Raw genomic sequence first — 72089 nt, 5'->3', positions numbered from 1 at the left:
TATGATGTCTTCTTTGGTAATTCTTATTGTTAATGAACACTTATGGGAATTATATCTATTGCAATTGTCAAATTCTTGAGAACAAAAGATTGTGATTTGATGGTATCATATTTCTTATTCTAATGTTTGATGATTATTGATGAGCCACATTTTTCACAGTTTATGAATTATTCTGTTACTAAGTTTTCACCCTTTTAACAATATATAAAAATAATTAAAAAATAAATAAACCTGAACATATAATAATTTAAAGCATTTCAAAGTAAATTAAGAAAATATATTTCATTTATCTCAAAAATGATATAACATTTAATGAATAGTGAATAAAGCATAAAATATAATTTTACTTCCAAATAGTTTACCCTTTATGAAGTACAAAAATAATCTCTACGACACATAATTTTCATTGTTCCTCAACATTTCTCTTTTGTTTTCAGAAGAGATAAGGTCATCCTCTTTCTTTTTAGGCTTGTTAAGAACTCCTCATGGATCTTTGGCAATATCTACCAAATTCAGTCTTTGGATGAATTCGGCCCCCAAGTTAAAATATTTCAAGCATTACTGTTTTATGAATATATGGGGACTGTCTGGAAAGTATCCAGCCATTGTTAATACTATTTTTTATCTTACATGACTGGATGCTTTCCAGACATCCCTCATATCATAATGTCTAAATACAGTTAGTAAAGGCAAATGAAAATAAAAACTTTCAAATCTTAGACATTGGTTGCTCTTCCTGATTTTTTATTTTTCTCCTTGTGACAAATCACTTTAGACAATTCCTTTAGTATATGTCTTAAAAATTTCCTGAGATTTTGAATTTTTAAAAGTCCTGTCATTAAACACACTAGGGCTGTAACATTGTCTCTCACATTCTTGTTTGTAATCTATAACCTACAAAAACAATGAAACACACCTATGTGACAATATTAAACACTTGAGAATCAATGGGGTAAAAGGGAAATTCTAATTGTTTCTTTTCCCAAGGGTTGATACTTGTGGGATAAAATTCAAGTGGGAGGTCATTATCCTTACTTGTTCTTAATCAGACTGTTAGTATCTATACCCAGCACATAAAATCATCATATTAACCAACATTTGCCAAGGGCTGAATGGCCTTGGGTATCAGCTTCATCAGAGATCAGGATCAATGACTCAAAATAATTGGCAAGAAGACTTTTGGGCTAGGACCTCCTCACATTATCAGAACCATTTTTCCCTCCAGATAAATGAGAAGAAAATGTGCGGCACCGAGCTCTCTGGGAAGAAGGAAGGGTATGTCTGAATCCTAGTTTTTGAACTTTAAAATCTTGGCGTCTTCTATTCTAGTCTCTCTCCCAGTGCAAAGGGAGATGCACATGGCTATTTATCTGTCTCTACCTGTTCTCATTCTAATATTCATACTCCCTGATAAGCACAGGTTTTCTTGTCATCTCTCTGTCTCCTGCAGTATAAAATTATGGCAAACACTTCTTTGTTTACTCATTTCAGCTCAGGGATTCTGAGGGCTTTGTTCAGTTATTTTGAATTGAAGTATTCACTTATCTCTAAACTTCTTTCAGCAGTTTTACTGAAAACGTATTTATTGAGACTTATTTTATGCAAGGTGCTGTGCCAAGAACTATACTGAATTTACAGTCTAGTATAGAAGAAAAACCAGTAAATAATTTATAATAATTAATACAGAATTAAGAAAGTGCCACATATAAGCAAAACAAACATATTCATGAGCACAGAGAAAATGGTGTTATTAACTAGGGCTGCACTATTAAGGCCCTTATCTAAAGAGTCTTAACTGTTAAATAGGATTTCATAGATGTGATTGAAGACAAGAAGTAAAGGAACATGATGAGTTAAAACTGAGAGCCTATCAAACGTCTTTTTATGGAAGAGACAAATCATGTAACACTTGAACATCTAGATATAAACGTCATGCACCATATATATTTTTACTGCATTAGCTAAATATCCTCGGGTATTTCAGGCATTTTTCAAATGACAAGATAACTATTAATAAATCATTTTTTTAATTATCCAGTTTTTGTATATGCCACATAAAATACTGTACCCCAGACTGAAAACACTGATCCAACTGCTGCTTGAATGTTAAGACAACAAATTTCCCTTTTCTTGAATCTAATTTTTTTTTTACAAATGCAAACTAACGTCTTTTTTTGAAAAAGCATCTCACACTATTGGCTAGTATTGAATTTAGGCTAAAATTTCTAATCACATTTTGCATGTGCTCCACTAATCCACATGTCCATTATCTTTAAATTCCATAGAGAGCGCATGCAAAATACATGATTATAGAAAGTGAACAGTATAGAAAATGTCTAGCGTTTCTCTTCCAAAAGCCTTCTCATTTTTTGAGAATATGAGTAGTTCTCTGACTTCCACCAATTAAACCATGAAGTACAATTAACAAAGACCAATCATAGTCCTCTGCTCCCCTGGATAGAGCGGTGTAATACATGACCTAAATTTAGGTCATTATATTACTCCTTTGGGATTATTCAAATTAAAACAAGGGAAGCCAGACCCCTCACTTTTGGAAAAGCTGTTGAGATCTAAGGATGCAGCTTGCCAGGCAGCTATGTTCCTGCTGTGAGGGATAGCAGACCCACAGAGCAGCAATTTCAGGCAGAAAGATACAGGTCATTGCCACGTTCTCTAGCTGGTTTTAGTTGGAATTCTAGTAAAGAAAATAACTTAGACTAATTTAAATACTTTTAAAGACTTATGACTTCTATGTTAATAAATTTTAGAAAGCATTTTCTTCTCTTCCTTATTCTGAGAAAAATGAAAATTTAATCATTATGCCATTTGAAATGCATGATATTTATACATTCTACAGAATATGGGAGGAAGAAGAGGAGCCCTCAGAAATAACATTAGTAAACTTCCTTCTAACTGAGGTAGAAAATCCAAAAGTTGATGTGTTCTCTTGATAGGTCATGAACTATTTTAATTTCAAGGTCCTTGATGTCTATAATTCCTCCTTGGGTCAACCAGGATCATCAGTTGTCTCAGAGTAGCAGGAGAGGCTCAGGAGACCCCTACATCATGTATCTCCTCTGATGAGGGATAAAATATCTCATGAGCTCCTCAGAATTTCTCTCTCTCTCTCTCTCACACACACACACAAACCAAACACACGAACATACAAATACACTCATGACAACACATTCTTTTTTTCTTTTCAACTTAGTACCTGGAGACAGAATAATGGACCTTGGAAACCATTCCTCAGTGACTGAGTTCATCCTGGCTGGGCTCTCAGAGCAGCCAGAGCTCCAGCTGCCCCTCTTCCTCCTCCTCCTGGGAATCTACATGGCCACAGTGGTGGGGAACCTGGGCATGATCACACTGATTGGGCTCAGTGCTCACCTGCACACCCCCATGTACTATTTCCTCAGCAGTCTGTCCTTCATTGATCTCTGCCATTCCACTGTCATTACCCCCAAAATGCTGGTGAACTTTGTGACAGAGAAGAACATCATCTATTCTGAATGCATAACTCAGCTCTATTTCTTCCTTGTTTTTGCCATTGCAGAGTGTCACATGTTGGCTGCAATGGCATATGACCGCTATGTTGCCATCTGTAGACCCTTGCTTTACAATGTCATCATGTCTTATCACCTCTGCTTCTGGCTCATAATGGGAGTTTATATTTTGGGTATCATTGGATCAACAATTCATACAAGCTTTATGTTGAGACTCTCTTTGTGCAAGACCAATGTGATTAACCATTATTTCTGTGATCTCTTTCCACTCTTGGAGCTGTCCTGCTCCAGCACCTACATCAGTGAATTACTGGTTCTGATCCTGAGTGCATTTAACATCCTGACTCCCGTCTTAACCATCTTTGCCTCCTACATCTTCATCATTGCCAGCACCCTCCGCATTCGCTCCACTGAGGGCAGGTGCAAAGCCTTCCGCACTTGCAGCTCCCACATCTCCGCTGTTGCTGTCTTCTTTGGATCTGCAGCATTCATGTACCTTCAGCCGTCATCAGTCAGCTCCATGGACCAAGGGAAAGTCTCCTCTGTGTTTTATACTACTGTCGTGCCCATGCTGAACCCCCTGATTTACAGCCTGAGAAATAAGGATGTCAAATTTGCCCTGAAGAAAATTCTGGACAGGAAATTGTGCTCATGAATAGGATTTAATGTCATGTTGTCACATAAAAACAGACCTTTGGTCTGATTGGATATGTAATTTTTTAGGTACAATGTTTAAATTTTTGGAAGTTCCGTGATGCTTTCCTATGTAACAGATCTCAAAAATTCCCCTCTACAGGGGATGGGATCAGCCTCTCCTAAGCCAATGGGACTAGGTATGGGTGAGAGATGATTCCCTAAAAGAAAACCAAGGTGTTCTTAGCACAATAATAGGGCGCTGGTGCTGGACATGCAAGAACACAGATGTCCTCTCCCTCACGAGCTGTTATTAGGATTACAGAAACTCGTGTGCCAAGTGCTCAGCACAGTGCTTCTGTCTGGCAGACGCTCCTCTCCTTTCTTCCCTCCTCTGGAAAATAGGAATTGTGGCTCACCAAATCCAAGCCAACTGCTTCCTTGCTCATGAGGGGAAGCTGAGGAAGGCCTAGAGAGGGGAAGGGACTTGTCCAAAGTGCCACAGACCACATCCTCTGACTCTGAAACAAGATCCCAGTTAATGTCTTTGTGGATAACTTCAAATCCCCTACTAAGCAAGGGAGTTATCTTTATACTTGCACAGAGTAGAAGGGAAAATGCAAAGCCTTTAAGACCCAGGGGAAATGTGTGCCACTATTTTGGGCTCCCAGGCTGTGCAACAGGCTGTGGACTGGCAGATCTGGGCAAAGTGCCCAGTCCAGATCCCCACACACCACATCATAAAGTCAGCCATCTCCTCTGGGGACTGGGCACTCGGGGTGCAGAGAGATCCAATCTTTTCCAGTGTAGGCAAGATGGCTCTTCTCTTATTTCCTGCTCACTCTGTAAGAGTAGAAGTGTATCCTTCAGGACCAAAGTTGGTCAAGTGACCTGTTTTGATGTTTAGAGTCATCAAAACAGAGCCTTTCAACTTGGCTCTAACTCAGTTCCAAAATTCCTGGCCTTGGGCAGTTAGTCTGACTTCTCCACTCCACTCTGCATGCTGTGAAACTTATCTATTTAAAGGAAGGTGAACAAGAATGGCAATCTAGAGCTGGAATGACAAGACCTGCCCCCCTCCACCCACCCTTAAGTAAAGTGTTTGGTGTTCACACTGCTGGTGCAAGTGTAAATGGATATTACCTGCCTGGAGGGCAATTTGGAACCAAATGTTGAGAACTTAAAAAATGTACAGTTCTACTATTTCATATCTTAGGAATTTTTCCTGGGAAAATAACCATGGATATCACTAAAATATGCATAAAGATGTTCATCGCAGGATTGTGTATAGTAGGAAAAGATTGAAAATAATCCGAATGTCTAACTATAGGGGATTGGTTAAATAAACTATGGTATATTGAAAAAAAATTTCCTTCTAGTCCACTTCTTTTGAAACTATATTGCAGTAACTATGGAGAAACACTAAGAATAAAATCAAATGACTCCTCAGGTTCAAAGGAGCGCTGGCTTTACTTTTTAATAATAATAATACAAACAATAACAAGAGCAACAATGATAATGATGACGATGATGATGGCGTGTGCTAGGTCCCTTCTAGGCATTTTATGCACCTTACTTCCAACCAGGCCTGAGACCAGGGTGAGCCAAGTAAAGCATCTTGGGGACAGGATTTAAGGGAGACAGGGGGCCAAAAAACTCAATCATCAAAACAAATAACATTTTAATGCAGTGCTCGGAAAAAAAAATCAAAATGAGTCCCCCCAAATCTTCCACGAAGACGACTTATTTAAAAATCAACATTTTAAATCTAGGCAGGATCTGACTCTGCCTGTGTACTCGCCTCCTCTCTGCCTCCCCTGTCCCTGCCCTCCTTCCAGGACTCCCCACAACAGCTCTCCCCACAACAGCTCAACAGCTCAACAAGGTGGGGACTACCCATTCCCATTTGTTTTGTTTTGTTTTTAGGAGAAGGAGCCGAGGCTCTGAGACGTTCCGACGACCTGCGCAAGGTCACCCGGCTGGGGGAGGAGGAGACAGCCGGATTGCGGCAGCCCACCCTGCTCGGCCCGACTCCGGCCCAGGAGGGCCCCCGGGGAGGGGAGGAGTCCCGCGGGTACCTCTGGCTTTTGAACTCCTTCAAGATCTCCAGGAAGCCGCTGTAGGTGGCGGGATCGCCGCCAAAGCGGATCTTCACCTGGTCCAGGTAGGTGAGGGCGTCCTCCACCCGTGAGGAGGCGGAGGGTCCCGGCGGGCCAGGGGTCGCGGGAGGAGCGGACGGCAGGGGCAGCTGGGGTCCCTGGCGGGGAGGGGACGGGCCGGGCCTGCGGAAGGCCGAGGTGAGTGGTGGGGGGTCCGCGGCAGCGCGGAGGGGAGGCCGAGGCGGGGCCGGGGCCCGGGTGAGGGGCGCCCGCCCACTGGGTCAGAGGACCGGATCCCTGCGGGAGGGCGGGGATGCCACCCACGTGCACCGGCAGCTTCTTGTGGCCCGCGGAGCCCGAGCGACCCTAGCGGGCGCCGCTCAATCCCCGGCCCGTGGGGCCGCCGCCGCCAGCGTGCGCCATGTTGGAAGTCAGAGCTGCGACCCGACCCGCCCCCGCCCGAGGGCCGACCGCGCACGCGCATGGCCCGCCCCCGTGGGTGGGTCCCGGTGACGTCAGAGAACAGGGCGGGGCTCTTAGAAGGACGCCTTAGAGCCTCGACTGGAATCCTAACTGGTGATTGATGTAGCAAGGGGGTGGTGGGCAAACCCAAACCTGCCGCCTGCTTGTGTCCCGCCCCTCAAGCTCAGAGTGATTTTTACAAGTTTACATGGTTGGGGGAAAAATCCAAAGAAGAATATTTTGTGACGTGTGAAAATTCTATGAAATTTGCATTTCAGTGTTCCTAAATAAAGTTTTATTGGCACGCAGACACGCCCATTCGTTTACCTGGCTGCTCTTGCTCTAAGGAGGCAGAGTGAGTAGCTGTGAAAGATCCAAAGACCTGCAGAGCCCGATGTGTTTGCCATCTGGCCTTTTATGGGGTATGTTTATGCATCTCTGTTTTGAGGAGTTAATATGACAATGGGAGTGTGTACACACGGCACCCTAATACAGGCCCCTGCGCAGTGACTTTTTGCTAAATGGCCTTTGACTTAGTCCCACTCCTCCTAGCTCTACTTCCCAGCTTTGACACCATTACTTCCCAACTGGACCAGTTCAGGAGCCTGGTACTTTCCCAGCCCTGGTACTTTCAAGAACTCACAGCATTCCACCACTGCTTCCAAACCTCCAAGGCCATCCTATTTCTTAGGAGATGAAATCTAAGCACCTACATTGCAGCCCATCAGACTTTGCCCTTCTGAACCTTTTCTTGCAGGATTTTCTACACAAGCGAACTGCCCTGTATTCATGCAGAACCTCCTGTTCCAGGCTGGTGGCTTCCTGGCCTCAAACACGTATGTGAAGATGTGCAGGAAAGTTGAGACTAAATCAGCATTGAGGGCATCATTTACCCGGAACTATGCTAGGCGTTGGGAATAGAATGATGAAAACTAACATGAACTTGGAACTCAGAACTTTTAGTCTTACTAGAGATAGACAGGAATCAAATAATCACACAAATGTAAAGTTTCAAGTGTAACATATGCTTCAAACGGAAGGTAAAAATGTAACGGTTACTAAATTCCTGTTACTATGGCTGTGTAACAAACCAGCCCAAGATTCAGTAGCTTCAGATGACAGCAACAACATTTATTTCAGTCTCCAATCTGCAACTGGGGCAGGCTTGGCATAAATAGCTTATCCCTGGTGGCTTTGCTGTCAGCTGGGGTGACTCATAAGGCTGGGGGCTGGAATCACTGGAATCCTGGAATCACGCACATGTCTGTCATTTGCTCCTGGCTGTAGGCTGAGACCCTTCCTGGAGCTGTTGCCTGGAACATACACATGTGGCCCCCTCCCCACCTGACAGGCACGCTGGGCTTCCTCATAACATGGCTGCTAGGTTCCAAGAACAATCGTCCTGAGAGTGAGTTAGCCAGGTGAAAATCATATTGCCCTTTCTTTTTTTGTTTGTTTGTTTATAGAGATGGGGGTCTCATCGTCTTGCCCAGGTCAGCCTTGAACTCCTGGACTCAAGTGGTCCTCCCACCTCAGCCTCGCAAGGAGCTTGGACTACAGACACACACCACTGTGCCTGGTTCCCGTATTATTTTTTCTGGCCCAGCCTCGGAAGTCACACAGAATCATTTCCATTGCATTCTTTCCATAACCTGCCACCTAGGGAACTTAACCCAGACCAGGACGGGATGGAGGAGGCTTCCCAGAGGAGGTGACATTCTAGCTGAGGTCTGAAGTTTGTATAGGTATTTGCCATAAGAAAATTCATAAGCAGCTGTGACTGTTTATGGTAGGAGGGAGCATAGCACATTTGAAGAACTTAAAGAGAGAGAGAAAAAAAAGACTAGTTTCCCAGACTGCAGAGAGGGAAGGAAAGGAAAAGAGTGCAGGATAATCGTGAGCAACCAGGAGGGGCAGACCACGCAGCACCTTATGGGAGGGACTTAAGGCTTTGGAGCTTAGCGTTAGTGCTGGTGGAAACAGCGCTTGGGTTTTGAGTTAAGGAGCTGCACGATCGGGTTTGCATTTGAAAGTGATCACTCTGGCGGCTCTGCAGGGAAGCGATTGGAGGGCACCCAGGGAAGGTGTAGGGAGGCGGTTTCATCATTTAGGCAAAGGACAATGGAGGCTGAGACCAGGATGGGAGCAGTAGAGAGAAGGCAGTGGAAGGGAGAGATATTTAGAAGGTAAAACATCGAGGATTCACGGCTCCTAGCCCAGAAAGGGATATTCCTGTACAATTAGCAGTGAAGGCAGCCTGAACCCTTTGTGGCCACCAGAATCTGGACAGCCCATTTCACATCAAAGCCTCCTGTCTTTGAGGGCCAACAGGATTGTCACACAATCCCCGCTCCCTCCATGGAGTGTGGATTCTATTCAAATTGTAAGGATCACTTTCAGTTTTTTCTCAAACAGTCAGGTAAAGCCTTCACTCATTAAGGGAACAGCCCACCTGGGGCATGCGTGTGCATGTGTGAGCATGTATAAATAATACACATACATTTTTAAATTCTTTCTTTCTTTATTTGTTTTTTTGTTTTGTTTTGTTTTTAGAGACAAAGTCTCACTTTGTTGCCCAGACTGGAAATTCTTATTTTTATCAAACATAAAAAGTTGCTACATTTTTTTTCTTTACTATTCTCACCTACACAGATTAAATTGGAAAGAGTTGACAATTTAGATAGACCAGCTTTGGAATGCAGATTTCTTTACCATTTGTCAAATGGAATGGCTTTAAGGCAAGGTTCTTAGGTAGGTCTTTCATGGGATAGTATTTTGGCAAGGTTAAAAAGACAAGATGAGGCCAGGTGCAGTGGCTCATACCTGTAATTTTAGTACTCTAGAAGGCTGAGGCAGGAGTTCAGGAACTCCCGACTGAGGTGAGGAGTTTAAGACCAGCCTGAGCAACAGTGAGACCCTATCTCTACTAAAAAATAGAAAAAATTATCCAGGTGTGGTGGCATGCTCCTGTAGTCCCAGCTACTTGGGAGGCTGAGGCAGGAGGATCACTTGAGCCCAGGAGTTTGAGGTTGCTGTGAGCTATGATGATGCCACTGCACTCTAGCCAGGGTAACAGAGCAAGACTCTGTCTCAAAACAAACAAACAAACAAAAAAAAAAAAACACAAAATCAAAAGATCCTATTTTGGATTAATCTCATCTTCCCAGTGGCAAATTTTATGATCCAATTCTCTGAAACCCAGAATCATGTGTTATGGTGGCAAAATTCTAAGGTGGCTCCCAAGATGCCCACTCCCCAGTAGTCATGCCTCTGAATGCCCTACTCTGGAGCTGTGAACAGGACTTGGGACTATGATGGAAGTCACTCCTGTGATCAGGTTACCCGAGCTGGCAAAGGGGAGGCATCTTATATTTAAGATGCCAAATGAGTTGGTTTTGAGTTAATCAGAGGGGAGATTGCTCTGGGTGAGCCTGACTTCATCAGGGACATCATTTAAAAGATAATTTGAGTCAGGTACTAGTACCTGTAGTCCCAGCTACTCGGGAGGCTGAGATGGGAGGATCACTAGAGGCCAGGAGTTCAAGACCAGCTTAGGCAATGTATTGAGACCCTGTCTCTAAAAAAAAAAAAAAAAACAGTCTGAGGTCAGAAACTGGAAGTGCCAGAGAAATGCAATCCTCCTAGCCTTGAAAAAGGAACTAGCTGTTTTTAAAAACTGCCTATGGAGAGGGGCAGCTGAGGTCCACACTCCTCCTGCTTGGAGGAACTCAGTTCTGCCAACAGTCTGAATGACCTTGGATGAAGTCTCTGAGTGTCTCAATGAGAACCCAATCCGGCTGACACCTTGTGAGGCCCCAAACAAAGAATCGAGTTCCACCATACTCAGACTCCTGATCCACAGAAATTATAAGATAATAAGTGGATGTTATTTTAAGCTGCTAAATTTGTGTTAATTTGTTTTGCAGCAATAGAGAATGAATACAGCTACGACATATCCTTGTCAAAAATGTCTACCCTGTGATAAGGACGTGTCAATGCAGGTTCATCCCTTGTGACAACTGTACCACTCTGGTGAGGGATGTTCACAACAGGGGAGTGTGCATATTTGTGGGGTCAGGGGGCATACAGGAAACTTGTGTACATTCCATTCAATTTTGCTATAAACCTAAAACTGCTCAAAACATAAAATAAAATTTAAGCCAGGTGTGTTGGCATGCACCTGTAATCCCAGCTACTTGGAACACTGAGGTGGGAGGGTGACATGAGCCTCACGAGTTCAAGGCCAGCCTGGGCAACATAGCAAGACCTCATGTCTTAAAAAAAAAAAAAAACCTAAAATCTATTAAAAGGATTTTTACCCTAAATCTAGTCAGGCCTTAAGACCAAGGGTTGGCACAATTTTTTTTTGATAAAGGGACAGATTGTAAATATTTTTGGCTTTGGGGCCATACGTTCTTTATCACAATGACTCAACCCTGCTATTGTGGCATGGATGCAGTTGCAGGCAATACCTAAATAAATAGGCATGGTTGTGTTGCAGTAAAACTCTATTTACAAAAATAGACCAGGCATGGTGGCACATGTCTGTAATCCCAGCACTTTAGAAGGCCAAGGGGGGAAGGATCCCTTGAGGCCAGGAGTTCAAGACCAACCTGGGCAACATAGCAAGACCCCCCATCTCTAAAAATTTTTTTAAATTAGCTAGTCTTGGTAGCCTGCACCTGTAGTCCCAGCTACTCAAGAGGCTGAGGCAGGAGGATCACTTGAGCCCAGGAGTTCGAGGCTGCAGTGAGTTACAGTGATGCCACTGCACTCCAGCTTTGGTGGCAACACGAGACCCTGTCTCCAAAAAAAAAAAAATGGTGGCAGGCTGTAGATTGTCGTCCCCTGTTCTAGAATATGTGAGGAGGGTGGGGCAAGTTCCCAAAAGTGCAGGATCAGATCTCAACTTTATATAAAATGTTGACATTTTCTTCATCATTCAGTTTTAAATTCATTTGATTTTTTTAAAAACTTATAATAAATTCCTAATAAATAATAAGTGTTCATTCATTGTCCTCATATTGCAACTTTGCTATAGGTTTGAACATTTTCATAAAGGAAAAAGTTGAGATGAGGAGATAATTATAAAGTCTCTAGAATTACTTTTCTTTTTTTAGAGGTGGGGTCTTGCTATATTGGCCCAGCTGATCTCAAACTCCTGGCCTCAAACAATCCTCCCACCTCAGCCTCCAAAGTAGTCCCAAGGGACTATAGGTTTGAGCCACCATGCCCAGCCAGAGTCTCTAGGATCCAACATAAATCCATTCTTGCTGAAACTAGATGGGCTGGTATATCAATTGCCCTGGGAGAGTTCAGTTTATTTCTGTTGTCCAGGAGTAATTGTTAAAAGTGTTCTAGTTTGGGTGACACATTATGTGGTTATGTTTAGCTACAAGAGTATAGAGTAGGGATTGAAATAACCATGTTCCCATCCTGCCTGTGCCATGGCTGGGAGACCTTAGGCCAACCAATCCTCCTTAAAGCACAGTGGTTGTCAAACATTCAGAACAAGCAAACTCTCAAATGAAAACTCACTGTAAAATCCCCTATGTAAGAAATAATTTGGAGTAGCATTTTATTAGTAAAAATTTATTTATGATGTTCATATTAGGATTTACATACCAAGCAATTGATTCTCACTGAGGCTGTTGAGATGGATGGACACAGAAATTTTAAACCAGAAGTTGTAGGTGAAATGTTCTTCTATCTCTCAGCATCCACTTTGTTTCTGCTTTGGGTAAATCTCTGACTCACCGAGAAGCTGTGGAAAAGAGTAGCTTTTTTTCTTTTATTTCTTTCTTTTTTTTTTCTAACAGACACAGGGTCTTGCTACGTCACTGAGACTAGAGTACAGTGGCGCCATCATAGCTCACTGTAAATCAAACTCCTGGGCTCAAATGATCCTCCTGCCTCAGTCTCCCAAGTAGCTGGGACTACAAGCATGTGCCACTATGCAACACTAATTTTTTTAACTTTTTGTAGAGACAGGAGGATCTTGCTATGCTGCCCAGGCTGGTCTTGAACTCCTGATCTCAAGCAATCCTCCCCCATCAGCCTCCCAGTGTGCTAGGATTATAGGTGTGAGCCACTGCGCTCAGCCAAGTAGGTATTTTATTCTAGGCCTCTCTTCGTAACCTAAGTGGCCTCTTAAACGGAGATGGTGGGAAAATCCTAAATTAGTCATCTCCAACACCTTAAAACCAGCTTTGCAATGTATCTGAGCATGCACATAAAATTACAGTTTAAAATATTTTTTAATGGAATTTAATGCTAATGTTTGCAGAACTCCCAAAGCCCACCTTGGAACACTGGTTTGGGAGGCAAATGAATGAGCTAGACAACAGGGTCTCATTGAGCTCAAAAGCTTCTGTTTCTAAGGTTGCTTTTCCTGAAACTCTGTCTGGAGTTCAACAAAGAGGAGAAGGAGCAGCACCTTTAAGATTTGGACTCTCCTATCATTATAGCAAAAGCCCTGGAAGCAAGTGGGAATTTTAGAAAGCAGTGGGCAAAGAAAAAAGATCCATATATATGGAATGAAAACAGTTCGACTGTTGAACTTGCACAAGGCAGATGGTCCAAAAGCGAAGCAGAGATATGTCAGCAGCTCTTTCTGTCAACTTCCAAGAGCCTCCAGTTTTTAAGATTAAAAAAGCATCTTTGTCCTGAAAGTTTGGAAGTCAGGGAAGAGGGATAGGAGAACTATAACCTGGTTATTGTTTTAATGCCAGCTTGAATCATGAAGTCAGCTCCTGAACCAAAGGAACACAGGCCACATACACCTGTACATATAAATTTGAGCCAATTGCCCACTTTAAAACATGGGAATGTTTTTGCATAAAAGTCTGCATTTCTGGCTTTGCTTATGACAACAGGAAGATCTGACAATGGGCTGTTTTGTCATGTTGATTCTGGGCTACTGTCAGGGTGCCTGTGCCCACCCTAGACACAACCTGTGCCCTCCATGTGTCCAGAGCCTCCATCCCTTCCTGCTGCTCACCTAGGTGCATGGAAGTCATCTGGATGACTCACTAGCCTCTGGGAGCATTTGAGGGTGCCACCTGTGGAATAGATGGTCGTGCTTCCAAGACTAAAATTAGAATAAGTTGGTCCAACAAGGATTCGGGCAAAAGGCTCCTGGTCCTTAGAGCTCTTGCACCTTGGGCCTGTGACCTGGAGCAAATCTCAGCTACCTCTGCAAGGCTTTGTTTCACCATCTGTAAAATGGATGCAGAAACTCCTGCCCTCCCTAAAGTATGGGCTGTGATGATCAGATGACAGCACCAGGTGCGTTATAGACTGATCCGCATAAGTGGTTTGGTCTGTCTCACACTCATCCATCCCCCTTTTACCTGGGACCAGCGCTCCAGTTTGCCTCCCAGAAATATTCTCTTCCATTCTCAGACTACATGATTGGCTGGTGTCATCTCCAACCTCAGCCCCAGTGGTGGACATTGGGTCCATCCAGCCAATCAGAGTGCTACATTCTCCCAGAGATAATCACTGGTTCAGAGTATGAATCAACTGAGGCCAATAGAGGTGAGGCCAGGCCTTTGGTTCAAACTGTGGGAAAGGGAAGCCCTCTTTTCTGTTAAACTTGGAGAAAGCAGCATGTTGGCCACCATGTTGCTAACCTGGGGGTGGAAGATCTGAGACTAAAACCAACAATGAGGAAAGAAGAATAGAAAGATGGGAAGAGATGATATCTGGGTCAAATAATCTGAGGCCTTGGGTCCAGCTATACACCAGCAAATACATTCTCTTCACTTCAACCAGATTAAATGAGACTAACTCATTGGAGACCCATGCCCCCACAGGGGGTTTCTACACAATCAGGCAGACTTGTGAGCGTTTGTTTGATTTGAATTCATTTCCCTGGGTACTTTCTGATCCCAGGTCCTGGGGTGCTCCTGCAGCTGCAGCCAGCTCTTCTGTCTGCCTGGATTTGACCATCCACACTGCCTTCTTGAAGTTTTTGAGAGCGTCTTGCTGCGAGGCTCTTGATGAAGGGCACTGGAAACGCTCTCGGATGAGATAACCGTGTCTGGTGGGGGCAATGAAGCCATTGGAGGTTGGGATGATTCTGTTCACCACAGCATGGACAAACTGGACAGCCAGCAGGGTGCCTGTGGGGGTGAAGAGCAGGGCACAAATGAGAAAACTGGGGTGCACAGGTCCAATCCTACACATCCTAGAGTTGGCTGCATGGGGTCAAATTTTGGCTCTACCCCTGACTAAGTTAGGTATGACATTGAGAGGGACTCTTAGAGTCCTTCTTGCTTTATCTGCAAAATGAGAATGATAACAGAACCTACATGCCCCAGGGAATTTTGAAGATTTAAAGACATCATACTTCTAAGGTGCTAAATATAGGATTTTGACCCACACTGAGCTTAGTAAATATTATTGTTGGAGGAAGAAGAAAAAGAGGTTGTCAACATGCCCAGGATGAGATTTTAAGGCCACAATTCTCAGACCTCATCTACTGAGCCATCTGTGACTTTTTTTTTTACCAGATATCTTTACTACAATGTATTAGACTACAATGTATTCAACCACAATGTATTAGATTAATGTAATAGATTATAATGTGTCAGATTACAATGTATTAGGCTCTACCTAATACTCTTAGCTGGTAACTTGCTTTGTGACCTAGAACAAGTCCACTTCTCCATTTGTCGAAAGAAGATAGCAATAATACTTATCCCCCCAGGGTCATCAGGGTTCAGAGAGGTAATAAATGATGAGAGTGTTCTCTATAGGAGACAGTGCAAATAAATGACAAAGGTGAGCACCAGAATCAGGTAGATGAGCTTCAAACCTCAGCCTACCAGTTACTCACCGCGTGACCTTGGGCAAGTCACCTAGCCTCTCAGAGCCTCAATTTTTGCTCTGTAAAATGGGGGTGACTGTTGAATTAAATGATTCAGGGATTATACCAAGTATACAATATAACTCTTGCTCATATGACGTTGGTGTAATATTGAACAGACCACGCAACAAGGGGGATTTCAAAGTGGTTGATCTTAAAACAGGCTGCCCCTAACATTTATAGGGCCTGGGGCAAAAGAATACATTGAGATCCACATCCTATAAGGCAAAATATGGAAACGCTGCAAAGGTAGTGAATAAACTATTAAGCAAAATGCTCTCTATCCTCCTACATTGATGAAGGTATCTTCAGAACCACCTGGAAGGCTGGGATTAGATTGAGAATTCTTGGGCTCTTAAGAGTTTAGTACTGGCATATAGTGATGTGGGAGAACCAGTACCTGCTGTTTGTGACTTGTTCCCACTTTTCCCAGTTTTATCCCACACTGTAGGGCCCTCACATATATAGATATGAACCCTCCACTCCAGCTCAGACATCTGAACTCTACCCACTCCACCCCATGGCTACCTCCTGAGCATAGGGGTGCACACAGCAGGGACACTGTCTACCCTCAGAAGGATGACCCGGTGGAAGAAGCCTGTGTGTGCCCTAAAGAGGGCTTGAGGCCATGTGGGGAGGGTGTTCGGGAGTTCCACGGCATCGGTCTAGGAGAGAGGTTGTGAACCCATCCCCTTGGCTTGAAGACACCTCCCTAAGCTGAGGAACCCAGCTAGATGAGTACAAAACAGGGCACTCTAATACCCAGGACTGAGGACAGAGCCCTCTCTCTCCAGATCAAAGCTCAGCCCTGCCCTAAAAGCAAAACAACTTACCATCCGACACGCTCCAGACAATTATGGAGCGATCCTTTAAGCCTGCAAAGATGTACTTGTCATCCTTGGAGAAGCAAGCGCATTGGACCCCTCTGCAGTAAGAGCTCTGTTGAAAACAGACAATGGGATCCTGATTCCAGACTGAAAGACACCCAGGAGATCCGCTCCAAGGAGCCAGCCTTTTTATTTTTTATTTTTTTTTTGAGACAGAGTCTCACTGTTGCCCCTGGTAGAGTGCAAGTGGCGTCATGGTAGCTCACTGCAACCTCAAACTCCTGGGTTCAAATAATCCTCCTGCCTCAGCCTCTTCAGTAGCTGGAACTACAGGCACCCACCACCATGCCTAGCTAATTTTTCTATTTTTTTGTAGAGATGGGGTCTCACTCTTGCTCAGGCTGGTCTTGAATTCCTGACCTCAAATGATCCTCCTGCCTTGGCCTCCCAGAGTGCTAGGATTGCAGGCATGAGCCACCATGCCTGGCCAGGAGCCAGCCTTTGAAGCAGCCCGCAGGGGAAGGATCAAGTGAAACCTGGAGAGATGGGTAACACAGCATTCCCAGGAGCAAGACACACCTCCATGGAGATTGGATTGAAAGGTTTAGAGCCAGTTTGCACTGGAGGGTGGGAATCATGCAATTCAACTTCTTAAATGACTTTGGTTATACAAACATTAGCTACGATTGTATTTAATTAAAAGCTGTGTGCTTAAATAAATAAATAAAAACTATGTGCTAAATGTAGTGTGGCATCGCAGATTACACCTAGAACAGAAGAAGGCAATGAGCTGAAAAACTGGTAAGATTCTAAATAAAGTCTATAGTTTAGTTGATAGTATTGTTCCCATATTAATTTCTTAGCTTTAACAACAACACTCTAGTTACATAAGATGTTAACTTTAGGGAAGGTGGGTGAAGAAGGTACTTTGTACTATTTTTTCAACTTTTCTGTAAATCTAAAATTATTCTACAATTAAGCTGATTTAAAAACAAAGCTGTGTGTATTTAACTGTTGTGTTGAAATTTCCCATCTCAGCAAGGCAAAATACTTACATCCCAGTCTCAGTAGTGGCTTCATAAAAGCAAATAAGTCAGGTGGGACAAATATCTTTTGATATGACACTATAAATATGTGTTCTCTCTCTCTCTTTTTAAGAGACAGAAACACACTGTGGCTCAGGCTGGAGTGCAGTGGCTCATAGCTCACTGAGTAGCTAGGACTATAGATGCATACCACCAGACCTTGCTAATTTTTCTTAAAAAAATTTTATAGAGAGGGGGTCTTGCTACATTGCCCAGGCTGATCTCAAATTCCTGGCCTCAAACAATGCTCTTGCCTTGGCCTCCCAAGTAGCTGGGATTACAGACATGAGCCACTACGCCCCATCATTCTGTTCTCTTTGTTATGATATCATCTCTCTATGTTTATTAATTATTTTTACATCTTGCAACCTAACACATGACCTCAGTTCTCCATCTGAAAAATGGGAACAATAACACCCACCCTACAAGACTGTTGTAAGGATTAAATTACATAATAATAGTATGACATATATTATATATTATATTGCATCCATATATAAATATATAATATATAACATGTAATATACTCTTAAGTATAATATTGATACAAAAATGGTAATAGCTCCTTATAAGAGGACCCTAAGACACTCTGCCGGTTTCTCTCCTCAGAGCCTTTGCAGCTGCTGTTCCTTCTGCCCAGAATGCTGTTCCACTACACTTACACGCCTTTCTTACATAGCAGCCCTTGCCTCTATCCACCCACTACACTTTGCTGTATTTTCCTTCAAATCCCTTATTACTCTCTAACCCATCATGTATTTGTTGCTTTGTTTTTATTTCACCAACATTTATTGAGCACTGAGGAAATGTCAGGAGCTCTCTTAAGGACTGGGGACACCTCAGTGAGCAGAACACAGAAAACCCTAATGGTTCTCCCACAAGAAAGTGGCTCCAAGGCTTGGGGTAGTGTTTCTCCTGGTCCCAGCTGCCTCCTTGGTGCTAGAAAGGGGCCAGGCAGAGGTGGTGCAATAAATATCAGTGGAATGAAAGGACAGTAAAGAACCAGGGTGAGAACAGTGAGTCAGCGCTATTTTGTTCTTCAAAGACTTTTGGCATTCCTTTTGGGTTTTTAAAAAAATATTGCATTAAGGCTGGGCAAGGTGGCATGGTGGGCCACGCACCATGAAGCTCATCTTGAATTTCCACTTGCACGCCTGCAGGTCCCAGAGTTCCAGCACTTTGGGAGGCTGAGGCAGGAGGATTGCTTGAGGCCAGAAGTTCAAGACTACAGGGAGCTATGATGACACCACTGCACTCCAGCCTGGGTGATAGAGTGAGACCCTGTCTCTAAACTAACTAAACAAATAAATATTGCATTAACATATTAGTTATCTGCATTGCTGAGTTTTTTGGTACCTCCTTAAACTTTGCTCCCAAGCCAAGTGCCTCACTTTCCTCATCCTCATTCCACCCTGGTCCTCCCGCCATGCCCTACACTTAATAAATGATGGCTGTTTATTGGTTTTCCAAAGCCAGGATCTAGCGGGACCAGGGTGTGGTGGGCCACGCACCGTGTAGCTCATCTCGAATTTCCACTGGCACGCCTGCAGGTTCCAGAGACACAGCAAGTCTTCCTCGGACCCACTGACCGCCAGCTGCTCCTTGTGGCCGACCTCCACGCAGGTGACTCGGCTCCTGTGCGCCTCCAAGGGGAACACTTTGGAATTTGTGCACTCGTAGAGGAAGAGGTCGCCATTAGTCATGCCGTAGACCACGCGGTAGTCACTCAGCACGGCCACGCTGGATATGGTCTCGGGCAGCTGGGTGTAAAAGGTGTATGTTGGCCCATCGATGACCGGACAGGGGTCCCCAGGGCTGATGTCCAGGACCAGGACGATGTTGTCATAGGCAATGGCCAAACGGTCCTCACCCTTGCTCAAGGACATGCAGTTGATGGCTTTCCGGGCCTCAGGAGGGGGGATGCACATCACATCCTGCCTGGAATTCAGGGGGAACACCAGGACGGTCCCCGAAACAAGGCCAGTAAAAAGGAGCTTGAACTGCTCAGCAACCTCCAGACACCTGACCTCACTGGAAGTGTCCAGGACATCTTGTTCCTCACCTGCCAGGGTAGAAGACCACACCAAGAACTCATCATGGAGGCATTGGTTCCCTGGCTTTCCTATTTTTTTTTTTTTACATTTATTCTTATTTTATTTTTTAGAGATCAGGATCTTGCTTTGTTGCCCGGGCTGGAGTGCAGTGGCATCATCAAAGCTCACCGAAGCCTTAAACTCCTGGACTCAAGCAATTCACCTCGGCCTCCCAAAGCACTGGAATTACAGGTGTGAGCCACTGCGCCCAGCTGGTTTTCATATTTTTAAGGATTTTTAAAACAGTCTTATTATCTGCAATCTTCAACTTGGGTACTACATATTTTTCTGATTCCATTCCATTCTCCCAACAATCTGAGCTTCCCCCTCAAAACACACACACAGAGTCTCACTCTGTTGCCCCAGCGAGAGTGCAGTGGTGTGATCATAGTTCACTGCAGCCTTGCACTGCTGGGCTCAAGCGATCCTCCAGCCTCAGCCTCCGGAGCAGCTGGGACTAAAGGCGCATGCTTCCATGCCTGGTTAACTTTTTCTATTTTTAGTAGAGACGGGGTCTCGCTCTTGCTCAGGCTGGTCTGAAACTCCTGACCTCAAGTGATCCTCCTGCCTCAGCCTCCCAGCGTGCTGGGATTACAGGCAGGCCACAAGCCGCCCTGCCATACCAATCTGAGCTGTTTCAAATGTAACTCATATTATCTCAGGCCCCTGCTTAACCCTCAGAAATGCAGGGTGCTGGGGTGTGGGGTGCAAATTCTGGCTTCCCACCACGACCCTCGGGACATGATACAAACTGCTTTCTACTGTCCTCACGGCATTACGTGACCTCTCAGACCTCATCCTAAACTTTTCCTTTACAAATGTCTTCTGCAAAGGGCCAGGAAATAAATATTTTTGGTTCGTGAGTCCTGTACACTCAGTTACCTGCTATTGTACCCCACAGGCAGACGCAGATAGTATGTAAACAAACGCATGCTTCCGGCTTTGGCCCTCAGGCTGCAGTTTGCAGACTCCTATGTCATTGAACACCACTCTCCATTGCTTCATGTCCCACTCTGCTCCCCAACTCACAGACAGGCACCTCGAGAATAGTAACCTCGTCTGACTTGTGCACTGCCAACCCCTCAGAGCCTAGGCTAGTGGGTTGCACTCAAAACATATCTGTCTGGGCCCGGCAGGGTGGCTCATGCCTATAATCCCAGCACTTTGGGATGCCAAGGCAGGAGGATCTTGGGAGTTCGAGAGCAGCCTGGACAATAACGAGACTCCTTCTTTATAAAAAACCTAAAAAAATTAGCCGGGCATGGTGGCGTACACCTGTAGTCCCAGCTACTCAGGAGGCTGAGGCTGGAGGATCACTTGAGCCCAGGAGTTTGAGGCTGCTGTGAGCTATGATGATACCACTGCACTCTAGCCTGGACAACAGAATCAAACCCTGTCTTAAAAATAAATAAATAAATAAATAAAAAGGGCCTTAGGTAGCTCCTTTGTCACCTTTATCCATGTGAGGACAGAGCAACAGGTGGCCGTCCATGAACCAGGAAGTGGGCCTTGATCAGAGGCCAAACCTGTCTCCACCTTGACCTTGAACTTCCCAGCCTCCAGAACTGTGAGCAATAAATGTTCATTGCTCAAGCCACCCAGTCTATGGTAACTTGTTACAGCATCCTGAACCGACTAAGACAGCTTCAATTCTGACCCACACACATGACTATACTTGTATCTCACAAACCTTCTGTCAAGTCCCAAATGGTGACTTTGTTTTTGTCCCCAATTTTGGGGAAGTAGACGTAGCTTCCATTGTGGGACACTGCAGTGAGGCCAGTGCGGTCCAGAAAGGGGGTAGATTCTTGGGGTTTCTGAGCATTGGCGAGATCCCAGACTTTGAAAGATGAGGACTGCCAGGAAGCAGATGCCACCAAAGCCCCACCCCGGGCCAGCAGGCTCACAGGGGCCCCGACGCCTTCGAGGATGTGCAGCAGGGTCCCCTGTTCCGACAGACTCCACACCTGAGGATAGAGAACAGGAGGGCAGATGTGACGTCTTCCTTACACAACTGTAGCTTGGAAACAGGCTTTATTAAGCCCATTTATCCACTTACGATGAATTTTTAGGCTGCAGCTCGAGAGACTTCACGTGTCCCCAACCCCTTAAAGTTCCTCATGCCTCACTGATCAGCTACCGCAGCAGTTCCCAAAGCATGTCCCGGGGAACCCCTGCAGAGTACCCCTGGGCCCTTTTAGGGGGTCTGCAAGATCAAAACTATGTTCATAATAATTCTTTTTTTTCTTTTTTATTTCTTTTTTTTTTGTTCACAATAATTCTAAGATATTATTTGCCTTTTTCACCCTCTTCCTCTGACAAGTAAGTGGTGGAGTTTTCAGAAGCTACATGATGTGATATCACACCAAATATGAGAATGCAGAATCCAACATGAGAATCTGTATGTCTTCTAATAAGCCAAACATTAAAGAGATATGTAAAAATGTGAAACATTACCACTCTTCCCATTAATTTTTCTTCTGGTTTTAAGAAACGTATGGTTTTTTTTTTTAAATAAAAGTATGCTATTATGTGAGTATCATGTTAATTAATTAATGGATATATGTGTATCCACAATGAAATATCCCTTTTCATTTTTAATATGGTAAATATTAATAGATACAAAATGCAATGAGGGACCCTGGATTAGAGCCTGGAGGACATTATGCCAGGTGGAATAGGCACCGAAAGACAAACACTGCGTGATCTCATTTATATGTGGAATCTAAAAAAGTTGAACTCACAGAAGCAGAGAGTGGAATGGTGGTTACCAGAGGCTGGGGTGAGAGGGGAGGTGGGGAGATGTTGGTCGAAGGGTGCAAAATTTCAGGTAGACAGGAGGAATAAGTTCAACAGGTCTGTTGTACAACGTGGTAACTATTATTATTAATAATAAGAACATATTGTATATCTGAAACCACTGAGAGTACATTTCGTGTTCCTACCACACACACAAAAATGACAAGTATGTGAGCTGATGCATGTTAGTTAGCTGCATGGAGTCGTTCCACAACGTGTACATATTTCAAAACACCATTGTGCTACACCATAAATATATACTTTTATTATATTTTTTGAGACAGCCTCACTCTGTCGCCCCAGGTAGAGAGCAGTGGCACTAACATAGATCACTGCAACCTCCAACTCCTGGGCTCAAGTGATCCTCCTGCCTCAGCTTCCTGAGTAGCTGGGACTACAGGCACGTGCCACCATGCTGGCTAGCTTTTAAAAATTTTTAAACAGAACGCCTAGCTAATTTTCCTATTTTTTGTAGAGACAAGGTCTGGCTCTTGCTCAGGCTGGTCTCAAACTCCTGACCTCAAGCGATCCTCTTGCCTCGGCCTCCTCGAGTGCTAGGATTATAGGTGCGAGCCACTGTACCTAGCCAAATATATATAATTTTTGTCAATTTCTTAAAAAGCTGGAAAAAAATATCTCATAAGAAGGAGAAATTAAACAAAAACAACAAGAAGAACTTAAAGAGCTCCTGAGACTAACATGTTACCACGTGCTTCACTCCCCAGCTTTGACAACTTTGAACTTATCGAGAATTTTCTTCCCCCACAACCCTGCTCTGCTCTGAAGGCCAAAATCTTCCCAACATTTCAGGCTCCGTTGGGAACACCGACTCCTCCCTTGAGCATTTTAGTATTAAATAATTCCCACCCACATCTGCCATTGGTGCAGGAGACACCCTCGTGTCCCCTCAATGAACTGCTATATTTTACCTCACTCATTTGTGTGGGTTTCTGTATTTTGCAACTAAAAAAAAAAAAATCCCTAAAGAATCACATTTTCTATTCCAGAGGCGGAGGTGAGGATGAGGGTTCCTGGATCTCCCACCTGAATGAGTCCATCGAGGGACCCAGTGACGATCAGGTTGTTCTTCGGACCAAAAACGGCTGTCTGGACCGTGTCCTCGTGTTGCAGATCGGTGGCCATGAACCGGTGAAAGCCCTGCGAGTCGGCCAAGAATATGCGCACGGATCTTCCAAACCCTGAAACGGCAGGAGCTGGGCTTACTCCTCCTGTGCCTGGAGGAGTTGAGGGTAGGGGGTTCATCACCAGGGATGTTCTGGAGCACCTGCTGTGTGCCGGGAGGGTGCACATGACCCCTGGGGAGGGAGCGCCCCCTGCTGGCCTCCTGGTTTCAGACTTCAGGCCTCTGGGACTATGAGACAATCAATCCCTGTTGTTTTAAGCCCCCCAAGTTTGTGGGCTAGTTTGTTACAGTAGCCCCGGGACATCTGAGGCGGTTTAAGTGGGATGAGGAGGTGGCAGCCACTGGAAAGGTGGGAACAGCAAGAGACCACCAGGAGGTAGGAGCATCCTGAGTGTGTTTGAGGAGCTGCAGAGAGACCGGCGTGGCTGCCAAGGAGCGAAGGAGGGGGAGATGGAGGATGAGAAAGCGTGGCTCGATTTAACAAATAAACAAACAAATATCAGGACACCCAGTTAATGTGAATTTCAGGTAGACAATGAGGTTTGTTTGTTTGTTTTTACTTTTTCACTAGTATAAGTATGTCCAAGATAATTGTGCAAGACACACTTACCCTAAAAACTTAATTTGTGCAGCACACACTTAGCCTAAAACTTAATTTGTCGTCTATCTGCAATTCACATTTCGCTGAAGGTCTTGTATTTTTTCTGGCAACCCTAACCCAGGGGACTTTCTCACTGGCATTCCAAATACGATCTGAGCAATGTTTTGTTGAGAGGACCCCTAGCAGGGCAGGGAGGTGCACAAAGGACAGATTTACGTAGCATCACTGAGGCCCATAAAGGACACAAACGGGCCGGGCAAGGTGACTCACACCTGTAATCCCAGCACTTTGGGAGGCTGAGGCAGGAGGATCCCTTGAGGTCAGGAGTTGGACACCTGAGCAACATAGTGAGACCCCATCTCTACAAAAAGTAGGAAAATTAGCCGGGCGTGGTGGCATGCACCTGTAGTCCCAGCTACTAGGGAGACTGAGGCAGGAGAATCACTTGAGCCCAGGAGTTTGAGGCTGCAGTGAGCTACGCTTTTGCCACTGAACCTCATGTCCGGGCAACAAAGCAAGACTCTGTCTCCAGGAAAAAAAAGAAAAAGACTTTTGTCCTTGGAACAGCATGGGTCACCAGTTGATTTGCCCCTTTTCGTTGGCACCATCAGCTCAGGTGCTGTGTGTGCCTGGTGAATGTGATACCATTCAAGCAGGCGTCCTGCCCTGTCACAGGCATTATTTGCTTGTAAGATAGCTGCGCCATCAATTCTTCCAGATATTCAGAAACAACATATTGGTGAATAAACAGATGTTCTGATGCAGGGAAGCATTGTGTTTGAGAGCGTGGAGTCAAGCCAGACTCTGGGTTCAAACCCCAGCCCCTCCACTTACAGCTGTGTGACTTCAGGCAAGTTACTTAACTTCTCTGTGCTTTAGTTTCTGCATCTATCAGTGAGAATAATGAAAGTGCCTACCTCCCAGGGCTATTGTTGAGAAGTAAAAGAGTTAACACCTGCAAATCCCTTAGGACAGGTTCTGACACATTGTAACCACCCAAGTATTAGCGACTATTATGACAGTAACTCTCATGAGTTGCTATGCTATGTGCTTCAGATACATCATCTCATTTTAGCAACTGTCTGATGACACACGTCTACTGTACAAGGATACCTGCATTACATTCTTGTGCACAGAAAGATTCTCAGCATGCCTGGCTTGACCACATGCTGCACATGAAAGGTTTGCCCTTGACCTACTCCTGGGAGGTGACCTCTAAGCACTTGCAATGTGCTGTCCGATAAGAATGGTTTGCTTACCTGGAGGGTTTGGGTTACACCAGATAGTAACGAAGTGATTTATGGTGGGAGCTTTTGGACATATGGTATCACCTTGACCTATGGAGGAGCTTTTGGACATATGGTATCACCTTGACCTATGGATGGGCTGTAGGCTAAGGGAAGCCCCCCCTGGCCGCCCTGGAGCAAGGACAGTCAGCCATGTCTACGTGACCAACTCCTGGCAAAAACCCTGGATACCAAAGCTCAGGGGAGCTTCGCTGGTAGGCAGTACACCATGCCTATTGTCACACACTGTTGCCAGGAGAATTAAGAGCTGTCCACATGACTGCACTTTGAGAGAAGAACCAGAAGCTGACACACCTAGGTCTCCTGATCTCTGTTGCATGCACCCCTTCCCTTTGCTGATTTTATTTTTATTTATTTAATTAATTTTCTTTTTCTTTTTCTTTCTTTCTTTCTTTCTTTTTTTTTTTTTTTAGAGACAAGGTCTTGCTCTGTCACTCAGGGTGGAGTGTGGATGCAGTGGTGTCATCATAGCTCACTGCAGCCTCCAACTCCTGAGCTCAAGTGATTCTCCTGCCTCAGCCTCCCAAGTCGCTGGGACTACAGGCATGTGCCATCATGCCTGCCTAATTTTTCTATTTTTTGTAGAGAGGGGATCTCACTCTTGCTCAGGCTGGTCTCAAACTCCTGACCTCAAGTGGTCCTCCCACCTTGGTCTCCCAGAGTACTAGGATTACAGGTGTGAGCCACCATGCCCTGGCCCCCTTTTTTTTTTTTTTTTGAGATGGGGTCTTGCTATGTTGCCCAGACTGGCCTCAAACTCCTGGGCTCAAAGGATCCTCCTACCTCAGCCTCCCAAGTAGCAGAGCCCCTTATTTTTGTCTTGTCATAACACCAACCAAAATTTCTCGTGGCTACCTAATTGTCCCTCTTTCCTGCTAGACTGGAAGAACCTAACAGCCGGGGATTGTGTGGACTGACTCATCTGTGTACAAAATCATCCCTCCTTATCCTCGAACCTGGCCCACTCTATCTCTGTGACTATTTGGCAAGGATGACAACTCCTATTTCAAAGATAATAAAGTGAATCCCAATAATTTAGGAGATTCCCCAAGAACAGGGATTGGCAAACTACAGCCCAGGGGCCAAAACCAACCTGCTGCCTCTTTTTGTATGCCTGTGAGCTAAGAATAGTGCCTGCATTTTTATTTGATTTTATTTTTAAGACCGGGTCCTGCTATATTGCTCAGGTGGGTCTCAAACTCCTGGGCTCAAGCGATCCTCCTCCCTCAGCTTCCCGAGTAGCTGCGACTACAGGTGTGCACCACCACACCTGGTAGTTTGTATATTTTTAAGTGGTTAAAAAAAATCAAAGTAAGATTCATATTTTATGACACATGAAAATGATATGGGATTCAAACATCAGTGTCTGTAAATAAAGTTGCATTGGCACATGGGCACAGCACTTTTTAAATAGTGTCCAGACCGGGTGTGATGGCTCATGCCTGTAATTCCAGCATTTTGGGAGTCTGAGGTGGGAGGATTGCTTGAGGCCAGGAGTTCAAGACCAGCCTGTGCAACAAAGCAAGACCCTGTCTCTACCTAAAATTAGAAAAATTAGCTGGATGTGGTGGTGTGCACCTGTAGTCCCAGCTACTTGGGAGGCTGAGGGAGGAGGATGGCTTGAGCCCAAGAGTTTGAGGCTGCGGTGAGCTATGATCAGGCCACTGTACTCCAGCCTGGGCAATAGAGCAAGATCCTGTCTCAAATAAATAAATGAACAAACAAATAAATAAATAAACACTGTCTACGGTGATTTCATGCCACAACAGCGGAGTTGAGTTGTTACAACAGAGAACATCTCACGTGGAGTGCAAAAATGTTCCCTGTGAGGCCCCTTTGCAGGAAAAGTCTGCTAACTTCTCACCTAGGACTCTTCTTTGTCCCCAAGCCCCACTCCCATTCCCACCCCACCCTGATCTGCTTCCTTGATCCCCCGAGATGAGAGCCAAGTGCTACCTGCCGCGAGAAGGGACTCATCTGCAGAGACCACCAGGAACCCCACAGCATCTGGAAGCTTCTCCAGCAACCTGTCTCCTTCGGAGGAAACCTGTGCAAAGTCAAGGATACCTGTCAAACATTTCCACAGGGTTGAGGGTTAAGCGCTTGGATTGGACACAGGGCTCTACAACTCTAAGCAAGTTTCTTAACCCCTCTGTGCCTCAGTTTCCTCCTCCTGTTAAATGAAAGATGATCTCAAAACCCCTTATCAGAGATATGGTGGGATGAGAAGTACATAGAATTATTGTTCAGCAATAGTCAGCCCTCCCAGAGTAGCAGCTATTATTATTGTTGACGTCATATTATTGTAAGCAGTCAGGGGCCCAGAGAATATCCCAGCACTCCTACTGGCATCTGATGGGTGGAGGCCAGGGATGCTGCTGAACATCCTATAAAGAAAGCACAGGATGGCCCTCATAGCAAAGAATGATCCAGCCCCGGACATGAATCGTCTCAGGTCGAGAACCCCTGCTTTCAGGTAACTTAAGAGTAGCAGTTAAAAGCAGGGATCCTAGAGCCAGACTGCTTGAGTTCAAAATCACTCGCCACCTTTGTGACTTTAGGCAAAGGACTTCACCTCTCCTTGCCTCAGTTTACCCATCCATCACATAGACATAATGACAGCAACTACATCATGGTGTTGCTTTCAGGGTTAAATAAGTTCACAGGGCCAGGCGCGGTGGCTCATGCCTGAAACCCCAGCACTCTGGGAGGCCGAGGCAGCAGGATCACTTGAGCTCAGGATCTGAGACCAGCCTGAGCAAGAGCGAGACCCCGTCTCTACTACAAATAGACAAATTAGCCAAGTGTGGTGGTGCAGACCTGTAGTCTCAGCTATTTGGGAGGGTGAGACAGGAGGATCACTTGAGCCCAGGAGTTTGAGGTGGCAGTGAGCGATGATGACAGCACTGTACTCTAGCTGGGGTGACAGAGTGAGACTCTGTCTCAAAAAGAAAAAAAAAGAAAACGAAGCCAAGTGTCATTTATTAAAAGATATAAGGCAAGATCCTTTCTCCCAATTTCTAGGACATCGGAGCACTTTTAGGCTGATTTAATTTTCTCATCACAGTCAGTCAAGCTGCTTACCAAAGAGACGGAGCCGCTGCTAAACCCAGTGACCAGCTTTCCTTGTTTCTGCCCTGAGACCACACAGGTAGGGATTTCTTCTTTGACGCTGGACAAACGTTGCTTCCGCCGCAGTTTTCCCGTGGCGGAGCTCCACACACTGACCACGCCAGCCTTGGACACTGCCATCAGCCTGGCCTGGGAGGCCAGCACGGCCGTGCACATCCAGGGGTCAGAGGCGTCTCCCAGGATACGGAAAACCAGCTCCGCAGTTTCCAGGTTCCAAGCATTGATCTACGGAATAAAGAGGAAGCGACATCTCAGCAGGAGACCTAGACTGCACGTTTTCCAGACTCAGATGCAAGACCTGTTCTTTTTTATGGTGTATGCATTTTATTTTCAGCACTGCCAGTTCAGAAATAAAAAAGAGAGGGAGGCCGGGTGTGGTGGCTCACACCTGTAATCCTAGCACTCTGGGAGGATGAGGCGGGAGGATCGCTTGAGGCCAGGAGTTTGAGACCAGCCTGAGCAAGACCCAGACCCTTTCTCTACATAAAATAGAAAAATTAGCTGGGCGTGATGGCACATGTGCCCGTAGTCCCAGCTACTCAGGAGGCTGAGGCAGGAGGATTGCTTGAGCCCAGGAGTTTGAGGTTGCAGTGAACTATGATCACACCACGGCACTCTAGCCAGGTCAACAGAGTGAGACCCTGTCTCAAAAAAAGAGGGAGTGGATCCTATATTGGATCCCGGAACAACAACAGAACATGTGAGAATAATTGATGAAATCTAAATAAAGTCTGGAGTTTAGTTGACAGTAATTATCAATATTAATGTCTTAGCTGTGACAAATATACCCTTGTTATGTAAGATACTGACATTAAGGGACACTGAATGAAGAGTGTATGACAACTGTACTATCTTTATAGCTTTTCTGTAAATCTAAAATTGGTCTAAAATAAAAAATTTTAAAAACAAAAAATAATGTCAGCGGTGCTGTATGCATTCATATATATATATGTTCATTACAAGTTTTCATGTTCAATTTCACCTCCCCAAAAGTATCTTTTCATTAGCAGTAACCATCTAAATATTAAACACTTGTCCATTAGTTCTACATCTGAGGTTTCAATTAAATAAATAAGCAGAGATATGTGTATAAGTAGAGTTATTTCAGTTATTTGTAAGATCAAAGGACTGGAAACAACCTTTTTGTCCAACAACAAGGGTTTAGTTAAATAAACTCCAATGAAGCCAGACAATGGAATCTTGTGCAATCACTAAGCATGCTGTTTTCAAAAAATTAAGGTTATGAGAAAATGCTTATGAGCTCATGACATATTAAGTGGGAGAAACAGCTTTATAAAACTGTACATGTATGTGGGTTTTTTTGTTTTATGAGACAGAGTCTTACTCTTTTGCCAGAGCTAGAGTGCAGAGGCGTCATCATAGCTCACTGCAGCCTCAAACTCCTGGGCTCAAGCGATCCTCCTGCCTCAGCCTCCCGAGTAGCTGAGACTAGAGGCACACACTACCAAATCAGGCTAATTTTTCTCTTTTTTTGTAGAGACAGGGTCTCACTATTGCCCAGGCTTTTCTCAAACTCCTGGGGTCAAGTGACCCTCCCACCTCAGTCTCCCAGACTGCTGGGATTACAAGCATGAGCCACCTCACCTGTCCCCAAGTATGTATGTTAATCCCAATTTTATTTTATAGACATGGTCACACACAAACACACACTCATGCACACATCACATAAAGCAAAATCATATAAATGCTAACAGTGGTTATTTGGGGGGGTCATTTCTATATATTTTATTTTCTAAACTTTTGGTGATAACAAAGATTTTTAGAATTGATTTTGAAATCAATCAATACTTCTCTAATATTTCAGCCTGCCCTGTCCAATTAAAATATAATGCAAGTCACATATGACTTTAAATATTTCATTAGCCACCTAAAACAAGGTAAAAAGGAACAGGTGAAATCAATTTTAATAATATATTTTATTGAACCCAATTGGTCCAAGTATTATCACTTCAACATGGAATCAATATAAAAATTCCTATAGAGATAGTTTATATGATTTTTATTATACTAGGTCTTTGAAATCCAGTATGTGGGAACAGCCACATTTCAAATGTTCAGTAGCCACATCTGGCTAGTTACTCCCACTTTGTATAGCACAGTTGACATGCGCCAATATTACTGCCAACAACCACCAATAACTAATGTAATACAATAATTAAAAAATACTAATTTTTTGGTGCTTACTATGTGCCAGGTGTTTTGCTGTCATTATCTTATGAGGAAGATGAGAAAATGAGGCTCAAAATGGTGAAGTGACATGACCAAAGTCACTCAGCTCTCAAGAAACTCTACTGATAGTTAAATACAGATTGTTCCACCTGGCTTTAGTTACTAAGCTCTTACCCACAATGCTATTGGGTATATCCCTTCATAATGCTATCAAATTATAGGGTGTGATTTACATAAGGGAATAACACAATGGAATATACATTGTTTTCAGATGCACATGGAACATTTACCAAGAGAGAACATAAAACAAGTCTCAATAAATTTGAAAGGATTCACATCATGCAAATGGAATTCAACTAGAAAAAACGATAATGGAACATTATCTGGGAACCCCTCAAATATTTGGAAACTAATAGCACACTTCTAAATGGCCCATGGATCAAAGAAGAAATCAAAAGTGAAATGTCAATGAAAATACAACATATCAAAATTTGTGGTATGTAGGTAAAGCAGTACTTTGAGGGAAATTTGTAGCGCTGAATGACTATATTAAAAAAGATGAAAGATCTCAAATCTTAGGGTCAAAAAGAACTATCAGGAAGCCAACCATGAAGTTTGAAACCTCTTATAGCACTCTTTCAAATGGTTGTGTACTCCTGCCCACGGTCCCCGTGCATATGAGGGAACCCCTCCTTATAGAAACAGCTTATTCCTGTCTTTGAATGCTCTGGACTCGGTTTTCCTTTACAAACAGGGCAGGTGTTTGTTACCTTTAAGCCAGATGCTGAATATACAACCTTGTTTGCTTCTTCCACGTGAAGGCTCCAGATCTGAGGTTCATTGGGAGTTTTCGAGCCTCCATCCCAAATGGTGAATTTCTCCTGACCGGAGAGTAAATTCCACAAGCGCAGCGTGCGGTCCTTCGAAGCAGAGATGGCGAGAGTCCCCTTGGCAAACACTTTCACACATCTCACCTCTCCTGCAGCAGGCCAGGGTGGGAGAGAGTATATTAGTTAGGAACATTTTGACCTTGCAGCTACCAAAAAGCGTGTTGGCTTGGAAATACCTTGGTTTACCAAAGAAAAGATGGATGGATTTGAACATATCCAAGTTGAAAATAATGGAAAGTGGCAAAGTAAAATTAAGAGTGCAATAACTAGTTGGGATTCAATCTTTTGCCTGAGATGTTGAATTTGTAATAAACAAAAATAACTGAATTATATGAAGATTTAGCATCCAGGAAATGTCTAAAATTAATAAATGTTTAAAAAGGGTAAAATTCTGGAAAAATTATAGGACGTCTCTTATAATTTTTATTTCCTAAGACAAACATAAAATTTGGAAGACATAAAGGGGAAAAATTGACCAAATGGATTATGTAAAAATGTAAAACTTCAGGATGATAAAATGTAGTTGAAAGGCACATGACAGATTGGGGGGAAATATTTGCAACATATAACAGACAAATGGAGACTATCCTTAATAAACAAAAATTCTCACAAACAAATAAGAAAAATGCAAATAACCTATTTACTAATTAGACAAAGAATAGAAACAGGAAGTTTACAGAAATAGTACAATTGGAGAGTGAGTGTTTGAAAATAATACTCAACTTCACTGGTAATCACAAAAAGGCAAAATGAAACACCAATGCACTATTATTGCCCACCATAGTGGCAAAAATCTAAAAGACTGATCACTCAAATGCTGGCAAAGATACAAACAAATCAGTTACTTTATTACCTTGCTGATGGGAGTATAAGTTGATAAAACTTTTTAAAGGATAATTTGGTAACATTTATTAAAACTTAAAATGTGCTGTCTCCTAATTTTGAGTAATGTTCTACACTGTAGTTATGCAAGATGTTGCCATTGGGGGAAGGTGAATAAAAGATCTTCAGGACCTTCCTGTACTATTTTAACAACTTCTTGTGAGTCTCTAATTACTTCAAAATAAAAAGCTAAGAAAAAGGGAAAAAAAGGAAAATTATGCATATGGTTTGACTCAGAAATCTCATTTCTAGGAATGTGTCTTACTGTTATTTCTAATAGCAAAGTGTATAAAGATGTAGGAGGATTTAAATTGTAGCATTGTTTGTATCAATAAAAAATTATCCAGGTGTGGTGGCTCACACCTATAGTCCCTACTCTGGAGACTGAGGTGGGAGGATCCCCTGAAACCAGGAGTTTGAGACCAGCCCGGGCAACACAGCAAGACTCCATCTCTAAAATTAATAATATAATAATAATAAGACCAAAAAATTACAAGCAACCAAACTGTCTATGCAAAAGGAGTTGGTTAAACAATATAGTTCATCCATAAAAAGAATATTATGCAGACATTAAAAATAATGATATATACATTGACCCAACCATAATTATTATTGTTATAACAGTCAATATTTACTGAACATTTTCTATATAGGCCATGCATATTTGTAAGTGGTTTACATGCATTAATCTCCTTTAATCCTCTTAACTCTATGAAGTACTATTTATTTATTTATTTTTAGAGACAGAGTCTCACTCTGTCATCCCGGCTTGAGTGCAGTGGCATGATCACAGTTTACTGTACCCTCGAACTCCTGGGCTCAAGTGATCCTTCTGCCTCAGCCTCTCGACCACAGGTATGCACCACCACGCCCGGCTAATTTTTTAAATTATTTGTAGAGATGGGATCTTACTATGTTGCCCATGGTGGTCTCAACCTCCTGGCCTCAGTGATCCTCCCACTTCGGCCTCCCAAATTGCTAGGATTACAGGCTATGAAGTATTATTATTGTTACTGCTTACTTATTCAGCTTTCTTATGAATATATATTTCTTCTACAATTTTTGGCTATTAAAAACAATGCTCATTGGATATTTTAATACATGTGTACATGTATAAAAGTTTCTCTTTATCCTTTCTCCACTAAGATTCTGTGAGAATTAAATCCTACTGCTCAGGCATCCATTATGTGCAATGAATTGATTCTTTACTATGCATCTAGAATGGAGCTAGCTACTGAGAAGGTAGTTGTTCAAATTATTTTCTGTAGGACTGAGTTTTTACATAGAACTCCAATTTAGAAAGACTATACACAAATAAGTAAAGAGGAAGTTGCAAAAAAGTATATAGAATATAATACTTCTAATCAAAATTTTAATAGCACACCAATTGTATGCACTGTTTTTCAATAAACATCTATGTAGTAAAGAAACAAATTTTTTCCTCATTCATGTTACAACTAAACAATGTTGAATGAAATTATGTTATCTGATGTTATTTAAACTGTATGTTGTTTTATTTCAAGTCAGAGTTTCCAAGAACCTATCAATGACGTTCAGTGAGGACCTACTGTATATATATATATATATATATATATATATATATATATATATATATGTGTGTGTGTGTGTGTGTGTGTCTATATATATATGTGATATGGAAAGAGGTAAAATATTTGATGTTAATTGAAAAAAAAGCAAGTTGCAAAAGCTTATATGAATACATATTTTATATATATATATATTTAATCTGAAGAAATATAAACTAAACACCCCCTAAGGGAAGTTAAAACAACAATAGGCTGGTAAATGTTTAACACCTGGCTCTCTAAGAGGGTTGCTTTGCGGTGATGTGTAGTGTTTGCCAGTTTCCATGGTGTAAATATTCTCACTGCGGTTGATTTCAAGCCACTAATGTGATATCACTGAATGTGGAGTTGGGAACAGACACTCAGCAGCGCACACTCTTTCCTCCACGTGGATACAACAGCCAAGTGCTCACGGAATAGTAAAGTGTGACAAAATAATTAGAAAGTGATGCATTTTGAGTACTTATTACCTTCTGTCAATATAGTGTATAACTGTAAGTTTTCATCATTTACTGTTTAATGATGGCGGTGTTTGACACCCGCCTCACAAGATTCCTGAAAATTCCACAATCATCTCTTCTGAGCCAGTATAATCCAGTTCTAGCATGCCACCATGAGACAGGAAACTTTCGCTTTCCATATTACATATATCTATGAGGTTTTGGGGGTCTTTTTTTTCAAAAAATCAATTACTGAGTTTTTCTGATTATAAATAATAAGAGTTCGTTGAATTTAAAAAATATAAATCAAGATCACCATTGGAAAATAGGGCCAGGTCATGAACAGATGGTTCACACAAAAAGAAATATAAGTATTGAACAGACCTATGGGAAAATAGTGATTCTGATGATAATAAAATGAAGGAAATCTGATTTGATAGATATTAATACGTTATCAGTATCTACGCTACCCCCACCCCAAGAAAAAAAGGTAAAATGAAAACATTTAATGCTGGCAGCTTTTGGATTGGGGAATGTTTTAATCTGCTACAGACTGCTGAGAAAGCAGTAAGATAACACTTCTTAAAACCCACAGAAATGTTCATATTCTCCCATTCAAGATTTCCACTCATTGGAAACATTCAACAGAAAGAAAAAATATTGAGATTCTGCTGGGTATGGTGGCTAACGCCTGTAAAACTGGCACTCTGGGAGGCCTAGGCGAGAAGATTGTATGAGGTCAGGTGTTCAAGAATAGTCTGAGCAAGAGCGAGACCCCTTCTCTACTAAAAATAAAAAAATTAGAATGTCTTTTGTTCTTTTGGTTAGATGCCCAATAATGGGATTGCTGGATCGAATGGTAGGTCTACTTGTATCTGTTTAAGGTATCTCCATATTGCTTTCCACAGAGGTTGCACTAGTTTGCAGTCCCACCAGCAGGGTATGAGTGTTCCTGTCTCTCTGCATCCACGCCAACATTTATTCTTTTGGGACTTTTTGATAAAGGCCATTCTCACTGGAGTTAAGTGATATCTCGTTGTGGTTTTGATTTGCATTTCCCTGATAATTAGAGATGTTGAGCATTTTTTCATATGTTTGTTGGCCATTCTTCTGTCTTCTTTTGAAAAATTTCGGTTCATGAAAGACCACAATTCTTTACCCTCCTTGATCCATACCCTTGGTGATGTGACCTCGTAGCTCCTCCCATCAAAAGATGAAGCCTATTTCCCTGCTCATTTACTCTGGACTGTTCTCGTGACTTCCTTTGGGCAATAGAATGTGACAGTGTGCCTGTTCCAAGTCTGGGCCTTAAGAGATCTTGTGAACTTCTAATTGTTTTCTTGAAACCCTGCCTTTGCCAGGGCTAGGCTGCTGAAAGATGAGAGAACATGTGGAGCACAGTTGAGTTGTCTCAGTTGAAAACATTCTGATTCAGCCAGCTCCCAGAGCATCCACTAGCTGACTGTAGATGCATGAGCAGTAGAACTGCCCAGCAGAGCCCAGGCTGAATTGCCAATTCTCAGAAGGCGAAAGAAACAGCTTGTTTGAAGCCACTGTGTTTTGGGGTGGTTTGTTATGCAGCTCTAGCTAACTGATGCAGGAACACAGGCCAGAGTTTTGATACAGAGAAGTGAATCTGTGGGGAAGGGGTTCTGGGGAGGGACTGTTCCCTGTGGAACACCAGAAACAAGCTGACCATAAACCCCACTTCTCAAGCCTCACCTGTGTGTCCAGTTAGAATGTGGATCACCTGCTCCTCTTCCATGTCCCACACAGCCACGATGCCATCCTGGGTGCCAATCACCAGCAGCATCTCCTCCACACCCCACGCCATGGCAGTGATGCCTGCAGCCACGCAGAGACAGTAGCAATGACCTCAGATCCCGTGTCCAAGTGCTCAGCCACGGGCTTCTCTAATAAGCCCCCACTTCACAGATAAGAAAACTGAGGCATGGACAGATTCAGTCCCTTGCTCAAAGCCACATATCTAGGATTTCAAAATCAGTGCAGTCAGATGCCCAGATTCAAACTCTGGGCTGCCTGTGATATTTATGTTGCTCTTAGGTAGCAAAAAGGACTGAACCGCAGCTCAGTCATAATTGTCTATCTAGTCTAGCGGCTCTCACCCAGGGGTGATTCTGTCCCCCAGGGGACACACGTTGGTGTCTGGAGACATTTTGGGGTGCCACAGCTGGGGTCAAGGGTGCCACTGGCATCTGGTGAGTGGAGGCCAAGGACGCTGCTCAACACCCCACAATGCACAGGACACCCCCACCACAGAGAATGATCCAGCCCCAGACGTCAACAGTGCCATGGTTGAGAAACCCTGTCCTAGGTGGATACGACCTAAAAATAGAAATATAGGCCAGGCACAGTGGCTCACGCCTGTAATCCTGGCACTTTGGGAGGATCGCTTGAGCACAGGAGTTCAAGACCAGCCTGGGAAACATAGTGAGACCCTGTCTCTCTGTCTCTAAAAAACAAGCAGGGGTGGATTATATTGGTTGAGAATGAGGACCCTGCTTCTGACTTCTCTTTGAATTTGACCTGTGTGAAAAAATAAAGGTCATAAGGAAAAATTATTTGCCAATAGTTTGGGCAAATACAGCCCAAGGCTCTCTGCTGGGTGGATTTTGGTTAAAACATCACTGGAGAGAGAAAGGCGAGTCACATTATATTAGAGAAAACATCAGTCCAGATATTAAGAAACCAGACTTTCTGACTGTCATTGAGTAAGCACAGGAAGTCCTTTTCCTTCTCACTGTGTCACTCACTGTGTGACCTTGGAAATAATTAACTTAAACTCTTCCTTTTAAAAAATGAACAAACTGAAGCCCAGAGCAGGCAGGAACGTTATTAACTTCAATGTGACTAGAGGATGTATGGTGGGGCACAGGGAGTCTGAAGCACAAAACATTTCCCTGCTGTGAAGATGACAAAATCATCACTCCGAGCTGTAGCTTCCTAGGCCTGTGCCATGGCGGACATCACTAATCAATCACAGCACTATATGTGATTTGAGGCCCCATAACCATTCTATGCCATGGAAGACATCACTAATCAATCACAGCACTCTAAGTGATTTGTGCCCCCATAGCCATTCTATCATTCGACCTTTAGTAATAAAACCCCAAAGCCCAAAGGTTTTAGCTGAGTACATGGTTATCCACATAAAGACTGGATCTCCAAGGCTCCCTTATACTTGATGATATCCACATTCTAGCCAATGAGACAGGAGCAGAAGCGATCAGCTCTACTTCTAGGTCATGCATTCAAAAGTCAGGAGCCTGCCATCCACTCCTCCTTCCCACTTCCTGCTTGCTGGAATGCCATTGTGATGGTAAGAGCCAGCGCAGCCACCTTGGGCCAATGAGAACAGCTCCACACTGAAAATGTCACAGCAACCAAATTGAAGGAATATGAGTCTCAGACACCCTGTGGACTCCATTTTACATCTGCTTTTGCTTGATTTGTTACATGAGAGTGAAATAAACTCCTATGTATTTATGCCACTGCTATTTCGGCCTTTGTTACACATCTGAACCTATATCCTAACACACACTCTTTCCAACTAAACCAGCTTCCATCTCAGAATCCTTCTCAACACAGCACTCTAGGGGCTGCCCCTATGTCACGTTCTCCATGCATTGTACTTAGCATCTCTCAGAATTTCTATTTTGGAACTAATGTGCCTAGGGAGTACAGCTTTGGCTACCAGGTCATGTGGTACAGAAAGAGCCTGCATAGTAACGACTCTGACATGTGAACCCCAAGCTAATTGTATTCAGTGGTCTCACAATTAATGTGAGAGACCGTGGATGGGCAGATAAAGGGATGGGTGAATGGAGGTGGAGAGATAGGTGGCTGGTGAGATGAGTGGGTGGGTGAATGGATAGGTTGGTAGGCAGGTAGATGGATGAATCAGTTTCTAGATGGCAGGCAAGTTGATGAATGGCTGAGTGCATGGATGGGTGGAGGGGTAAGTGAGTGGATGGAAGGTGGCTGGATGAGGAAAATGGAAGGGTAAGTGGGCAGAGGGGTACATATATGAGAGGATATATGAGTAGAAAGATGAATAGAAGCATAGATAACTAATGGGTGGATAGATGAATGGAAGGAAGGAGGGAAGAAAGGAAGGAAGGCAGGTAGGTTGGCTGAGGGATGAATGAATGGATGAATGGATGGATAGGAGGGTGGGTGGGTAAGTGGATGGATGAATAGATGGATGGAAGGAAGGGCAGGTGGTTGGATGGATGGATGAATAGAAGGATGAGTGGGTGGATGGATGGATAGATGGAAGGGTGGGCGGGTAGTTGGATGGATGGATGGATGAGTAGAAGGGTGAGTGGGTGGATGGATAGATAGATGAATAGAAGGGTGAGTGGGTGGATGGATGGAAGGATGAATAGAAGGGTGAGTGGGTGGATGGGTGGGTGGATAGTTGGGTGGGTGGATAGATGAATGGAAGGCAGGAAGGGTTAAGGGATGAATGGAGGGGTGGGAGGGTGGGTGCCTGAGTGGGTGGATGCACAGATGGAAGGGTGGGTGGGTAGCTGGATGGGTGAATGAAAAAAAAAAATGGATAACAAAAGGAAGGCAAAAACTAAGTCTTCTCTCCCTGACATCCCAGGGCCCCAGGAGCAGTTACAGTTCCATCAGCCCCTCAGGGGCCAGCCAGGCGTCAAGTGCTAACTTCCCCACTTCCTACTATGAGCCTTTCGGCTGCAGAAACTACCTGCAAGATGGGTGCTAAGCTCCTGGCGATGGGAAGGTAGGAGGCATCCTCCAGCTGCAGGCTCATTAGCAGTATTTACACCAGTCATCTAAAGTCCCTGGGGCGCAGAGAGAGCCGATTCTGCATGAGACAGCAGGGGCAGGCCCTGATGGCACCCTTGGGGCCTTCCCACTGGCAGAGGGGAGCCCCAGAGAGCAGCCCCCAAACCCCTGCCAGCCACTGCCTCCAGGCAAGCAGGGGCCTGGCAGGACTTTTGCTGTGCTGGGGAGACTCACCTTTGTGACATCCAGTCAGGGTCGCCCGGAGGGGTCCTCCCGGGGGCTGGAGGAATCCTCCAAGGGGCACCAGCACAGGGTGTGGGCACACCCGGAACCAGCTCTGGGCCTGCTGGCACAGCGGCCCCACCAGCGCTTCATGCGAGGGGGCGAAGAAATAGAGTCTGGCCAGGAGTTCCGTGTACAGCAGGCTCCGCTCTGCAACAAAGGGGACGTCAGTTAGGTCACCTGGGTTGAGTCCCCACGCTCTGCAGGGGCTTCCGGACAGAAGAGAAGACCCAACACCTTGGGTGCTGGCCCCTGCCATCCTCTCCTGCCTCCTCTGCCATTCAGACGCCCTCACCCCTACTTCAAGCACCCGGCAGTCTCCAGCCTCAGGGCCTTTGCACATGCTGTTCCCGCTGCCTGGAACACTTTCCCATCTTCCCCCTTTCTCATAGCAACTGTTGACTAAGGAGCGGGGGAAATCAAGCTTTTAAAGAGTTCCAGTTAGTTTTACTCAGAAGTCTTACTGAGGACTACAAACCGAGACCTGTAGCCTGGGAGCAGCCGTTCAGATGGGTTCAATCACACTGCCCCGGGACAGTGTTTCAGCCCAGGTGGTGGAGGTTTAGGACGTGCAAAATCACATCAGACTTCCTCAGAAGTTACATTCCAGCAGCAGCACATCAAGGTTTGGATATAAGAGTGCATCTGATTTTAGATCACAGAAGGATATTCATTAACCCCGTGAGATGTTATTTTTTGTGTAGAAAAAAGCCAAGGCCACATTCGTCTTTTAAGGAATAGAGTGACTCAGGCAAGATACATGGGGGCCCCCTGCTCTATTGTATTTTGTCTTCAAAGCATTTTTTCAGAGAGCTGCACGTCCTCACAGAGTCAGGAACTTCCTGAAATTATGCCGGCAAGCGGCCATGAGCACACATGGTCTCTGACATTTGCTACTTTGTGTCACACAACCAACCCCTCATCCTCAGCTTAGCCAAAGGTCACTTCTGCAAGAAGCACTCTGCAGCCCCAACCTCCTATCCCCACCTCGCCCCCAGCTCAGGTTGTATCACAGTTGCGATTTCACATTTTGTGTGTGTGTTATTACATTTCATTTCATCTCATCTCATTTCATTTCATTTTGTTTCATTTCCTTTCAGTTTTGGAGACCGACTCTCGCTCTGTCGCCCAGGCTGGAATGCAATGGCATGATCAGAGCTAACTGCAGCCTCTAACTCCTGGGCTCAAGTGATCCTCCTGCCTCAGCCTCCTGAGTAGCTGGCACTACAGGTGCCTGTCAAGATACCCTACTAATTTTTCTGTTCTTAGTAGAGACTGGGGGGAGTGGTCTCACTCCTGCTCAGGCTGGTCTCGAACTCCTGAGCTCTAGTGACCCTCCCACCTTGGCCTCCCAGAGTGCTGGGATTACAGGTGTGAGCCACTGTGCCAGGCCGGAATCATTTTGGACCAGAGTCCCTCTTCTTACTGGCTGTGTGAACTTGTGAAAGTTGCTTAACCTCTGTGCCTCAATTTTCCTCTTTATAAACTTGGAATAATAATTGTGATATCTCTGTGTAGTAAGCAGAAAACTGCTCCCCTAAAAGGTACATAGTCCTACCTTGGTATTCGTGGGGGATGAGTTCTAGGTCTCCTGTGGATACTAAAATCCATGGACACCCAAGTCTATCATAGCTCTACAGTGAGCTATGATGATGCCACTGCACTCTACCCAGGGCAACAGAGTGAGACCCTGTCTCAAAAATAAAAGTTCCTACAGCCATGTGTTTGCAATGGACCGAATGGCAGGAAACATCAACTTTCAACTCTAAATTCTGCTGTCATTATTATTATGTTTTGAATTTCATCAATACAAATACATGGGAACCTTGTTTTCTCTCGTTACATAAGCACCTACACAATTTCCTCAATTCTGCTTGAGATATTTCCTGTCTGGCCCTTTCTAGAGAAAGGTGCCGGCCCAGGGTGAGGGGAGGGTGCTGCTCTCCCAGGTTCAATTCAAAATTCTAGAAGTGCTAGAAGAAAACCTACAGGTTTTACCGGGAAAGGTGAGAGTTTAATGAAAATCCAGCTCGCAGCTCAGGCAGGAGAGTGGGTTTCTAGAGGTCAGTGCAGAGCAGCCCCGCGCCCTGGCCAGGCCGTGCAGACTCACCCATGCCTCGGAGCTCCACGGCCAGCCGGCAGAGCTGGAGGGCTTCACGGACCAGGCTGACCTCAGGACAGTCCAGGTAAGGGGCACACAGGTCGAAATCATCCAGCAGGTCCTCAATGCCCCCGGAGAGGCCCCGGCAAGAAATCCAGCTCATGCTGCCTGCAGAGCAAAAGGGAGGAGCACGTGGGAAGGACACACCCTCCTCCAGTTCATCCAGGGGGCAGAGAATCACCTCCCCAATTCATCCAGGGCTCAAGCTCTGCAGTACTGACGTTGGGGCTGGATGATTCTCTGGGATGTGTGTGTGCGGGGGCTGAACTGTGCATCGTGGGATGTAGAGCAGCAAGGCTGGCCTCCATCCACAAGATGCCAGTAGCACCCCTGCCCCCAAGGGTGACAGTCAAACATGTCTGCAGACATTGCCAAGTGTCCCTGGGGAGCAAAGTCTTCCTTGGTTGAGAATCACAGGGATGGATTAGTGGGGGGATAGATAGATGGATGGATGGATGGATGGGTGAATAGATGGATGGATAGATGGATGATGAACAGATACAAAGATGGATGGATGGGTGGATGGATGGATGGATGGATGAACAGACAGGAAGATGGATGGGTGGGTAGATAGATGGATGGATGGGTGGACTGATAGATAGATGGATGGACAGATGGGAAGATAGATGGGTGGATGGATAGATGTATGGAAGGACAGATGGATGGATGGATGGATTGATGGATTGATGGATGGATGGATGGATGGATGGACTGATGGATAGATGGACGGATGTAGAGATGGGAAGATGGATGGGCAGATCGATAGATGTATGGAAGGACAGATGGATGGATTGATGGATGGATGGATGGATGGATGGATGGATGGATGGATGGATGGATGGATAGATGGATGGGCTGGTGGGTGGATGGATGGATGGATGGATGTACAGATGGGCAGATGGATGGGCAGACGGATAGATGGATGGAAGGACAGATGGAGGGATTGATAGTTGGATGGATGGACTGATGGATGGATGGATGGATCGATGTACAGATGGGAAGATGGATGGGCAGATGGATAGATGTATGCAAGGACAGATGGATGGATGGATGCACTGATAATTGGATGGATGGATGGACAGATAGAAGGATGGACGGGTGGATGGATAGATGTATGGAAGGACAGATGGACAGACAGACAGACAGGGTCTCTTGTGCTAAGGCAGGGTTTCTCACATCCTGCACTCTCAACATCTGGGGCCAGATCATTCTCTGTGGTGGGGTGTCCTGTGCACTGTGGGATGTTGAGCATCCCTGGCCTCCACTCATTAGATTCCAGTAGCCCCTCTCCCCCAGTCGTGACAAGCAAAACTGTCTGCAGACACTGTCAAGTGTCCCCAGGTGCAGAATGGTCCCTTGCGAGAACCTCTGCCTTAAGAGGAGCCCAGGATGTCCACATTTGCCCTGTGTCTCCCTGGGCCTCCTGTGTGGCCCGATGCCCTCTGAGATGGGGCAGCCCTTACCCAGCACCTCCTGCTTCAGCTCCTCCCAGCGGCCCGAGTGGAGCAGGTGATAGGGCAACTCCTCCAGCTTCCGCACGTTTGCAACCGTGTCGGAGAACCACAGGGGCTGCGGGGCCACCTGGCAGGGGAGAAGGGAGGCTGCAGCTTGGAAACAAACATGGGCCAGGCCCGACAGTGCTGGACGGGACGGTGACACAATGGCAGACCAATATACCCTTTGTCCCCCATGGCCAGGGCTGGGGTAGGGGAGGGGATTTGGGGAGAGGAGAATCCAAGGGGGTGGTGCGTGACACTTCCTGGGGAAATAGGGAAGGTTTCCTGAAGGTGGGGGCATTGGAGCTGGGCCTCAGAGGACAAGTAGGAGTCTGTCTGGTAAATGTGTCAGAAAACAGTGGCATTCCAGGGCAAAGGAACGGAATGCCAGGACTGAATTATTAATGTGGCAGGCCGCGTAGAGAATCACAGTGGGGAATGAGCTTGGGGAGGTTGTAGGCGGCAGGTCATGAAGGTGAACATCAGGCTGGAGGTCTAGCTCAAGATAGAGAGCACTGGGGAGGTATAGAAGGTGTTAGAGGAGAGGCACGATCAGGTTGGATTGTCAGAGCATTCCTTGGGAGGATGAACTGGGAAAAGAGGTCCCGAAACTGGGAGACCAGAAAGAGGGTCAGACTATGTACTCGGGGGACAGGAGGAGGCTGAGACCCAGGGGCTCTAGTCACACAGGAGAGGGTCTCTGAGTCACTGGATAGAGGAAACAAAAGAATCAGTGTCTGGCCCTGCCCTCGGCCTCCCCGGTCCAGCAGGGGAGACAAAGGAAAAGAAAAAATGGAGCTATAACCAAAGAATTAAAAGTGTGATTTCCTAGTTGTGATTATTGTATATGGTTATATAAGATCTTACTATCTAGGGAAAGGGTCTATAGGAACTCTCTGTACTCTTCTTGCAACTCTTTGGTTTATCTAAAATTATTTCAAAGTTAAAAGTTTTTTAGGATCTCATTGTTGCCCAGGCTGGAGTGCAGTGGTGCAATCACAGCTCACTGCAACCTCAAACTCCTGGGGTTAGTCATTCTCCCACCTCAGCCTTCCCAGCAGCTGGGACTACAGGTGTGTGCCACCACGTCTGGGTAATTTTTTTTTTTAATTTTTTTTTTGTAGAGACGAGGTCTCTCTATGTTGCCCAGGCTGGTCTTGAACTGGTTTCAGGTGATCTTCCTGCCTCAGCCTCCCAAAGTGCTGGGATTACAGGCGTGAGCCACCATGCCCGGCCAACGAGGGCATTTTGAGTGGGAAAGAAGGAAGGACGGAGGAGGTAAGTATGCCACACTGGGTAGCCGTGGCCTTGTCGGCTCTGCAGGGTGGAGGGTGCAGGTGGGAAGCAGGAGTCCCGGGCACCTCACCTTGCGGTCCAAGTTCAGGGGCGTCCCCACGAGCGGCAAGGTGATGAGTTTCTTGGTGCCTTGGCCCCAGGCGCCTGAGAAAAAGTCAGCCAAGACGCTGTGCCTCTTGGCTCTCTCGGGCCCCGACAGGTAGCGCTGGAGGACCACCTCGACCAGCTGTCTGCAGAGAGGGGACACAGGCTGATGAAGCTGGGAGGCCCGTGGAGCTCAGAGGTGGCCACTGGTCTTCCCGGAGGCAGGTGAGTTGTTGCCAGGGGCTGGGGGAGGGGAGTGGGGAGTGGCTGCTAATGGGGATGGGGTTTCCTCTGGGTGTGATGAAGATATTTTAGAACTAGACAGAGTGGGTGATGGCCGCACAACGTGGCGGGTGTCCTGAATGACACTGAATCCTCCACTTTAAAATGGTGAATTGCATGCTATGTGAATTTCACTTCAATTGCAAAAACAAGTTCATTGTGTAGGAGTCGCTGGTGTGGAAACCCTAGAATTCTGAACACGCTGGACTTGAGTCTTTGAGAACGGGAGTGAGGAAGGATCTGGCACAGAGAGGTGCTCGGTCAGTGAGTCCTCATTCTTGGGATCCTACCCAGACAGTGTCGCCGCCGCCACCGCCACCTGGACCTACCTGTGGCTGATGGCCAGGAGCGTGAAGCCGTGCACGGGCCGCCGGGCCAAGCAGTAGCCTAGATCCCGACGGAGCCGCACCCACAGCAGGGGTGGGAACCGCAGCAGCTCCTTGCTGGGCGGGGTCCAGTCCCGGTACACGGCCTGTAGGACCTCGTCGTCCAAGGACAAGACATCCTTCAGCTCCGCCTCTGAGAGCCCGAACCTGCAGGGAGGAGGGATGGGGCTTCGGAACACATCTTGTGTCTTCTGTGTTGGGAGGATGTAGAAGCCAAGAGAGGAAGAGACACAGCCACCTGCATGGAGTCCGGCCCCCACCCTAAGGAACAGCACTGAGACAGTGCCCAGCGGGGACCAGCGACCCCTGTGGCTGACCCACCAAAGAAAATCCTTCTGATCTTTTCCTCTGTACTCACAGCTAGAGAACCAGGAAGCGTCCGCTCCCCAACCTCAGAGGAGTCTGACGCAGTCAGCATAAGGAGGGAAGTACAAGATAATGCAAAGAAAATAATGCAAAAACCAACTGCACCCACCCCACCCCTCCCTGGCCCACTGGGAAGTATCTTCTTTTTGTTGTTTTTTGGAGACAAGGTCTTGCTCTGTCATCCAGGTTGGAATGCAGTGGTGTAATCCTAGCTTCCTGCAACCTTGAACTCCTGGACTCAAGTGATCCTCCTGCCTCAGCCTGCTGAGTAGCTGGGACTACAGGCACATGCCACCACGCCCAGCTAATTTTTGTAGTTTTTGTAGAAATGGGGTCTTGCTATGTTGCCCAGTCTGTCTCCAACTCCTGGACTCAAGGGATCCTCCTGCCTTGGCCTCCCAAAATGCTGGGATTACAGGTTTGAATCACCCACTGTGCCTGGCCCATGGAGTCTTTAAGCAGGGTGAGCCATTAACGTTTCAGTACCAGGACTGGAGTGGCCTTCCTAATACCTGGGAGCATTAGACTGGAAAAACTGTAGGATTTGCTGGAAATTTCATCAAGGGTGAGGAACAATCAAATGGAGTTTATTTCAGAGCAGGGAAGAAGGGGAGGCTGTTTTCTGTTTGCAACACACAGGGCCCGGCTCATCGACAGAGCCCCGGCACTCTTGCTCGAGGGCTGCTGGTGGAGTGTGGTCTCTGTAAGAGGCGTGGTGCTGCCTGGCCCCGGGGGCACGGGGAGCTGGGCACCTATTTTAGCCCATCGGGGCTGCTATGATAAAAATACTGTCGATTGGGTGGCTTGACTAACGAACATTTATTTCTCACAGTTCTGGAGGCCGGAAGTCCAAGGTCAAGGTGCTGGTGGATTCGAGGTCTGGTCAGGGCCCGTTTCGTGGTTCATAGATGGCACCTTCTTCTGTGTCCTCGTGGTGCAAAGAGCACGGGGGTTCTCTGGGGCTCCTTTTATAAGGGCTCGAATCCCATTCATGAGGGGTCCACCCTCATGACCTAATCACCCTCCAAAGCTCCCGCCTCCTAATATCATCTCCTTGGGGGCGAGGATTTCGGCACAGGAATTTCAGGGGGACACAAATACTCAGTGCACTGCAGACTCCCTGGAGCTTGTCTTCTAGTGCAGGGAGCCAGGCAGGAAAGACACACGAAAGCATTGAGTAGTACCAGGTGCAGGAAGATGATCAATGAAGTACCGTGAAAGAGAGGGACAAGGTGAGGGGTGGAGGAGGGATATGGATCTCGGAGCAGGTAGGCCTCTCTGGGAAGGCGCCATGTGAGCTGGGACTAGATGGGAGGGAACCAGCAGGGGAAGATTTGGGGGTAGGTACTCCAGGCAGGGGGTGGCCAGGTCTGGCAGGCCGCGGTAAGGAGGGTGGATACTTTCTAAAAGCAGTGGGCACTGGGCTCAGCAGCTCATGCCTGTAATCCCAGCACTTAGGAGGCCAAGGCAGGAGGATTGCTTTAGGCCAGGAGTTCAAGACCAACCAGGACAACATAGTGAGACCTCATATCTACAAAAAGTAAAAAACAGGAAAATTAGCCGGGCATGGTGGTGTGCACCTGTAGTCCCAGCTACTCAGGAGGCCGAGGCAGGAGGATCACTTGAGCCCAGGAGTTGGAGGCTGCAGTGAGCTGTGATAATGCCACTGAACTCCAGTCTGGGGACAGAGCAACCCTGTCTCAAAAAAACAAAGTGGGCGTAGAAATAGATAATTAGAGGTGACAGGCAGACAGACAGGATCTCCCTGGTGGGGTTTCTCGCCCTGTGCACTACCTACACCAGGGTCTGGGTCGTTCTCTGTGGTGGGGCTGTCCTGTAACTGTCGGGTGTTGAGTGGCTTCCCTGACCTCCACCCACCAGAGACTCCGGGAGCACCACCCCCTCAGTTGTGACTCCCCAAATGTCTCCAGACCCTGTCAAGCGTTCCTTGGTTGGCAGAGTCACCCAGAGGTGAAGGCTTCTGGCCTACGAGGAACTCAGATCTGCCCCAAGAGTGAGTCTCTCAATCATCCCAGCTCACTGACTTCACACATAAATGTAACACGCTTTCATGGCACCGGATGTACCGACATCATCCTCCTTACTGTCAGCCTTCAAAACCACCACCCCTGCCAGCAGCCCAGGGTGGAGGTCCTATACCCTGTGAGCCCCCCAGCTTTGCTGATTGCGTCGGACATGGGGCCAAGTAGGCCAACTGGTTTCTGTGTCCCCAGATTTTCAAATTGGGACTCAAAGAATAAGCCAGTAAGAGGGTGCCTGGTCCCCAAAATACAAGCTCCTGACACCAACTGAATCTCAAGGCAAGCTGAAGTTCCAGGGAGGCAAAAGGAAGAACCTAGAAGAGATGCCAATGTTCAGAGAGGACCTCTGAGGGAGAGAGGATGGGAAAATGCCCTGATTCTCATGACTGTCTGGTTTCCATGACAACTCGCTTCCTCCAAGTAGACTTGACCAGAATGGCCTGATGGAACCACCCCTCTATTCTGGAACATTCCCCAATCTGTCTTGGGGTGTCTTTTTTTGGAGTTGTTGTTGTTGCTGTTTTGGAGACAGGGTCTCACTCTGTTGCCCAGGCTGGAGTGCAGTGGCGTGATCATATGTCACTGTAACCTTGAACTCCTGGGCTCAAGGTATCCCCCCCGACCTCAGCTTCTCAAGTAGCTGGGACTACAGATACGTGCCACCAGGCCTGGCTAATTTTTTTTTTTTTTTTGGTAGAGATTGGGTCTCACTGTGCTGCCCAGAGTGGTCTTGAACTCCTGGCCTCAAGCGATCCTCCTGCCTCGGCCCTTCAAAGTGGTGGGATTATGGGTGCAAGCCTCAGCTCCCAGCTTGCCTTTGTACCCTTGTACAGTCCAGACCAGTCATGAACTCTGGGGTGCGACATGAATCTGGGGTGCAATCTTAGAGTCGGATACAAGGTGGCCCTGGACCTCCCCAACTCCCACCTGGAATAAGACCCTTAGTTCTCAACACCGGCATGAGCGGTTTCCATTGAAAGGAAACAAGCTAAAAGCTCCTCCTCACTGGGATCTGCCCTCTAGGCAAGTATGTTGTAACAGACGGAAGTCGGAAATCACACGGACTGAGAAAGAAAAAACTGCCCCCTCCCCACCGAGAAGAGGCACAACTGTTAGTCTGTCACCCAGCACTTGGGGTGACGGGCTGCAGCACCTTCTGTCGGCCCGTTGCGGCAAAGCAAAGCTTTGTTCCTTGGTGTCTCTGCTAATTGGCCTCTACCCACCCCTCCTGGGGAGGCAGCTTGGATGCTGGGGTGACTCTGACTAACACCCCCCTCTCTGGGACTCCCCGTCCACACCCAGCATTTCTGAGCAAAGGCTCTGCTCTGTCCTGTCCCTGGTTGGTTGGCGTTCACATCCCTGAGACTTTCATCGGGTTGAGCAACTGGGTAAGCAGTCTCTTCTTCCTTTTTTATGTAGGTACTTATTTTCCCAGCTTTATGAAGGTATAGCTGATGAATAAAAATTGTATCCGTGCAAGGTGTACAAAATGATGATGTGATACACGTATACATTGTGTAATGATGACCACAATCAAATCAGTCAACACATCTGTTACCAGGCAGAGTCAAGATTGTGTGTGTGTGTGTGTGTGTGTGTGTGTGTGTGTGTGTGTGTGTGGTGAGGACACTTAAGATCTACTCCCTCTAGGCCAAGTGAGGTGCTCATGCCTGTAATCCCCAGCACTTTGGAAGACTGAGACAGGAGGGTTGTTTGAGGCCAGGAGTTCAAGTACAGCCTGGGAAACACAGCAAGACCCTGTCTCTACAAAAAAATAGGAAAAATTAGCCGGGCATGGTGGTGCACACCCTGTAGTCCCAGCTACTCAGGAGGCTGAGGCGGGAGGATCACTTGAGCAGGAGTTGCAGGTTCCGTGAGCTATGGCGACACCACTGCACTCCATCTCTCTGGATGAGAGTGTATCAAAACAAACAAACAAACAAAAAGACACAGAGACACTCAGAGAGGAGAAGGCTGTGTGAAGACAGAGGCAGAGATCGGAGTGGCGCATCTATAAGCCAAGAAATGCCCAGGGTGGCCGGGACCTAGAATGTAAGAGGAAGTCACAGAATACATTCTTCCCTAGAGGCTTCGGGAGGATTGCGGCTCTGCAGACACCTTGATTTCAGTCCTCTGGCCTGGAGCAGTATGAGAGAATAAGTGACTGTTGTTCTAAGCCACCCAGTTGGTGATTTGTGACAGCAAGAAATGAATGCATGAACTACATCTCAGTTTTTAAAAAGGGGGAAAAACAGAGCTAAAAAAAAGAAACACAAAAAGCAGAGACTTACCGAGAAGACACGATGTAGCCCAGCACGTGGCCCACGAGGAGCTGCCCGTGTGTCTGCTCCAGGCGGGTGCAGAGCTGGTGTGTCGCTTCCTCGGCCGTGGTGGCTAAAGGGGCTGGCACGGAAAAAGAGGCCCATTTCCGGGCCTCCTCGAAGGCCAGCCTCAGCCGCCCCGGGTGCCCGCACTCCGGGAGGCTGGCCCAGAGCAGGTTCCTCTGCACAGGGGTCAGCATCCTTCTCGCAGCCGCCAACAGGAGCTGGATCATCTCTTGCCCTAAGTTTCCCGAGAGGGGCTTCACCTCCCAGTAAGCCCCGGGGTCTGTGAGCATCTGCCGCATGGTGTTCAAAACCCCCCGCTCCCCCGAGCAAGCCGAAAGAATGAGGTGCACCCTCGGGGGGCACGTGAGAGGCAGCCAGGGGACCCTCCTAGTGCGGTGGGCCAAGTCCAGGTCGTCCATAGAATCCAGGAGGAGCACCAGGGACTCAAAGTTTCTGCAGGAGACCGTGTGGAGGAGGATGTGGAAAAACTGGAGCACCCTAGTGTGTGCATCCAGGACTTGGGCGGGGGGCAGGGGCAGCCCGTAGGCCAAGCACACCTGGAGGCAGATGCCCTTAAGAAGGCTGCGGGTGTCTGAGCTCATCTGTGATGTCCCCAGCAGCCGCAGGACCGTCACCGTCTTGTGGCCGAGCAGCCCTGGCATCTGCTCGGCCAGCTTGCACAGCAAGGCTGTCTTTCCAATGCCCGGAGGACCTGAGAGCACCAGTGGGGTGTGGGGCTGGCTGTCGTTCTGCCTGAGCCGCTGCCCAAGCTGGGCCAGGAGCTCCTGGCGTCCGCAGAAGGTCTGAGTGGCCTCCGCACTCTGCCAAAGGTGGTGGCGGATCTCCTGGTAGAGCCACCCCAACTCCTGCCTGGCCACCTCCAGCTCACGCAGGTGTTCGAGGACCTGGTGGTTGGCCCTGGCCACAAACTGCTCACTCAGCTCCTTCAGGTAGCGAGCGTGAGCCTTGTTCTTGGGGTTCACCAGGTCGCGGCTCCACGGGAGGCGGTGGACCTTGAGGACTCCAGGCAGCATGTCGGCAATGCGCCCCTTGAGGCTGCGGAGCAGGTTCTGGGCGTCGGCGTCCAGGCAGCCATCCGCGAGCCGGTCCACCGTCTTGAGGGCACAGTCTTCCAGGATGTGTTTGCTGAGGTCTTGGATTTCTCGAAGGAAGACGGTGGCTCCCTGGTCCCTGTTCTCTGAGCTCAGCAAGCCCTGCTCTATCTCCCATTCGATGACTGCAAAAGTGGAAAAAAGTCAGTGATTGTTATGTCAGCAGTCGGCCTGCGCGGGGTTGCTTGGGAGACATGCTCATGGGGGGTACACTGGTTCTCAAGCTTAACGTGCACCAGAGTCACCTGGGGCTTTGGTCCCCAACCCTCAGGCCTTGGACCGGTACCAGTCCATGGCTTGTTAGGAACTGGCTGCACAGCAGGAGGTGAGCGTGGGCAAGTGAGTGAAGCTTCCTCTGTATTTACAGCCGCTCCCCATCGCTCGCATCACCGCCTGAGCTCCACCTTCTGTCAGGTCAGCAGCAGCGTTAGATTCTCATAAGAGCACGAGCCCTACTGTAAACCGCACACTCAAGGGATCTAGGCTGTGCTCCTTATGAGAATCTAATGCCTGACGATCTGAGGTGGAGCTGAGGCGGTGATGCTAGCGCTGGGGAGTGGCTGCAAATACAGATCATCATTAGCAGAGAGGTTTGACTGCACAATAAATGTGAGGTACTTGAATCATCCTGAAACCATCCCTCCCAACCCCGGTCCGTGGAAAAGTTGTCTTCCATGAAACCAGTCCCTGGTGCCAAAATGGTTGGGGACCGCTGCCTTAGGGGGCTCAAAGAAACCCACATGGCTGGGCCCTTTCTCCAGAAGTTCTGATTCCCCAGATCTGGGCGGAACCTGTCAGTTTGCATTTCCAATAAGCTCTGAGGCTTGCTGGTCCAGGGGCTGCAAAGAACCCTTGGGGTAGGCAACACAGAGACCCTGTGTGAGAAGCAGCATCATTGTAGAACAATACTCTCATCCTCAAAAAGTGAAACATGGCGTTATACAGGACCAAGCAATTCTGCTTCTGCATATCTGCCCCCAAAGAACTGAAAACAGAGACTCAAAGAAATCCTGGCATGCTCTTGCTCACAGCAGCGCTATGCACAGTAGCTAAAGGGAGGGAACAACCCAGGCATCCATCAACAGATAAGAGGATAAACAGTATGTGGTGTATCTATGCAATGGCCTATTATTCAGCCATGAAAATGGACAAGGTACTGACATGTGCTACAACGTGGATGGACCTCGAAAACATTACACTGAGTGAGAGAAGCCAGGTGCAAAAGGTCACATATTGCACTATCCCAATGACATGAAATGTCCAGAACAGGCCAATACGTAGAAGGAAATGGATTAGTGGCTGCCAGAGGCTGGTGGAGGCAAGTGGGGAGTGACTGCTGATGGGGTCAGGGTTTCCTTTTGAGGGGATGGAAATGTTCTGAACTAGACAGAGGTGGTGGTCACCCAACACGGCAAATGTATTGTACTAAATGCCACTGACCCTGAACAACATGGGTTTGAACTGTGTGGGTGCACTTACACTCAGCTCTTCTTCCACCTCTGCCACCCCTGAGACAGCAAGACCACCCCCTCCTCTTCCCCCTCCTCCTCCTCAGCCCACTCAACATGAAGACAACGAGATGAAGACCTTCATGATGATCTACTTCCACTTAATGAATAGGAAATATATTTTCTCTTCTTTAGGATTTGCTTAATAACATTTCCTTTTCTCTTGCTTAGTTTATTGCAAGAATACAGTATATAATACATATAACATACAAAATCTGTGTTCATCAAGTCTTCATGTTAATGCTAAGGCTTTCAGTCAACTGTAGGCTATTAGTAGTTAAGTAGTCAAAAGTTATATGTGAATTTTCAACTGCATGGGGGAGGATAGGGGGGTGGTTGGCACCCCTAACCCCCAAGTTGTTCAAGGGTCAACTGTATTTTAAAATGGTGAATTTCATGCTATGTGAATTTCACCTCAATTAAAAAAAATACAATGTTGTCAGTTTCAGGTGCCGCCCTCACCCATTCATTCAACAAACTGTGTTGAGTTCCTACTTGTGCCTCTGCTCTCCACACTGGGGATCTAACAGTGAACACAGCACTCAGAGATCCCTGTCGAGGTGGAGTGGACATTCCAGAATGAATGAATAAATGGACACAAAAACAGACAGACAGATAGTGAAGGAATGAAGTTGGGGCATTCGAAGCTGCAGAAAAACATTTGCAAAGCCACAGAGGCTGGAGAGAGAGTTTTTAATGAGCTTGGAGGCTGCATTCCTGGAGGGGTAGAAACCAACTCATGTCTTACTGAGAGCAAGGGTTGGCACATTTTTCTGTAAAGTGCCAGAGAGTAAACATTTGAGGCTTTACAGGCCAGATGGTGTCTGTCACAGCTTCTCAACTTTGCTGTTGTGGCACGAAAGCAAATGGACAACATGCAAACTAATGCACTTGAGTAGGTTCCAATAAAACTTTATTTACAAAAGCAAGCAGTGGGCCGGATTTGGCCCTCCAACCATAGGTTGCTGACCCCTGTCCCAGACCATGCGGCAGCTGCCCCAAGGACCCATATTTTCTAGAGTCACAGGTCCATACTGACTTCTGCTTGGAGGCTGTTGTTTTGAAATAGCAGTCAGATCTAAGGAGTTATTTTTGAAGCAGCTCTGGGCTCAGTGGAGACGCCCAGATCTCTGTGGCTGAATGAGCCAGGCCCTTGGAAACAGGGCTCAACCTCCAAGCCACAGACAAGAGCCACTCAAAAGTCCTCCTTGGAGAGACCTCACATACACACCTCTGCCACTTGGCCCTGTGAATGAAGGTCAAAGATGAAGGCAACTAACAATTCCAAAACGGGATCCCTCCCAGACACATTTCAGCATGAATCAGTCTAAGACCACCTGCAGGCTGGTTGTGTGGCCTTGAGGAAGTCACTGCACCTCTCTGATCCTCTGTTTTCTCCTCTGTAACACTGGTGTACTATTTCATCCTGATAGGGGGCTGTTGTGGGAATTTTCTTACGGAATAAGCCTTGTACAAAGCTGAATGTATTATGCAGAAGGAAAAAGGCCAGTTTCTAAAGGTTACAGGTCATTCCAACTTCTGTAACACTGTTAAAATAACAAAATTATAGAAATAGAGACATACATGGTTGGTATAAGATCCTTTGCATCCTCATGTGACACCATGAGGTCTGACTTTTGACTAGTTCACTTTACAGATGAGGAAACTGAGGCTCTAGCTCCACAAAGCTAGAAACGAGCAGGGCTGAGCTGCCTGTCCCAAAGCACAGATCCCAGATGCCGATTATGACACCAATCGCAGACATCTCTATGGAAGCAATTAGCACGATTTGGCTTCATGTCACAGAGCAAGCAATAATGACATGATAAGTCTTCCATAAACAGTAGCCATTAACATCATTCACGTAAGCCGTGTTTTCAAAATTAACGTGTCATAGACTGGCTTAACTAAGGGATCAAAGTTAACATCACCCACGGTGTCTCTTGGGTATCAGGTGCCCCTGGTATGATGAAATAAGGTCTTCCTCCCACAAACCTGTAACCCCAGTCTAATCACGAGAAAGCATCAGACAAGCCCAAATTGAGGGACATTCCACAAAAGACCTGACCAGACCTCTTCAAAAGTGTCAAGGTCATCAAAAAACAAGGGAGACTGAGAAACTCACAGACCAGAGGCGCCTAAGGGAATGTAGTGGCTGAATGCAATGTGGGATCCGGAAACAGAAAGATATTCATGGGGAAACTGATGAGGTCTCCATACAGTCTGGAGTTGAGTTAATGGTAAGGTACCAACGTTAAGTACCAACGTTAATTTCTTAGCTTTGGCAAATGTACCCTGGCCGTGTTGCATGTTAACTTCATGGAAAGTTGAGTGAAGGGCATGTGGGAGCTCTGTATTTTCTTTGTAGCTCTGTAACTTTGCAATTTCACTGCAAATGCAAAATTATCCCAAAACAAAAGGTTTATTTTTAAAAATGGATGTGTCATTAGTAGAATGACTATATATGCATATAATGGTCAACATATTATTAATAAAATTAAAACACTCAGCTGGGTGCAGGGGCTCACACTTGTAATCCCAGTACTTTGGAAGGCTGAGATGGCAGAATTGCTTGAGGCCAGGAGTTTGAGACTAGCCTGGGCAACATAGGAAGACTCTGTCTCTACAAAAAAAAAAAAAACAACAAAACAAAAAACAAAAAAAGCTAGGTGTGGTGGTGCACACATTTGGGACTCCAGCTACTCAGAAGGCTGAGGTTGGAGGATCCCTTTGGCCCAGTAGTTTGAGGCTGCAGTGAGCTATGATGATGTCACTGCACTCCAGCCTGGGAGACAGAGTGAGACCCTATCTTTAGAAAAAAACAACAACAAAATTAAAACACTTTCATATAAATTCTTATGTTCTATATCTTTAAATAAATCAATATATTTTATGTTAATAATATAAATTCACATATTGAATGTGGTTTTGTTTTTTTTTTTTTTTTTTGAGACAGAGTGTCACTCTGTTGCCCTGGCTAGAGTGCCGTGGTGTCAGCCTAGCTCACAGCAACCTCAAACTCCTGGGCTCAAGTGATCCTCCTGCCTCAGCCTCCTGAATCACTAGGACTACAGGCATGCACCACCATGCCCAGCTAATTTTTTCTGTATATATTTTTATTTTTCCATATAATTTCTTTCTATTTTTAGTAGAGACGGGGGTCTCGCTCTTGCTCAGGCTGGTCTCAAACTCCTGACCTCGAACGATTCTCCCGCCTCGGCCTCCCAGAGTGCTAGGATTACAGGCGTGAGCCACCCCACCCAGCCTGAATGTGTTGATGATACAAATTCATATATTTAACATTCTTGGTAATATAAATTTACAAAGTAATAATCCACACAGGGACATATTACTAACTAATAAAAATAGTAAGAAAGAATCTATTTCTTCCGGGCAGCAGGCAGTGGAGAAATGACTTGATCGTGTTGCATTTTTAGGGAAAAAAATCTTTCTAGGGCCAGGCATAGTGGCTCACACCTGTAATCCCAGCACTTTGGGAGCCTGAGGCAGGAGAATCGCTGAAGCCGGGAGTTCAAGATTAGCCTGGGTAATATATTGAGACTGTACCAGTAACAACCACTCCATCTTAAAACTAACTCATAGCTCTTTCTTTTTCAATGCCTAATTGTGTGCTTGCTCAAGAATTCCCAGGAATTGGACTTGAACAGCTGACCAAAATCAAGACTGTGAGACTCTCCCCTGGTGGAAAATGCTGAGAAGCTAACCTTGAATTTTGTTGCAGTCTGGCTAGTGTCAGCCGCACTGCCAGATGGCCCCTACTCAAGATAACTGTGGGAACAAGATATGCTGACCTGCATATAGGCAGAACCTGCACATAGCTCCCCACAGCTTCCTCCCACAACTCCTTCCCTTCAAAATCACTTGGCCAAGCCAGGCAAGGTGGCTCACGCCTGTAATCCTAGCACTCTGGGAGGCCGAGGTGGGAGGATTGTTTCAGCTCAGGAGTTCGAGACCAGCCTGAGCCAGAGGGAGACCCCTTCTCTACTAAAAATAGAAAAATTAGCTGGGCATTTGGCATGTGCTTGTAGTCCCAGCTATTCGGGAGGCTGAGGCAAGAGGATCGCTTGAGCCCAGGAGTTTGAGGTTGCAGTGAGCTATGATGATGCCACTGCATTCTACCCCGGGTGACAGAGTGAGACTCTGTCTCAAAAAACATAAAAATAAAATAAAATCACTTGGTCAGCCAGAAAATTTTGAGATGGTCTTTGCAACATGAGCCTGCCATCTCCTTAGGCTGCCAGCTCTTAAATAAAACCTGCTTTTCCTTTCACCAACTCTCAACTCTTGGGTTTTTGGCTTTTCAAGTGACAGGCAGCTAACCTTGGGTCCTGTTACAAGACCCTGTCTCTACAAAGAAAAAAAAAATATATTAGCCTGGCAAGGTAGTGCAGCACCTGTAATCCCAGAATTTTGGGGGACCAAGGTGGGAGGATCCCTTGAAGCCAGGAGTTCAAGACCAGCCTGGGCAACATAGCAAGATAGAGACCCCATCTCTACAGAAAATAAAACACTTAGCTGGGCATGGTGGCACTTGCCTGTAGTCCCAGCTAGCGGGGAGGCTGAGGCAGGAGGATCGCTTGAGCCCAGAAGTTCGAGGCTGCAGTGAGCTATGATCTTGCCACTGCACTCCAGCCCAGATGACAGAGTGGGATCCTATCTCCAAAAAAAAAAAAAAAGTAAATAAACATTTTAAAAAAGAAAATCCTTTCTAGTAGCCAGTGTGGAAGATAGAAGGGGCAGGGAGAGGCTAGAGGTGCGAGGCAGGGAGGAGACTGGTGCCCCAGGGCAGGTGATGTTCACAGAGGTGGTGTTCAAGTGGAGGGACTCCCTCACATAGGACCCTCGCAGGGAGGTGCGGCCACAGCCCGCTGGGAGCTGGGTGAAGAACTCAGTCCCAGGTTTGAAGGTTTGGATCTTTACTCACCCCCTGGGCAAACAAGTCTATTTCTTGTGCCTCAGTTTCCACATAAAAGCAGCAATAGGGTAGGGCTGGCTCTCAGGCCAACATGGAGTAGACCCATACTTGCAGTTTGGCAGCTTTTGCTTTAATTTTTTTTTAAGAGAAGGGGTGTCGCTCTGTGGCCCAGGCTAGAGTGCAGTGGCATGATCATAGCTCACTGCAACCTCAGACTCCTGGGCTCAAGCGATCCTCCTGCCGTGGCCTCCCAGAGTGCTAGGATTACAAGCGCGCACCACCACGCCCGGCAAGAATGTTGCATTTTTGGCAACAGCATATGGATATTCTGAACATGTGGTCAGTTCCTCACGGACCGCCCCACCCCAGCCCCGGAGAGTCCCCGCAGCCTCACCTGACCGGTGGTAGCGGTGCCACTGCTCCTGCGAGATGAGGCCGAGCCTCCGGGCCCCCTGGGCTCCGGAGTGTAGGACAGAGGTCAGGGTGGCCTCCTCGGGCCCGCGGGCCTCCCTGGCACCCAGCGCCTGCAGGACGTAGGTGGGGGGGATGGTGTTCTCGTCCCTCCGGAAGTGTCGCGCCACCAGTTCCAGGTCCTTCGGCCTGGCAGTCAGCTGCGCCCTCAGTGCCTCCCACTCCTTCTCCTCGATCAGCGCGGGGAGCGGACGGGGGCCGTACAGGTCCCCCAGGAGGGCCTGGCAGAGAGGTGGGCAGACAAGGAGGCACAGGCGTCTCCACCCGGACGCTGAGCTCTGTGACGGTGGGTGAGGCCCGCTGAACCCATAAACATGAGACAGCAGGCAATACCATCGTGATAAGTACACTAAGTGCAGGCAGAGGTGGGGACCAGGGGCTCATGCCTGCAATCCCCACACTTTGGGAGGCAGAGGTGGGAGCATCACTGGAGGCCAGAAGTTCAAGGCCAGCCTGGGCAACATAGTGAGACCTCATCTCAAAAATAAAATGAAAAAATTAGCTGGGCATAGTGGCAGGCACCTGTAGTCTCAGCTACTTGGGAAGCTGAGGCAGGAGGATTGCTGGAGCCCAGGAGTTCGAGGCTGCTGTGAGCTGTGGTTGTGCCACTGCACTCCAGCCTGGGCGACAGAGCAAGACCCTGTCTCTAAAACAAACAAACAAAAAACACCAAAAATGCTCTGGTCCGTGGGATCAGAGCGAGGGAAATAGGAGGAGGTCCCCCCAGGAACAAGTCTCAGAGCTTTGGAGGCGCCAGGGCTGCTGGTGGCCCAAGAGAGCAGAGCCTCTTAGCAGCAGTGCCGTGGGGAGCTGTCCCGGACTCGGTGCTGCCTAATGACTTATTTACCAGAGAGACACCTCTCCAAGGGCCCCCGCACATCTCTGATTTTCGTGGAAACTCCCCCAGATCAGAATCTTGGAGCAGAATCATGCTGTGCCTCTGGGACAACAGAGGGGTGATGGTGGGTTCAAAAGGAAAGCAGAAAGTAAGTAGACGTTAGCCAGCCATGGAACCTTCTGGAAAGTTCCAAGGCTGGTTGGTCAGGCCTGGAAGAAGTTCAGGGATCATCCTCCATTTCCCCATGCAGCCTGGAAGCCACATTGTGCTTTTCGCTGCCTGCAATTTGAATTGCAAAACCAAATTCCTCCTGGAATTCTTTTTCCTGAGTTAGAAGACCGGGGGAAAAAAAATCTATGAAGGAGATTTACAAGCAGGGGTGTAGAGCCTTCCAAATGTGAGAATGTATTTTAAAGTGGTTACAATGAAAACAGAGCTGTGCCCACATGCCATGGAAGTGTGGGACAAAGGAATGAACAGGCCCGACTCTATCTAAACCCTAATACATAAATCAAAAAAACTTCATACATTCTGTGATATTATTATATGTACACACACACACGTACACATATGTACACATATAGATGGTTTCTCATGCACCAATTCTGGCTCATAAATCCCATAGCCCTTTTTTCCCCTCTGTGTGCTCACTGGCGTCTTGTCCCCTTCCCACTGCACCCCCTCTGTCACCATATCAACCCCTGGCCCACAATTAATGGTTTGGGCTACTGCTGTCAAATGATACTCCGGAGTCTTGATTTATTACACCACCAAGTTCCAGATACATACAAGAACTATGACATTTTCTCTCATAAATTCTAGAACAGGGGCCAGCAAGCTACAGTCCACTGGGCAAGCTACAGTCTTTTGTTATAATGTTGGATACTTTATGTCCAAAAAGCAGCCTCAGGAAACAGAATTTCTCTCTGCCCTTCTCCTGCCCTCCTTCCACCTGCTCCTTTCTCTCCGAGGCAGGAACCTTCCCCCTCCCTTTCTGCCTTAGGGCTCCCCAGACATTCTCTGACCTACCTTGTCTGACTGCAGACTCCCATTTCAGAAGGGGTCCTGCCCCACACCCTGGAGGAAGGAATGCTGCCCAGAGAGGCCAAGAGGGATGTCAACAGACAGGCCCTGCTGGCTTCCCCGCTCTGTTTGGGAGTGTTGGATCATGCCCTTGTTGTCCAGCCACATTGCTACGCGGCTGCAATCAGGCCTATCCAATGAGGGTTCCATAAAAGGCACAAGAGGAGGGGGTTTGGGGATCGCTGAACACGTGGAGCTTCCTGGAGGATGGTGCACGGCCCCCGGGGAGAACGTGGAAGCTCCACGCCCCTTCCCTATGCATCTCTTGATCTGTGTGCTTTGCAGGGTCCTGTATAATAAACCCAGTAACTAAGTGTTTCCCTGAGTTCTGTGAGCCGCTCTAGCAAGTTAATTGAACCCAAAGAGAGGGTTGTGGGAACCCCACCTTGAAGCTGCTCAGCCTAAGGTTCCAGAGGCATCTGAAGGTGGGGGGCCGTCCTGTGGCACTGAGCCTCCCCCTGTGGGATCTGACTGTCTCCAGGTAGATCGGGTCTGAGTGGAAGTGGAGGACGCCCAGCCGGTGTCGCGGCAGGACTGACTGCGGGCTTGCTGGTGGGGAGACGCCCACACATGCTTGGTCACAGAGGTCTGTGCTGATTGCTGTCGAGGTGTGAGGACAGAGGAAAACACAGTTCCTCTTTTTTCCACTCACGGCTTCCCTGCCCGGATCTTAGTTTTATTCTCCTAGGGAGGCCTCATCTCTAAGCACTGCTGCCAGAACTTTCTGCAAAGCTACAAGATTTCTAACCTGCGCTATCCAATATGGTGGCTGCCCGCCATGGCTGTGCATTTAGTACAACCCAGGAACGAAGATTTACATTCCATTTGATTTTAATTCATTTAAAGTTCAATTGCCACATGTAGTTTTTGGCTACCACATTGGACAATGTAATTCTAAGGCCAACAATCCTTCTTTATTTTCCTTCTTTCACTAGAAAACAGCTTTTAGAAAGGGAACCACTCTCTCTACTTTCTGATTTGTTTTCAGGAGAGGTTCCACATGGCTTTTCCTCTTATCTGAAGCTGCTCAAAGCTTCCTCGTGAGTACGGTATATTAAGCAAAAATACTTTATTCACTTTTCTTTTCTTTCTTTCTTTCTTTTTCTTTTCTTTTCTGTTTTCTTTTTTTTTTTTTTTTTTTTTTGAGACAGGGTCTCACTCTCTTGCCCAGGCTAGAGTGCAGTGGTGTCTTCATAGCTCACTACAACCTCAAACTCCTGGGCTCAAGAGATCCTCCTGCCTCGGCCTCCCAAGTAGCTGGGACACAACACCTGGCTAATTTTTCTGTTTTTAGTAGAGACTGGGTCTTGCTCTTGCTCAGGTTGGTCTTGAACTCCTGACCTCAAGCGATCCTCCTGCCTCAGCCTCCAGAGTGCCAGAATTACAGGCGTGAGCCACTGCACCTGGCCCCTTTCTTTACTTTTTTCCTCTTTACTGTCTAGATGTCAGAAACTTTTCCCAGAAAGGACCAGAGAGTCAATGTTTTTGGCGTTGCAAATCAGATGGTCTCCATCAAAACAACTCAGGTCTGCCATTATAGCTCAAAGGCAGCTCTAGAAAATGTGTACACAAATGGACATGGCTGTGTGCCAACAAAGTTTTATTTACAAAAGCAAGCAGTGGGCTGTATTTGCCCAGGGGACTGTAGCTTGCTGGCCCCTGCTCTAGAATTTATGAGAGAAAATGTCATAGTTCTTGTATGTATCTGGAACTTGGTGGTGTAATAAATCAAGACTCTGGAGTATCATTTGACAGTAATAGCCCAAACCATTAATTGTGGTCCAGGGGTTGATATGGTGACAGAGGGAGTACAGTGGGAAGGGGACAAGACACCAGTGAGCACACAGAGGGAAAAAAAATTCCCAAGACTCAATGGGTTTCTACCTTCCTTATGGTTTTCCAGGATCCCAAAGTTCCACAGACATAAAGTGGATGGGGTGGGAAAGGTGGCAGAAGGTCCAGATCAAAGTCTAAGATTCCGTTCTGCTTCGACACTGTACTCCCATCCCCAGGTCACCTGCTGCTTCCATTTGACAGTTAATGCCTGGATCCCAGCTAGCTCTGCAGAAAAGAGTGCTGTGATCAATTAGCAATGTCTGCCACGGGCAGGCTATAGAAAAAGGGTATGATCGTATAAACGCCACCCACTTCCTTCCATTGATCAGCTGGGCTAGGGAGCGGAGGCTATATCCTAGTGATGGAATCAGGAGTAAGAGCTAACCCATCCCTCCAAAGAGACTCACAACAAAAGCAGGTCCTATGGATGTTTTCCGACACCGGTCAACCTCCTCCAAGCAGAGTTCCGTGGTCAGGTAGTTGGTGGCCTCAGCGTTCTGCAAACCCCACCTCAGATCAACGACCTGAGGATTACAAGCACGGGTTGTCAGGGAGGTGGCATGACAGGTGATTTTTGTTTCAATTCCCTTTGACAAAAGCATAAACTTTCTTTCAGTAATTTTTGGCAGCCTCTCGCTGTAGTGGGATGTCTGGATTAAAAGAGATTGAACAAAACCCATAAGCTCGGTGTAATCCTGAGAAAAACATCAGACAGACCAGATTGGGGGAAAGGGTAATGTCTACGGTGCCCTTCCAGTCCTCCCTAACACTGCCAAGGTCATGAGCAGCAAAGAGACTGAGAAACTGTCCCAGACCAGAGGATACTAGGGTGACATTACAACTAAATGCAATGGGATATATCCTGGGCGGGAACCCTCTAGCAGAAAGAGGATTTAGATGGAGGACTGGCAACATCTGAATACAGTCCGGAAGTTGGTTAATATAATAGTAACGTACCAGTGTCAGCTTGATAGTTGTAACAAAGTTACAACTATGGTAACATTGTTGGTTATACCACCCTTAGGCAAGATGTTAGGAGTTATGGGAAATGGGTGTGAGATACATAAGAACTCTCTGTACAGTCTGCACAAATTTCCTGTAATCTAAATTTCAAAATCAAAAGTTTATTTAAAAACCACATTTAGCTGGGCATGGTGGCACATGCCTGTAGTCCCAGCTACTGGGGAGGCTGAGGTGGGAGGCTCTCTTGAATCCAGGAGTTTGAGACCAGCCCCCTGGGCAATATAACAAGACTCTGTCTCAAAAAACATAAAAATACACATAAAAAACGGTTTTTAAATGAGTAAGGTTTTTAAATAAAAAGTAAGAAAACAATATTGGATAAACTTTTTTAAAAAAAGGAAATTGGGTGTTTTCAAACTGTGCTTTTGAAAGTGAAGACATGTCCACACTTGTTTGCAGAGCTTTCTTTGCAAAGGACGCTGGTTAGTTTGGCCAGAATTGGATGTGGCCAGATCTCCTTGGCAACCGCATGCTTGAGGTCCCTTTCTGCCTGCTCAGCAGAGGGGGGCTGGGCAGAATGGCTTGATTCAAGTCCACAAAGCTGACCCTGTGGAAGGCTGGGGTGAGGAGAATACAAAGGGGGCGGGAACAGTCCCTACCCCCTTGAATTCTTTAGCACGGAGAGAAAGACACACGAATTCCTAACCTACTACAGCGTGCGGTAAAAGGCCAGCAGTACTGAATGTGACTGCAGGAAGAGGGGGAGAAGCGATTAGTTGTGGGAACAGGAAACGAAGTGGGGCCAGGGACCAGCCTCCAGCAGAGCTCCTGTTCCCCACCAGGGGTGCTTTAGGATATCTACAACATTCGCCTCAGAGTCCGGAGAGGGCTTTAAAGAGACGAGCACAGAGCATTTCAAAGCAGTTCTCCATGCAGATGTTTTCCGTTTTAGTGCCTCTGACATTGAACTATGTCTCATGATCAAGGGCAGGGCAGAGTGGAATTGCCAGCACCGCTTTTTCCTTGGTAATAAATAGATCAACTATGGTGTATCTTTTAACCAAGGGGGACTTGGATGGGATGAATCACTGTCATCAGTGGCAAGGCGGCAGCCACTGAGTCTCAGCCATTTAAGCTGAGACTCCAAGGATGATTCATCATTTTGCATGTGGAAACGTGCAGGTGACATCCCCTGCCGGTGGTGCCAGGACACACTGTTTGGGGTCCATGGTGGCTGTGCCCAGCAGGCATATCATTAGTGCTCCAGAAAAAGGCCTGTCCCACCTCCACACCCACCCCCCACACCCTGTAGCTCTCCTGCTCCTCCTGAAGCGGCCCCAGTGGGTACAGGGCCAGGAGGTTCCGAGAGCAGGACAAAAACAGCAAGAGCTCACACCTGTAATCCCAGCACTCTGGGAGGCCGAAATGGGAGAATCGCTTGAGGCCAGGAGATCGAGACCAGACTGAGCAACATACCAAGACCCCATCTCTACAAAAAATAGAAAAATTAGCCAGGCATAGTGGCATGCACCTGTGTCCCAACTACTCAGGAGGCTGAGGTGGGAGGATCACTTGAGCCCAGGAGTTTGAGGCTGCAGTGAGCTATGATGACACCACTGCACTCTAGCCTGGGCAATAGAGCAAGACCCTATCTCAAAAAACATACATACGTGTATATATATATATATATATATATATATATATGTATATATATCATTAGAAACTTTCAGACTCAATAGTAAAGCATAGAACGGAGCATGGAGCCCGGGGTGACTTCCTGTTACCTCGAACATCAAGCCGTGCTTCTGGCAGAAGGTTTGCACTTCAGGGTAAGCGGTGCCCTGCAGGGCTTCCCTCTCTGCATCCATATCTACAAGGAAGAGCACAGACGGGGTTGGGAGGAAGGACCCAGAACTCTTCCCAGTTCCACAGATCTGCTTTGAACCTCATTGGCTGACCCCCACCCCCAATACCCACTAAGGTACCCCCTAAGGCTAGAGTCCTTCACACAGCATATCAAGATACAAAAATAACGTGGTAAACCCAGGGAGGCTTGCCATCCCAGATTGCCTGGAACTTTCCTGGGGTTAGCTCTAAAAAGCCCACATCTCAGCAAAACCCTCAGGCCTGGGTTAACCAAAATGGCTGGTCACCACCCCTGGGTTAGGGTTGCCAGATATTATACAGGACGCCCAGTTGAACTTGCATTCCAGATAAACTTGTTAGCATAAGTATATCCCATTCCAGCACTATTTGGGATATACTTATACTAAAGGGTTATTTGTGGTTTGTCTGAGATGTAAATTGAACTGGATGTTCCGGTTTTGTGATTGTTTTGGGTTTTTGTTTCTTTGTTTCTGCTAAATCTGGCAACCCCTCTCACTGTAAACCTGGATCCTAAGACCTTCTCCACCACTAACTTCACTGTGTAGCCTTGTGCCGAGCGTCAGCTTATCCTCAGTTTAACCCTCTGTAAAATGGGAGCGATGCATCTGCTTGGCAGGGCTAGAAGCTTCCCAAAGTCAAGAACCTCCGCTTGCTGTGGTCATTGCTTCATTTTCAGCACTCAACGTAGGTGCTCAGAAAATGTGGGTCGGATCACCGAATCCTCCAAGCACAAGCACAGACTGCAATGCGGGCGTTGAAGAAACATTTGTTTTTTCCATGTGGCCAGGAGGGAGGTCATTTGGGTGTCTGTGAAAGGAGCTCCCCAAAGCCACTGGCCCAAAAAACCTACCCCCTCAAAGAAATAAAATATTTTTTAGAAAGCTGCCAGGTGCAGTAGCACACACCTGTGATCCCAGCTACTTGGGGGGCTGAGGCAGGAGGATCGCTTGAGGCTGAGAGTTTGAGACCAGCCTGGGCAACATAGTGAGACCCCATCTCTAAAATAATAAATAAATAAATAAATAAATAAATAAATAAATAAATAAATAAATAAATAAATAAATAAATAAAAAAGAGAAAGAAAGAAAAAGCACAAAAGAAAGCTGCCCAAATCCTAGCACTGGAGTTGACCTGAACACCAGTCTTGGATCTGTCTTGTATCTAAATATTTTCATCGCTTTCCTCATCTGGGATGTGGTACAATTGTGGCCTGCCTTACAGACTCCACAGGCTATTTAAATGTGTCCATAAAATATTTATTAGGCAGTTACCTTATGCCTTTCCTACGCATCCGGGTACAATGACAAACAAGACACATATGTAATCAACGTGGTGTGCTACAAGCCAGCCCCTACTGGCTTGGGAGAGCTGATTGCTAAATCTTCAGAAATTTCATGAGCCATTTGTTAACACAGCAATTATTAAAAATTACATTAAATCAATGTAAAAATTAAAAGCGGAACTTACAATGGAATACATGATACTAAAGGCAGAAACAGAAAATACTCAAAAGTCATCACCCCCACATTATTTTACTACATTTGACTGTGAACACTGCACTGGAGGTTGTTTACAAATATTGATTTGGCGGCGGGTGGGGCTGGAGAAGCAGCATCCCCCATAACGCTGATACCCTCTGCCTCCCTTCCCCAAATACATAAAAAAAATATTGATTTGGCATCAGAGAAATATTAGATAGTGGTGTGCCACCACGCAGCTCCACCCAGCTCTGTGTTCACATGAAGTCCATCGGCAGCTTGAAATTGTCCATGGTGGCAGCATTTACACCACAGAAATTGGCAGACAAAAAAAAATGAAATAAAAAAAAACACTGGAGGCCAGGCACGGTGGCTCAGGCCTGTAATCCCAGCAGTCTGGGAGACGGAGGCCAGAGAATCCCTTGAGCTCAGGAGTTCGAGACCAGCCTGAGCAAGACTGAGACCCCGTCTCTACCAAAAAGAAAGGAAAAAAGAAAACCCAGCCGGGCTTTTCAGGCACACACCTGTAGTCCCAGCTTCCTGGAGGCTGAGGCAGAAGGGTCAGAAAAAAGAAAACAAAAAACTTGGAGAGCATTTGCCAGGACATCATGCTATATAGTCTTTGCCCTCACAGAGTTCACAGCCCAATTGGGAAACTTACACATAAATGAAATGATTGAAATTAAAAAAAAATAATTGGAATTTATGAAAAGTGCTGTCCAAGAAACCTCAGTGAGCCGGGCCACAGAAGAACAAGGACAAACCTATTAGACTGGAGGACAGAGAGGGGATCCCTGAAGAGGGGGTGTTTATGCTAAGACCCAAAGGATGGGAAGAAGGAAAAGAAAGATCTCTGAAGGCGAAGGTCTTGATATGGGGTCCAGAGCTTCATGGGCTGCGGGAGCTGCCGGAGGCAGCATGGCTCCAGCACGTGGTGGGAGAAGATCATATGAGATAAAGGTAGGGAGGTGAGCAGCGTCCAGTCACACAGGGCCATGGATCTGTGGCAAGACTCTGGCACTTTTTAAGCCAAGCACATAGTACGTTCATCATAAATGTTACTTGCAACATCATATGCCTGCCACCTATAGCAACTCCATCAAGTCTGGCTCTTAGTCTGGTTTATCGAGGAGGAAACAGAGGGTCCAGGAGGATCCCTCTCACCGGTTCCCACGTTGGTCACTAGGTGAGCTGCATTCACATCCAGGTCTCTGCCCATTGCCCTAACTGCCCCTGAGAGTGCCTGCAGGCACTAAGTCCCCAGCCCTGCCCTGCTCCTTACCTGACACTGTGGAACTGACGAAGACGGTCACACTGCAGGACGGAGGCGCTGGGAGGGGGCCCACCTGACCTTGGAGAAGCCGCCGGCGGGTGCCTGGGCTAAGGGGGCCCACACTCATTGCTGCCCACCCACCGCGATAATTCTTCCCTGGGAAAGGGCCCGGGGTTCAGCGATCTCCCGGTAGCCCAGCAGTCTTCCTGGGAGGCCAGCCTGGCAGTGCCATCTGCAGTGGGGCACCTGTCTCACCTCCCGCGGCCCCCTCGGCGTCCTGCAGCCCGCACCACCTCCAGTGACCCCGGGGAGTTGAACCAGCTGCTCCCCACTGCCCTCGCTGGTCTGTGAGTGCTACCGGGTGGACATTGGACAGTGGCCTCCCAGCCGCGGCCTCTGGATGTTGTCTCCTCGAGGCACAGGCTCCCTCCCCAGCTCCCAGCCCTGAGCGCTCAGTGGTAGCCATAGCAACGGCGGGTTCCTGGCACTGGGTGTTGGGGCCCAGGGACCAGCCAGCCTCTCAAACACCTGGGTCCCCTGGGGCCTCCCTGGCAGTTGAGCCTGAGCCCAGGTGTGCACAGGGAGATGCCAGGAGCTGTGCCCAGCCCGGCAGCAAAGGCGAGAGAGACAAACACTTGCCCACCAACCAGAACAGTCCTTCCAGGTCCAGGCACCGCGTGTACTATTTATTTATACTTTTTAGAGATGGGGTCTCCCTCTGTCACCCAGGCTGGAATTCAGTTGTGCAATTGTAGCTCACTGTGACCCCAAACTCCTGTGCTCAAGCCATCCTCCCGCCTCAGCCTCCTGAGTCGCTGGGATTACAGGTGCATGCCACTCAGCTAATTTTCCCTTTCTTTCTTTTCTTTTCCTTTTTTTCATTTCTAGACAGGTTCTCACTCTATCGCCCTGGGCTAGAGTACAGTGGTGTCATCATAGCTCACAGCAACCTCAAACTCCTGGCCTCAAGCAATCCTCCTGACTCACCCTTCCAAGTAGCTGGGACTACAGGTGTGCACCACCATGCCTGGCTCATTTTTTTCTGTTTTTAGTAGAGATGGTGTCTCACTCTTGCTCAGGCTGGTCTCAAACTCCTGACCTCAAGCAATCCTCCCTCCTCAGCCTCCCAGAGTGCTGGGATTAGAGGCATGCGCCACCGCGCCTGGCCACGTGTGCTATTTAAACCATCAGTTCTCATATGGGGGCGATTCTGCCCCCAGGGGACACTTGCAATGTCTGGAGACAGTTTTGGTTGCCACGACTGGTGGGAAGGGTATCACCAGCGTCTGGAGGGTGGAGGTCACAGATCCTGCTCAGCACCCTACAAGGCACAGGACAGTCCCTGCCACAAAGAAAGACCTGTTCCAGATGGTCAGCAGTGGTGAGAAACCAGCTTTAAATCTTCGCCTGCCGGAGGCGTGGAGACTGGGACCAGCTCTCTTTGACAAGGAGGGAGACTGGCAAGCCTCTGCGTGGTGACAAAGGACCTGTTGGTGTCAAACTGACACATGCTCTTTGAAATACTCAGCAGCATATGCTATATGTCCAGGGAAGACTCATGATTCGACATTATTGAAAATGCCCTGGGGGCCTGACCGTTGCCCACCCTCCTGTCAACTATACCCACCCACCACTGGAGGCAGAGAGAACAGATGACACCCTGGCATCCGTGCGCCTGGTTTGCACGCTGGCTCTGCCATCCCCTTCCTGGGGGGCTTACGTAAGGGGCTTCAGCCACACGCTCTGTGAAATAGGAACGAGAAGCACTCAGGACACTCAGAGGCAATAGGCAATGGAGTGCAGTGTGGTAACAGATCAAGGTCAATGCCAAAATCCACCATGAACACCACATGAATAAGGCAGTTGGGGGATGGGTCTGTAAAGTGCCCAGTGTGTAGCGGGCACCCGATAAACAGTGATATCGCTTCTACTGAACAACCTGGGCTTTTTCATATACCTTTGTGTCTTTGTCCATATTATCCTTTCTGCCTCAACTTCCCTTCCCTGCCTTGTCCACTCAGGAAAGACTCTGCTGACATTCAGGGGTCACCCAGACCATCCTCAGGTTCAACGATTTGCTAGGAGGAGTCTGAGAATTCAGAAAAGATGTTATACTCATGGTTGTGGTTTCTTACGATGAACTTCCAGGTGTCTCCTCCCAATGAAGTTGTGTGAACAGTGCTTAAGTTTTCAAGCAACGACATGTGCCAACACACATGGTGTACTGCTGACCAGGGAACCCCGCCCTGAGCTTTGGTGTCCAGGGTTTTTATTGGGGGATGATCGTGTAGGCAAGGTTGACCACCTGCATGGCTGACCGCAATCTCCAGCACGTCCAGGGCTCAACTGATACCATGCGACCCAAAGCTCACACCATAAATCACTTTGTGACTGTCTAGTGTGACTCAAGACCCTGCAGGCAAACAAAGACACTCTTATCGGACAGGATATTCCAAGGAGGTAGAGGTCAACTCCCAGGAGGAGGTCAAGCAATAAACCTTTAATGTGCAGGGTGTGGACAACCCAGGCCTCCTGAGTTAATGCTTTAGTCAGTAGTAGCGACACATTAAGTGGAGTTGACTGTCACCATTTGACAGATTGGAATACTGAGGCTCAGAATGAGAAATTTCTCACTATCCTGAAGGGCAGAGTTGGGGAGTGAGGGCGGGTCTGCCCCCCACCCCAAAGCCAACCTGGCCATCCAGCCACCTTCCCACAATGTACCTGGACCCTCCAGTTTGGCCACACCCCACTGACTTCTCTGAGGCCCCAGTTCTGGGCTCCAGTGTCAGTTCAGACCTTCTCTTAGCACCTCGTCTCACCCATCTCTAGACCTTGAATTTGCCTGCACCGTAATTTCTGTTCCTTCCCCCATTTCCCTGGGTCCCAACAGGCTCCTTGGACCTATCTCCCCCGTATGGCTGCATATGGCTGTGACCCCTTGGTGATGCCTCTTGATGTTCATAGGAGGATCAGAAGGCTTTGACCTTGACTTTGACCCCGGCTTTCCTTCTGTTCTCTAAACTGGGCTTTCTCAATCTCACCATGACTGATACTTGGCGCCAGATCATGCTCTGTGGCGGGGCTTGTCCTGTGCATTGCAGCATAGCATATCTTGAGTAGCATCCCTGGCCTCCACCACCACCCCAACTACCAAAGTTCCAACAATTAAAAAATATCTCTGGACATTGCAATGTCCCCCGGGGGCAGAATTCCCCCTGTCTGAGAACCCCTGGTCTAAAGCATCTAGCTTATTTCAGCCTCAGGGCCTTTGCACATGCCATACCTGAAGTCTCCAAACCGTATCCTTTCATGTCATTCGCATTTCAGCTTAAATGTTAACTCCTGAGGAGCTCTCACTGACCATCCATTCCTCAATGTCCCCTTAAGTCACTCCCGATGCCATCACCCTATTTTAATTTTCTGCATGGCACTCACCACCAGCAGATATGTTTCTACTTGTTTACTGTTTGTCTGTCCCGTAAGAACATGAGTTCCATGAACACAAGGATCTTGTCGGCCAAGATTGGCATGCCTGGTGCATAGTAGGTGCTCAGTAAATAATCATCACATCAAAGGGCTGATCCACAATTGTTTTGTCTTTCTCTGCTCTTGTGTGTTACCGCAGACAGCTGAGCAAGACTGAACTGCCCCGGGAAGGACAGAGGCCCTCTGCAGCGCCCGCTTCCTTGGCATTCCTTGGGGGCTCCAGCCTCCCTTTTGCTCTTGCTGGTGGTGGAAGGGCCAATTTAGAACCCTCTGGAGAAGTAAGTTGGAGAAGAAAGTTTTCTGGGCTCAGTGCCACCCGGAAGACACACACCCCTGCAGCAATCCTAATAACTTTTGTCTTAGCTACTTCATGGGTATCTTCCTGTCCAATTCTCACAACAACTAAGATAACGAAAGGGACTGTTTGGCTCTTGGGTACTGGCTTAGCTGGGCACTCAGCCAGACCTGGTGGTTAACTGTTGTGTGCCAGGCTAATACAGCTGCTCGTAACAGATGCCATTCGTTGAGGGTCTGGGAGGTGCCAGCTGGTTGGCATTCCGTGTCACCAGCCTGCACAACGACCCCAAGGGGCAGACATTAGGATCCTGTCCCATGGAAGAAAAAGAACAAGGTGTAGAGAGATGAAATCCCTTGCCCGTGACGCTTCCCCTCTGTGGGCTTGAGTTTTCTCAGCACCTCCTGGGCTGCAGAGAGAATGAAATGTGCTTACATAGAGTGAGCTGTGCAACACGCCTGCATCGTGAGACGGGCGCGAGAGATGCTGGTCATGATTAATTAACGTTACTCCTCCTGCCAGTTTCACCCAACAAGTGGTAGGGTCAGGAATCAAACCAAGTTTAGCCTCCAATGTCAAGGTTCCAGCAAGTGTTACCGAAATCTAAGTCTCTAGACCGGGGTTTTCTGTCTTTGATACTGCAAGACATTTAGGGCCAGACCGTTCGTCCTTGCGGGGGCTGTCCTGTGCCACAGAAGGTGTTGAGCGAGCAGCAACCTTGGTCTCCCCCCAGATGCAAGTAGCACACACACACCCCAATCACAACAACCACAAATGTTGCCAAACTGTCCACTAGGAGCAGAATGTCCCCCCCACCAAGAACCACTGCTCTACCGGTAGTGATAATAATGTTACAATTTTTTTTTTTTTTTAG

The 72089-nt window shown here is 46.8% G+C and overlaps 2 protein-coding genes across 2 annotated transcripts; one reads left to right on the top strand and one right to left on the bottom strand.

Annotated features, from left to right (window-relative positions):
* Positions 1 to 3199: 3199 nt before the first annotated feature.
* Positions 3200 to 4161, top strand: LOC123641152 (putative olfactory receptor 8G3). The gene has a single exon (XM_045555664.1). It carries the CDS (start codon positions 3229 to 3231, stop codon positions 4159 to 4161), a length of 933 nt encoding a protein of 310 aa, XP_045411620.1. The 5' UTR covers positions 3200 to 3228.
* Positions 4162 to 12725: 8564 nt separating this feature from the next.
* On the bottom strand, positions 12726 to 64657 carry LOC123640982 (NACHT domain- and WD repeat-containing protein 1-like). Its single transcript, XM_045555399.1, is given in 19 exon segments — positions 12726 to 14826; positions 16406 to 16511; positions 18996 to 19546; positions 21268 to 21544; positions 23421 to 23575; positions 27385 to 27475; positions 28513 to 28785; positions 31521 to 31729; positions 36271 to 36393; positions 39559 to 39756; positions 41717 to 41875; positions 43231 to 43348; positions 44630 to 44789; positions 45255 to 45458; positions 50011 to 51283; positions 57997 to 58294; positions 62238 to 62354; positions 64578 to 64612; positions 64615 to 64657. Coding segments are annotated over 19 exon segments (4692 nt in total). The 3' UTR covers positions 12726 to 14524.
* Positions 64658 to 72089: the final 7432 nt, after the last annotated feature.

This window comes from Lemur catta, chromosome 7, assembly GCF_020740605.2.
Source record: "Lemur catta isolate mLemCat1 chromosome 7, mLemCat1.pri, whole genome shotgun sequence".
NCBI lineage: Eukaryota > Metazoa > Chordata > Mammalia > Primates > Lemuridae > Lemur > Lemur catta.
This window is presented reverse-complemented; position numbering and strand designations above follow the sequence as displayed.

Excerpts from the sequence above, each read along its gene's own strand:
- LOC123641152 (XM_045555664.1), top strand. The coding sequence starts at position 3,229 with ATGGACCTTGGAAACCATTCCTCAGTGACTGAGTTCATCCTGGCTGGG.